The following is a 72,089-nucleotide window of genomic DNA, read 5'->3' as shown; positions in this document are numbered from 1 at the left end:
ACCTGATCTCTGTCCTGCCATCCTCTGTGCTCCACCCCTTCGTGAGAACGGTTACAGTGGTGCTGAAACCCGGAACCTGGAGCACAGCAGCCTAACAGCCCCATGGAGTCCTCCCCATTTGCCGAACTGGTCCACGCCCTCGCCATGGCCCAGCAAAGCCAGCACCAGGCGCTACTCACCCTCCGAAAGGAGCAAGAACAGCGGTTCGAGGCCCTGGTGTTGGCCCAACAAAAAGATCTACAGGCATTCCGGCACCTCCTCGCGTCGGCGGGGTCCACCAACGCTCCCACCGCGGGCCCGTCCCCCCTCACCCTAACAAAGATGGGCCCACAGGATGGCCCCGAGGCATTCATCATGCTCTTCAAGCAAGTCGCAGAAACCTCGGGGTGGCCGATGGAGCAGCGCGTGGCGCGCCTCCTCCCCCTGCTAATGGGAGAAGCACAACTGGCCACGCTACAGCTCCCCGCCGACCGCCGGCTGGCCTACGCGGACCTTCGCTGGGCCATCCTCCAGCGCGTGGGGCGCACCCCGGAACAGCAGCGGCAGCGCTTCCGTGCTTTGTGCTTGGAGGAAGTTGGCTGGCTGTTCGCGTTCGGCCAGCAACTCCGGGATGCCTGCTAGCGGTGGTTGAGGGCCGACAACCGTGACGCCGAGGGAATCATCGACCAGGTGGTGTTGGAGCAATTCATCGCATGCTTGCCAGCGGGAACTGCGGAGTGGATCCAGTGCCACTGCCCGGCGTCGCTGGATCAGGCAGTCGAGCTGGTGGAGGAGCATATGGCAGCTGTCCCGGCGGCAGGACAGCAGACAGCCTCTTCTCTTCTCTCCTCTTCACTCTCCCTCTCTTCCTGTGTCTCGTCCTCGCCCCATTCCCCCACCGCGGAGGCAGGGGCCGGCGCCACCTGTGCTGGCCCGCCGCACCCGCGGTGCCCTCCCGTTTCTCCCTTCTGTTTCTGTCTCTCCCCCCCTCAGGTGAGTGAGCCCCAGAACACCGGTGCGGAGAGGAAGCCCGGGCCTGCTTGCTGCCGCTGCAGGGAGCCAGGCCACCTCCAACAACAGTGCACGGTCATGGAGGTGGGCGCGGTGGTTTGGATCCCCAACGCACCAGGAGCCACCCTCAATCGGGCCGGAGCGTATCGCATACCGGTGAGTATTCAAGGGGATACATATCAGGTGTTGGTGGATTCTGGTTGTAATCAGACCTCAATCCACCAAAGCTTGGTTCAAGACGAGGCATTGGGGGGAGCACAGGGGGTGAAGGTGTTGTGTGTGCACGGGGACGTTCACAGCTACCCTTTGGTGTCGGTCCACATTTTTTTCAGATGGGAAAAATTTATAGTGAAGGCGGCGGTTAATCCTCGCCTTACCCACTCGATAATTTTGGGGACAGATTGGCCGAGATTTCGGGATTTAATGACACACTTAGTAAAGAGTGGGTCCTGCCATTTAACGGGGGAGGTCCCGGTGTCGCTTTGGCAGGAGCAGCTGTCACAGAGCCGTCTATGTCATCTCCACATCAGAGTGAGGAGCAGCAGGCTCCTCCTCTCTCTGTTGGGGAATCCCTCACAGATTTCCCATTAGAGCAGTCGCGAGATGAGACTCTGCGGCATGTGTTTGATCAAGTGAGAGTAATTGACGGTCAACCGCTCCAGCCGAACGCCACCCCGTCCTTCCCCTACTTCGCGATTATGAAGGATAGGTTATACCGAGTGACGCAGGACACTCAAACTAAGGAGGAAGTCACTCAGCTTTTAATTCCAAAGAGCCGCCGGGAATTGGTATTCCAGGCGGCTCACTTTAATCCCATGGCTGGACACCTAGGGCAGGATAAGACACTAGCCCAAATAATGGCCCGATTCTATTGGCCGGGGATTCACGGCGACATTCGTAGGTGGTGTACGGGGTGCCGCGAATGCCAGTTAGTGAATCCAGTGGCCATTCCAAAAGCGCCTTTGCGCCCTCTACCATTAATCGAGACCCCGTTTGAAAGAGTTGGGATGGATCTCATCGGGCCATTAGATCGGTTGGCACAAGGGTACTGCTTTATATTAGTTCTGGTGGACTATGCAACGCGATACCCAGAAGCAGTGCCTCTGTGCAATATCTCAGCACGAAGTATTGCAGAGGCGCTCTTCCACGTTATCTCCCGAGTTGGAATCCCGAAAGAGATTCTGACTGATCGAGGCACCACGTTTATATCACGGACACTGCGTGAACTGTATGGGTTATTGGGGATTAAGCCGATCTGCACCAGCGTGTATCACCCACAAACGGATGGTTTAGTGGAACGGTTCAACCGCACCCTCAAGAATATAATTAAAAAATGCATGAGGACGCACGTAATTGGGATAAGTGGCTCGAGCCCTTGCTGTTTTGAGTGCGAGAGGTCCCCCAAGCCTCCATGGGGTTCTCCCCATTCGAATTATTATATGGGCGTAAGCCGCGCGGCATTCTAGATGTGCTGCGCGAAAATTGGGAGGAGGGACCTTCACAAAGCAAAAACAAAATTCAATACTTTATGGACCTGCATGCAAAACTCCACACCCTCACCCACCTAACCCAGGAGAATTTGCGGCAGGCCCAAGAACAGCAAACCTGCCTGTACAACAAGGGTACGTGCCTTAGAGAGTTCGCACCGGGAGATAAAGTACTCGTACTGTTGCCCACATCGAGCTCCAAATTGGTCGCCAAATGGCAAGGACCCTTTGAGGTCACACGGCGAGTCAGGGACGTCGACTACGAGGTGAGGTGAACGGACAGGGGTGGGGTGCTACAGATTTACCACCTCAATCTGCTTAAACTCTGGAATGAGGAGGTCCCCGTGGCATTGGTGTCGGTGGTTCTGGAGAAGGCGGAGCTGGGGCCGGAGGTCCAAAAAGGGGCATTGGCATCATGTATCCCTCCGGTCCCCTGTGGAGACCACCTCTCCCCAACCCAACTCACGGAGGTCGCCCAGTTGCAGACCGAGTTTTCGGATGTGTTCTCGCCCCTGCCCGGTCGCACTAACCTCATAGAACACCACATAGAGATGCCCCTGGGGGTGGTAGTGCGTAGCCGCCCTTACAGGCTACCCGAACACAAAAAAAGGTGTTTCGGGAAGAACTCGAGGCCATGCTCGAAATGGGCATCGTCGAGGAGTTTCACAGTGACTGGAGCAGCCCGGTGGTCTTGGTACCCAAGGCCGATGGGTCGGTCCGGTTCTGTGTGGACTATAGAAAAGTCAACTCGGTGTCTAAATTTGACGAGTACCCAATGCCTCGGATTGATGAGTTGCTCGATCGACTAGGCACGGCTTGCTTTTATTCAACACTGGATTTGACAAAGGGATACTGGCAGATCCCCTTGACTCCACTATCCTGAGAAAAAACGGCCTTTTCCACACCGTTCGGATTAAACCAATTCATCACACTTCCGTTCGGGCTGTTTGGGGCGCCCGCTACGTTTCAGCGGCTGATGGACCGGGTCCTCCGCCCCCATGCCACCTATGCAGCCGCCTACCTTGATGACATCATCATCTATAGTAATGACTGGCTGAGGCATCTTGAACATCTGAGGGCTGTCCTTAGGTCGCTGAGGCGAGCGGGTCTCACAGCCAACCCGAAGAAGTGTGCGATTGGGCGGGTGGAAGTACAGTATCTGGGCTTCCACTTGGGCAACGGGCAGGTGCGTCCCCAAATTAACAAGACCACAGCAATTGTGGCCTGTCCAAGACCCAAGACCAAAAAGGGGGTGAGACAGTTCCTGGGGCTGGCTGGCTATTATCGGAGGTTTATACCTAATTATTCGGACGTCACCAGCCCGCTGACTAATCTCACTAAAAAGGGGGCACTGGATCCGGTCCAGTGGATGGAGCAATGCCAGCGGACTTTTTCTGAGGTAAAGGCCGCACTGTGTGGGGGGCCACTTTTACACTCCCCTGACTTTTCTCTCCCCTTTATATTACAGACCGATGCGTCAGACAGAGGGCTGGGGGCGGTTTTGTCCCAGGAGGTGGAGGGGGAGGACCGCCCAGTCCTATACATCAGCAGGAAGCTGTCAGTGCATGAGGGGCGCTACAGCACCATAGAGAAAGAGTGCCTGGGAATCAAGTGGGCAGTCCTCGCCCTCCGTTACTACCTGCTGGGGTGCCCTTTCACCCTCTGTTTGGACCACACACCCCTCCAGTGGCTCCACCTCATGAAGGTTGCCAACGCGCGGATCACCCGTTGGTATCTGGCACTCCAACCCTTTAATTTCAAGGTGGTCCACAGGCCGGGGGCGCAGATGGTCGTGGCAGACTTCCTCTCCCGTCAAGGGGGGGGAGTCGGCTGCAGGCCGGACGGCCGCCCGTCCTGAGTCGGGCAATGGGGGTATGTGGCAGCGGGGGCGTGGCCAAGCACCGGTCTGTGACAGGAGGGCGGAGTCAGGGAAGGTAAGTGGCAGAATCACTACACCTATTGTCAATTAACCTGTGTTTGTGTGTGTCTTCCCAGTGACCGTGCCCTATTTAAAGAGGGAGAGCAGAGAGCAGAGAGCTCATCCCGGAACCAGATGCCGGTTGTGTGTTGGTGTGTGTCTGGGTTCGAATTTGTTCACTGAAAAGTGTGGCAATAAAAATCGTATTTTCAAACCTGATCTCTGTCCTGCCGTCCTCTGTGCTCCACCCCTTCGTGAGAACGGTTACATCCGGTATTGCTTATTGTTAGGCTAGGCTACTGCTCCTTCCCATCCTCTGTCCTCCTGTTACCCCTCCTCACCCCCAGAAAGGAGTTGTCTGATTATGTGAGGGACAAAGGATTTTTTGAGTCTGTTTGTTCTGCACTTGGGAAGGAGCATTCTGTCACTGAACAGGCTCCTCTGGTTGCTGATGACGGTGTGCAGAGGGTGACTGGCATCGTCCATGATGTTCAATAGTTTGTCCATAGACCTCTTCTCTGCCACTGTCACCAGAGAGTCCAGCTTCATGCCAACCACAGAGACGGCCTGCCTGATCAGTTTGTCCAGCCTGGATGTGTCCTTCTTGGGTGTGCTGCCCCCTCAGCACACCACAGTGTAAAACAGGACACTGGCGACCACAGACTGATAGAACATTCACAGGAGTTTCCAGCAGATGTTAAAGGACCGCAGCCTCCTAAGGAAGTACAGCCTGCTCTATCCCTTCCTGTATAAGTGATTGGTGTTGCAAGTCCAGTCCAGCTTGCTGTCCAGCCACAGCCCAAGGTACTTGTAGGAATCCACAGCCTCCACCTTGACTCCCTCAATCAGAACTGGTCGTGACCTTGGTCTGGACCTCCCAAAGTCAATGACCAGCTCCTTGGTCTTCAAGGTGTTGAGCTGCAGATGGTTCCTGTTGCACCACACAGCAAAGTCCCTCACCAGGCTCCTATACTCCTCCTCTTTGTCGTCACTGATACACCCAACGATGGCTGTGTCATCGGCAAACTTCTGAATGTGACACAGCTCCGAGTTGGAGCAGAAGTCTGTGGTGTACAGGGTGAAGAGAAGAGGGGCCAGCACCATGCCCTGGGGTGCTCCGGTGCTGCTAATTACATTGTCAGATGTGATGTCCTTCAGCCTGACATACTGCGGCCTGTCAGTGAGGTAGCTGGAGATCCAGGTGACCAGGCAGGGGTCCACTCGCATCCTGTTCAGTTTGTCCTGAAGCAGTAGGGGCTGGATGGTGTTGAAGGCACTCAAGAAGTCCAAGAAGAGGATCCTCACTGTGCCATTTCCCTTATCCAGATGCAAGTGGGGGTGGCACGGTGGTGTAGTGGTTAGCACTGTCGCCTCACAGCAAGAAGGTCTTGGGTTCAATCCCCGTGGCCGGCGAGGGCCTTTCTGTGTGTAGTTTGCATGTTCTCCCCGTGTCCGCGTGGGTTTCCTCTGGGTGCTCTGGTTTCCCCCACAGTCCAAAGACATGCAGGTTAGGTTAACTGGTGACTCTAAATTGACCGTAGGTGTGAATGTGAGTGTGAATGGTTGTCTGTGTCTATGTGTGTCAGCCCTGTGATGACCTGGCGACTTGTCCAGGGTGTACCCCGCCTTTCGCCCGTAGTCAGCTGGGATAGGCTCCAGCTTGCCAGCGACCCTGTAGAAGGATAAAGCGGCTAGAGATAATGAGATGAGATGCAAGTGGGCTCAGTGTAGCAGGTAGAGGATGGCATCTTCCACACCAACACCTGCCCAGTACGCAAACTGCAGACAGTCCTGGGCATGTTGTACCTGGGGTCTGAGGAGGCTGAGGAAGAGCCCCTCCAATGTCTTCATCAGATGTGAAGTGAGTGCCACCAGTCGGAAGTTGTTCAGCTCGCTGGGCTGATTCTTTTTGGGAACTGGAACTATACATGATGTCTTCCAGAGGGTTGGCACTCTCCCTAGCTGCAGGCTGAGGTTGAAGATGCGTTGGAGTGGTTCACCCAGTTCAGCAGCGCAGGTCTTCAGTAGTCGTGGACACACCTTGTCCAGGCCTGCTGCTTTCCTGGGGTGAAGCTTCCTCAGTTGACCTCTGACCTGGTCTGCAGTAATGCATAGAGGAGTCTGTGTTGAGGTGGGGGAGGAGGGGGAGGAGGGGGAGGTGTGTTGAGGGAAGAAGGAGGGATGGCTGCAGTGAGGGAGAGGGTGGGGGGACGTGGGCTGGTTAAACTGATTGAAGAAGTCATTCAATTCGTTCGCCCTCTCTACTGTCCCCTCAATGACTCTGGTCTCTGTATTGTGGCCTGTGATGGTTTTCACACCTTCCCAGACCTCCCTCATGCTGTTCTCCTTCAGCTTATGCTCCACCTTTCTCCTGTAGCTGTCCTTAGCTTCCCTCATGCAGCGTTTCATCTCTTGCTGTGCTGCTTTCATTGCCTCCCTATCCCTGCTCCTGAAGGCGGCCTTCTCCCTGTTGAGGACAGCTTTGACTTCCTGTGTTACCCATGGCTTGTTATTAGGGTAACACCATACAGTCTTAGCGGGGGAGACCACGTCTGCACAGAAGTTGAGGTAATCTGTCAGACAGTGTGTCAGCCCCTCTATGTCCTCACAGTGTGGGCTAAGCAGCACATCCCAGTCCATGATGTCATAGCAATATATATGTTCGTCCTTCGCTGGCAAAGAGGACCATGACTTTGGGTATCACTGGCCAGTATGGGTGCGAAGATGGCTGAAGAGACCGATCCTCACTTTAAAATGTCTGTTATAGTGGGGACAGGGAAATGAGGCTGAGAGTGAGCCGGTCTGACAGCTTGAGCCGGATCTGCTTTTTTGCTGCTGGCGTTTGCGCTCTTGCTCCTCTGTGTGCCTTGTTTCATAGGCAAAAATGCCTGAGCATGCTAAGGAGCACCAACTGCTGTGGATTTGAGCCTCTTCCTCCCAGGTGTCAGTGTTTATGTTGCAGGCTTTCAGGGAGGCTTTCAGAGCATCTTTGAATCGTTTTTTCTGGCCTCTGTGGGAGTGTTTTCCTGTGGTCAACTCGCCATACAACAGTCTTTTTGGTAGGCGAGTGTAGTCCATGCAGCAGACATGACCGGCCCATCTCAGTTGGGAGCGCATGACGATTGCATGAATGCTCTCCAGGTTTGTGATTTTGAGCACCTCAGTCTCTGGCACTTTGTCCTGCCATGTGATCTTCAGCAGTTTCCTGAGGCATCTCATGTGAAAAGCATTGAGCTGCTTGGTGTGATGGCTGTACACCGTCCATGTCTCACAAGCATATAGAAGGGATGGGAGGACCACCGCCCAGTAGACTTTTATTTTGGTCTCCAAGCTGACTCCTCTCCTGTCCCATAACCTATCCTGAAGTCTGCCGAAGGCCACACTGGCCCTGGCTATCCTGTAAGACACTTCACTGTTGATGTTGCAAGATCGCAACAGTGTGCTGCCGAGGTAGACAAACTTGTACACTGCTGAGAGTTTTTGGCCACTGACTGTAATTGATGGCTCTATGTCAGGGGTAGATGGAGCTGGTTGGTACATCACCTCAGTTTTCTTCATGTTGATTGTCAGGCCGAAGTTGTTGCTTGCTTTGGAGACCAAGTCCATGCTTCTCTGCATTTCAGACTGAGTGCCAGCATTCAGTGCACAGTCATCAGCAAATAAGAAGTAGTCATGGGCAATGTCCTCCTGCACAAGGTCTTTGCCTGCAGCCTCCTGAGGTTGAACAGCTTGCCGTCAGTTCTAAACCTGAAACTGACACCAATGTCGCCATCTCAGAATGCATCAGACAGCATGGCTGAGAACATCATGCTCAAGAGGGTGGGGGCCAACACACACCCTTGTTTCATGCCGTTTGAGACTGGAAATGGTTTGGAGAACTCTCCATTGTCCTGCACACTGGCCTGCATTCCTTCGTGGAATTGTTTGACCAGTGAGATGAACTTGGCCGGGCAGCTGAACTTTGCCATAATCTTCCACAGTCCTTCATGAGAGACAGTGTTGAATGCTTTGGTCAAGTCCACGAAGTTGGTGTAAAGGCTAACATTCTGCTCCTGACACTTCTCTTGGAGCTGGAGTGCTGTGAAGATCATGTCCACAGTGCTGCGACCCTGCCTAAATCGAGTAGACCTTGCTCGAGATGAGCATTTAGGTGGTTTTGGAGGATTCTTGCCAGGATCTTTCCCACAGTGGACAATAAAGAAATGCCACAGTGGTTGTTGTATGCTTGCCAATTGCCTTTCTTCATGTACAGGTGGACAATGAAGGCATCTTTGAATTCTTGTGGCAGCTGCTCTTGGTTCCACATGGATTGGAAGAGAGTACTTAGATTTGTGATCAGCTGTGGGCCGTCAGTGGCGTATATTTCTGCTGGAATTGAATCTGTGCCAGGTGCTTTTCCATTTGAAAGGTGTTTCACAACTTTCAGTACTTCTTCAGTGGGAAGCTCATCAAGTGAGTGGTCAGTTGGCACCTGTGGTAGTTTTGCGATTGCTTCCTCATTGATGGCAGAAGGGCGATTTAGTACACTCTCAAAGTGCTCTGCCCAGTGCTCCAGTGTTTTTTCTTTGTCTAAGATCAAGGTTTTTCCATCAGCACTGAGGAGGGGGTATGAGCCTGATGGAATGGGGCCATAGACAGCCTTCAGTGCACTGTAGAAGTTCTTCATGTTGTTATGGTCGGTATACGACTGTAATTCATCCGCTTTCTCGCTGAGCCATTTGCCCTTCATATGACGGAGCTCTAACTGCACTGTTCTCTTGATGTTGCTGTAAGCAGCTTTCTTGGATGCAGATGTGGGGTCATTGCTATAGGTGTTTTTCATCCAGCAGTGCTTGGATTTGGTCATTGTTCACATCAAACCAGTCCTGATGCTTACATGTTGTTAGGCCAACAGTCTTTGAGGCAGCGGCATACACAGTGTCCCTGAGAGCTGCCCAGTCTGACTCGATGTCTTGCAAATCAAAGTTGAGGGACTCAACTTCGACTGTTCAACTTACTGTTCAGTTCTTCAGTGAAAGCCTGTTGGACTTGTTCATTCTTAAGCCTCATGACATCCAATTGCTTGGGGACCTTTTTCCCCTGTGGTCTTCTTACGGGTTGAATCTTCATGTTGAGCTTTGTGATCACAAGACGATGGTCTGTCCAGCACTCTGCCCCACACATAGCTTTCAGGACTCTGACATCCTGCCTGTCACCTTGCCTGATGATGACATAGTCCAGCAGATGCCACTGCTTAGAACATGGGTGCATCCATGACGTCTTGTTGCGGGTGGGAAGGCAAAAGACCATGTTTGTAATTAGAAGTTTATTGGTGGAGCAGGTTTCTAGGAGTAGGAGCCCATTGGTGTTACAGTTGCCTATGCTGTTTTTTCCCCAATCACTCCCTTCCATGATGTATGGTCCATTCCTACATGGGCATTAAAGTCACCAAGAATGATGAGCTTATCCGTGCTTGGTACGGCAGAGATTTTTGCAGAGCGATCCTCATAGAACCTTTCCTTGACTTTGTCAGGGTTGGTCATGGTGGGGGCATAGGTGCTTATGAACATGGCATAGCACTTACTTGGGAGGGGCAGATGAAGCATCATCAGATGATAGTTTATGCCCTTGGGGGGTGCTGCAAGCTTGCTGACTAGTGTGGACTTGATGGCAAATCTGACTCCTGCCTTGCGATGCTCATCTTGTTTGCATCCGCTCCAGAAGAATGTGTATTCTTGTGATTCGTGTGATTCTTGTAATTGTCCTCCTTCAGCCAGATGAGTCTCACTGAGGGTAGCAATCTGCACTTTGTATGTGGCCAATTCTCTGGCAACAAGTGCAGTCCTCCTCTCTGGTCTGCCTGTCCTGGCACAGTCCAAAAGTGTGCGCACATTCCATGTGCCTACGGTGAGCGGTGTCACCTTTGTTGGTTTTCTTGTCTTCTTACTGCTGGTATGGGATCCCTGCCAGCCATGGTAAACTGACCAGGGTGTAGGTGAAGCAGGCAATGTTTAGGGCACATTTTCTAGCCCTTTCCCCAGGCTACGGGGGACGCAGTGCGGTCCTAAATAGGACTGCTCCATCGCTCAGATGGCTGCCAAATTCCATCACTGCTTTGTTGGTGGAAAGTGACCCTAATGGCCTGAGCCACCTATGTGTAGAGGAATGAATATGACTGCCAGTGTTTCCATACCTGTCACTTCACCATGCCACCATCGCCGCAGGACTTGGGAGATGGATGATGGTGATGAGTGATGGAGGATGAAGTCATGACTGGCACAAGAATTTGTTTAAAGTGAGGGGGAGTTGCACCATGTCATTGGCCTCACTCTCTTATCAATGTCTGCCTGGGTACAGTGGCAAGATGGAGTCAAGACCGCTGGAGACAGACCGAGATGCAGTGGGTGACCACATTGCCTTCTGTGCCTTGACGTGCTCTGGGCACACCACAGTGCCTAGCTGGTAAACACCTTTCAGCCCATTGAACCAATAGCTGGTTTCCTCTGCACAGTCTGCCGAGCCCAGGCTGCACATGCTAAAGTAGACAAGCCCTAACTGACTGAGAGTTTCAAACCCATTGGCTACCCTGACCTGGTTTTGCCGGCCTGTTGAAGCCATTTGCTGGGAGATGGCCACTGTCACATGCTAACGGCGGATGAGCCGTCGTGAAAAGATGCAACATGCCCACCTGGCCAGAGGTACTATCCTTCCTGATGCACCCCATACAGCCCATATATAAGGTTAGTTTTTTTCTTTTTTATCAGACATCTAGAACGCATTCAAAGAGCAATGAGGAAATACAACATTAACACACCTGTCAAACCATACACAACACTCCGTCAGATCCTGGTTCATCCCAAAGACAGAATACATCCGGACAACAGATGCAACACCATATATGAGATTCCATGCCAATTATGCAATAAAACTTACATTGGAGAGACAGGAAGGAGTTTCAACACAAGGAAAAAGGAACATAAGAAAGAGTGCGAAAAGGAGACAGCTATAAGACAAACCCAAACAATAAAAGAAAAGGCACAACAGGAAAATTATAAATCAGCCATAACAGATCACTGCAAAAGGGAAAATCATATTATGAACTGGGGGAATGCCAGAGTCATCCGCACAGAAGATAATAAACATCAGCACTGGATCAGGGAGGCCATGGAGATCCGTAAGAGAAGTCCGAGGACCATCAACCGGGATGAGGGAGCATACATGCTCTCCCATACCTGGAGTGCCATCTTGCAGGGGACGAACAGACAGTAGTAGGCGTGACCGACCTGTCAAACCAGACAGGAAGGTCACGCCTTCGGAAACATCAGCTGATAAGATGCGTCACCAACAATATCCGGTGACACTCTGAGGAAGATGACAGTCGTACATCAAAACATGTCAGGTAAACAAATCTAAAAACTAGATGTCTGATAAAAAAGAAAAAAACTAACGTTATTTAATATAAGACATAATGAACATAATCGAAAGCCCATATATATATATATATATATATATATATATATACATATATATATATATACATATATATATATATACATATATATATATATATATATATACATATATATATATATATATATATATATATATATATATATACATATATATATATATATATATATATATATATATATATATGAAGAGCTCTTTTCCAAAATGCAATAAACGCCAAATAAAAAAAAACGAGTTCATCACGCTATTCTGCTGTGTACTGAGCCTATTCACTGCTCCATTAATGTTTCATGCCAAATTGCTATATTTCCTTGTTTATATGTGCTGCAAATTGTAGTTTCTCTCCAAAACGCGATAGGCGCTACACCTGTTTTTTGGCTGAGTGCGACATTTCCTCTAGACCAATCAGAGTTCAGTCAGCATGACCGAGAGAGAGAAGCAGATAGAATCTGCATCATTCATTTTGCATCGTCGCAGAGCTCGTGTGTTCTATGACCTTTTATGCAGAGTTGCTAAAGATTATGTAACAGTCTGCTTTGATATGATGCAAAACTTGATTCTTCCAAAAACTCCAATAGGACTGGCTTATTACTCACGTCAGCTGTATCTGTACTTATTTGGTATTGTTAGACAGGTTTAAGATTTAAGAATGAATTTAAGATTGAGCACTAAGGTCATTTGTATGTGTGTTATTTTGAAGTTATTTGTTTTGTTTTATGTAGTGGGTAATGGTGCTACGTTTACAGGTTCAACGCTTAACTGAATAACTTGACAATTTAATGTATTTTATCGATGTTGATTATTGTTATTTAATTAGTGGTTTTGTCATGCTATTTAAGGTGGCACTTTGAATGGAATGCATTTAAAAAAATTTAACTAACTGTCCATTTGTGATTTAGTTAGTTGTTTTCTGTGGTGGATGACTGTCCAATAGGACAGTTTAAAGATTAAAGATAAATGAATGATTAAACATAAATGAATGAATGTTATTTAAGTGTTTATATAATTTCATCTCATCTCATTATCTCTAGCCGCTTTATCCTGTTCTAGAGGGTCGCAGGCAAGCTGGAGCCTATCCCAGCTGACTATGGGCGAAAGGCGGGGTACACCCTGGACAAGTCACCAGGTCATCACAGGGCTGACACAGACACAGACAACCATTCACACTCACATTCACACCTACAGTCAATTTAGAGTCACCAGTTCACCTAACCTGCATGTCTTTGGACTATGGGGGAAACCGGAGCACCCGGAGGAAACCCACACGGACACGGGGAGAACATGCAAACTCCACACAGAAAGGCCCTCGCCGGCCACGGGGCTCGAACCCGGACCTTCTTGCTGTGAGGCGACAGCGCTAACCACTACACCACCGTGCCGCCCATATATATATATATATATATATATATATATATATAAAAGTCAAGTTAATTTTTATAGTGCTTTTAACAATAGACATTGTCACAAAGCAGCTGTACAGAATTTTAACGACTTTAAAAATGAGCTAATTTTATCCTTAATCTAGATCTTATCCCTATATTAGCTCTTTTACATCTAAAGCACTAATTGCTAATGAACTTATTACTAATCAGGAGGTTAATGTACTGTGTTAAACAGAAACATGGATAAAGCCAAATGAATATATAGCATTAAATGAAGCAAGTCCTCCTGGGTACAGTTATATACACCAGCCTCGTCTAACTTGCAGAGTAGGAGGAGTCACGGTTATTTATAAAGATTATCTAGGGGTAACACACAAACCTGGTTATAAATTTAATACATTTGAAGTTCTTCATACAAATATAATGTATGTAGCCTTGAAAAGTATGTCTACCCAGTTAATTCCGTTACTTATTATTTACAGGACCATGTTCTGAGTTTCTTTCTGAATTTGCAGGTTTTATCTCAGACCTGGTTATTTCCTTAGACAAAGCTTTAGTTGCTGGAGATTTTAATATTTACTTTGATAACCCAGAAGACCCTTTGAAAACAGCATTTGTGTCAATTTTAGATTCAGTAGGGGTTAATCAGTGTCCTAGGACCAACCCATAATGGTGGTCACACTCTTGATCTAATACTAACATTCAAGTTAAACATAGAAAATATAGTCACACTTCCAAAGTCTCAAGTTATCTCAGATCATTATCTCATCTCATTCAAAATATGTCTGAGTAATACAACCCCGATTCCAAAAAAGTTGGGACAAAGTACAAATTGTAAATAAAAACGGAATGCAATAATTTAAAAATCTCAAAAACAGATATTGTATTCACAATAGAACATAGACAACATATCAAATGTCAAAAGTGAGACATTTTGAAATTTCATGCCAAATATTGGCTCATTTGAAATTTCAAGACAGCAACACATCTCAAAAAAGTTGGGACAAAAAGAGCCTGGAAAAGTGAAAGGTACAAAAAAGGAACAGCTGGAGGACCAAATTGCAACTCATTAGGTCAATTGGCAATAGGTCATTAACATGACTGGGTATAAAAAGAGCATCTTGGAGTGGCAGTGGCTCTCAGAAGTAAAGATGGGAAGAGGATCACCAATCCCCCTAATTCTATGCCAACAAATAGTGGAGCAATATCAGAAAGGAGTTTGACAGTGTAAAATTGCAAAGAGTTTGAACATATCATCATCATCTACAGTGCATAATATCATCAAAAGATTCAGAGAATCTGGAAGAATCTCTGTGCGTAAGGGTCAAGGCTGGAAAACCATACTGGATGCCCATGATCTTTGGGCCCTTAGACGGCACTGCATGACATACAGGCATGCTTCTATATTGAAAATCACAAAATGGGCTCAGGAATATTTCCAGAGAACATTATCTGTGAACACAATTCACTGTGCCATCCGCTGTTGCCAGCTAAAACTCTATAGTTCAAAGAAGAAGCCGTATCTAAACATGATCCAGAAGCGCAGACGTCTTCTCTGGGCCAAGGCTCATTTAAAATGGACTGTGGCAAAGTGGAAAACTTTTTCTGTGGTCAGACAAATCAAATTTGAAGTTCTTTATGGAAATCAGGGATGCCGTGTCATTCGGACTAAAGAGGAGAAGGACGACCCAAGTTGTTATCAGCGCTCAGTTCAGAAGCCTGCATCTCTGATGGTATGGGGTTGCATTAGTGCATGTGGCATGGGCAGCTTACACATCTCGAAAGACACCATCAATGCTGAAAGGATATCCAGGTTCTAGAGCAACACATGCTCCCATCCAGACGACGTCTCTTTCAGGGAAGACCTTGCATTTTCCAACATGACAATGCCAAACCACATACTGCATCAATTACAGCATCATGGCTGCATAGAAGAAGGGTCCAGGTTCTGAACTGGCCAGCCTGCAGTCCAGACCTTTCACCCATAGAAAACATTTGGCGCATCATAAAATGGAAGATACTACAAAAAAGACCTAAGACAGTTGAACAACTAGAATCCTACATTAGACAAGAATGGGTTAACATTCCGACCCCTAAACTTGAGCAACTTGTCTCCTCAGTCCCCAGACGTTTACAGATTGTTGTAAAGAGAAAAGGGGATGTCTCACAGTGGTAAACATGGCCTTGTCCCAACTTTTTTGAGATGTGTTGTTGTCATGAAATTTAAAATCACCTAATTTTTCTCTTTAAATTACATTTTCTCAGTTTAAACATTTGATAGCTCATCTATGTTCTATTCTGAATAAAATATGGAATTTTGAAACTTCCACATCATTGCATTCCATTTTTATTTACAATTTGTACTTTGTCCCAACTTTTTTGGAATCAGGGTTTTGTATATATATATATATATATATATATATATATATATATATATATATACGATAATATGTGTAATCTGCCACGACCATCTGCGCCCCCGGCCTGTGGACCACCTCGAACTCAAACTGCAAGAAGGATGCCAATGCGCGGCTCACCCGTTGGTATCTGGCACTCCAGCTGTTTAAGTTCGAGGTAGTCCACAGGCCGGGGGAGCAGATGGTCATGGCGGATTTCCTCTCCCGTCAAGGGGGGGGGGGGGAGTCAGCTGCAGGCCGGACGGCTCCCCGGCCTGAGTCGGGCAGTGGGGGTATGTGGCAGCAGGGGCGTGGTCAAGCGTCGGTCTGTGAATGGACGGCGGAGTCAGGGAAGGTAAGTGGCAGAATCACTGCACCTGACGGGAATTAACCTGTGTTTGTGTGTCTTCCTCAGTGACCGCGCCCTATAAGAGGAGAGGGAGAGCAGAGGAAGGGGGCTCTCCCCGAATGAGAACACTTGTGTATGTGCGTGTGTGGCTGGGAGAGTGAATGTTGAATGCTGAAAAGCAAGAAAATAAAGAGTTTTATAAGAACTCAGTTCTGGCCTGCTATGCTTCTGTGCTCCACACACCTGCTCAGATTTTACAGTGGTGCCAAAACCCAGGATTCAGAGTGCAGAAGAGAACAGCCCCATGGAGTCCTCCCCCTTCAAGGACCTGGTCCATGCCCTCGCCATGGCCCAACAGAGCCAGCACCAGGTGCTGATCACCCTCCAGAAGGAGCAGAAACAATGGTTCGAAGGCCTGGTGCTGGTGCAGCAGGAAGATCGCCAGGCGTTCCGGCACCTGCTCGAGTCGGTGGGGTCCACCACCACCACAGACCCTCCCCACCTCAACCTAATGAAGATGGGTCCACATGATGACCCTGAGGCCTTCCTCGCTCTCTTTGAGCAGGCAGCAGAGGCGTGGGGTTGGCCTCTGGAACAGCGTGTGGCGCGCCTCCTCCCCCTGCTAATGGGCAAGGCGCAGCTGGCTGCGCTGCAGCTCCCCGCTGACAGCCGGCTGGTCTATGCGGACCTCCGCAGGGCTGTCCTCCAAAGTGTTGGTCACACCCTGGAACAGCAACGGAAACGTTTCCACACGCTGCACCTAGAGGAGGTCGGCCGGTCATTTGTGTTTGGCCAGCAACTCCGGGACGCCTGCCGGCAGTGGCTGAGGGCCAACAACTGTGACGCCGAGGGAATCATCGACCTGGTGGCGCTGGAACAATTCATCATCCAACTTCCGGAAGGAACAGTGGAGTGGGTCCAGTGCCATCACCTGGCGTCGCTGGATCAGGCGATCGAGCTGGCGGAGGACCATAGGGTGGCCATTCCAATGGCAGGACAGCATGTCTCCTCTTCTCCCCTCTCTTCTCTCTCTCCCTCTCCCTCTGCTCCCCGTCCTCGCCCCATTCCCCCACTGTGGAGGCGGGGGCTGGCTCCTCCGGAGGCGGGGGCTGGCTCCTCCCCAGCCGGCCCGCCGCACCTGCGGTGCCCTACCGTTTCCTACTTCCTTGTCTGTGTCTTCTCCCCCTTAGGTGATTGATGTCCGGAACACTGGTGCAGAGGGAGAGCCTGGGCCGGTATGCTGGTGCTGCAGGGAACTGGGGCACCTCCAGCATCAGTGCTCGGTGATGGAGGTGGGTGCAGTGGTCCGGATCCCCGATGCGCCAGGGACCGCCCTCAATCGGGCCGGAGCGTATCGCATCCAAGGGGATGTGTATCAGGCTTTGGTGGACTCTGTCTGTAATCAGACCTCAATCCACCAAAGCCTGGTGCAAGACGAGGCTTAGGGGAGAGCACAATTGGTGAAGGTGTTGTGTGTGCATGGGGATGTTCAAAACTACCCTTTAGTGTCGGTCCACATTCTATTTTGAGGGGAAAAATTTAGAGTAAAGGCAGTGGTTAATCCTCACCTTACCCAGTCGATAATTCTGGGGACTGATTGGCCGGGTTTTAGGGAATTAATGGTCCATTTAGTGAAGAGTGGGGCCTGCCATAGTTTAGCGAGGGGAGGTCCCGGAGTGGCATTGGCAGGAGCGGCTGTCACAGAGCCGTCTATGTCATCACTGTGTCAGAGTGAGGAGCAGCCTGCTCCTCCTCCCTCTCTTGGGGATTCCCTTGCAGATTTCCCATCAGAGCAGTCACGAGACGAGACTCTGTGCCATGCATTTAACCAAGTGAGAGTAATCGATGCTCAAACTTTCCAGCCAAATGCCACACCATCCTTCCCCTATTTTTCCATTATTAAGGATAGATTATACCAAGTGACGCAGGACACTCAGACTAAGGAACCAATAAAACAGCTTTTAATCCCAAAGAGCCGCCGGGAATTCATAATCCAGGCGTCTCACTTTAATCCCATGGCCAGACACTTGGGGCAGGATAAGACACTATTCCGAATAATGGCCCGGTTCTATTGGCCAGGGATTCGCGGCGATGTCTGTAGGTGGTGTACGGCATGCTGCGAATGCCAGGTAGTAAATCCCGCGGCCATTCCAAAAGCAGCTTTGCACCCTCTGCCGTTAATCAAGACCCCATTCTAAAGAATTGGGATGGATCTCGTCGGGCCATTAGATCGGTCAGCACGAGGATATCATTTTATTTTAGTTCTGGTGGACTATGCAACGCGATATCTGGAAGCAGTGCCTCTTCGCAATATCTCAGCATGTAGTATTGCAGAAGTGCTCTTCCGCATCATCTCCTGAGTCAGAATCCCCAAAGAGATTCTGACTGATCAAGGCACTACATTTATGTCATGCACACTGCGCGAACTGGATGGGTTACTGGGAGCCTATCCGCACCAGCATTTATCACCCACAAACAGATGGCTTAGTCGAACAGTTTAATCGCAGCCTCAAGAATCTCATCTCATCTCATTATCTCTAGCCGCTTTATCCTTCTACAGGGTCGCAGGCAAGCTGGAGCCTATCCCAGCTGACTATGGGCGAAAGGCGGGGTACACCCTGGACAAGTCACCAGGTCATCACAGGGCTGACACATAGACACAGACAACCATTCACACTCACACCTACGGTCAATTTAGAGTCACCAGTTAACCTAACCTGCATGTCTTTGGACTGTGGGGGAAACCGGAGCACCCGGAGGAAACCCACGCGGACACGGGGAGAACATGCAAACTCCACACAGAAAGGCCCTCGCCGGCCCTGGGGCTCAAACCCAGGACCTTCTTGCTGTGAGGCGACAGCGCTAACCACTACACCACCGTGCCGCCCAGCCTCAAGAATATAATTAGAAAATTTGTAAGCGAAGACACACGTAACTGGGAGAAATGGCTCGAGCCCCTGTTATTCGCAGTGCAAGAGGTCCCGCAAGCCTCCACGAGGTTCTCCCTGTTTGAATTATTGTACAGGCGTAAGCTGCGTGGCATTTTGGATGTGCTATGTGAAAACTGGGAGGAGGGACCTTCAGCCAGTAAAAACAAAATTCAATATGTTATCGACATGCGCACCAAACTCCATACAATTACACACCTAACCCAGGAGAATTTGCGGCAGGCCCAAGAATCTCAAGTCCGTCTATACGACAGGGGCATGCACCTTAGGGAGTTCACACTGGGAGATAAGATACTCGTGTTGTTGCCCATGTCAAGCTCCAAATTGATGGCCACGTGGCAAGGACCCTTTGAGGTCACACAGCAAGTCGGGGACGTCGACTATGAGGTGAGGTGAATGGACAGGGGTGGGGGTTACAGATTTACAACCTCAATCTGTTAAAACGTTGAAACAAGGAGGTCCCCGTGGCATTGGTGTTGGTGGTTCTGGAGAAGGTGGAGCTGGGGCCGGAGGTTCAAAAAAGAAAATTGACATTGCCCACCGCTCCGGTCCCCTGTGGAGATCACCTCTCCCTGACCCAGCTCACGGAGGTCGCCCAGTTGCAGACAGAATTTTCTGACGTGTTCTCGCCCCTGCCTGGCTGCACCCACCTCATAGAACACCACATTGAGACGCCCCTGGGGATAGGAGTGCACAGCCGCCCTTACCGACTGCCCGAACAAAAAAAAAAAAAGGTGGTTCGGGAAGAACTCGAGGCCATGCTCGAAATGGGCATCGTCGAGGAGTCCCACAGTGACTGGAGCAGCCCAGTGGTCTTGGTTCCCAAGGCCAATGGGTTGGTCCGGTTCTGTGTGGACTATAGGAAAGTCAACGCAGTGTCTAAATTTGACGTGTACCCAATGCCTCATATTGATGAGTTGCTCGATCGATTACGCACGGCTCATTTTTATTCGACACTGGATTTGACAAAGGGATATTGGCAGAGCCCCTTGACTCTTCTAACCCAAGAGAAAACGGCCTTTTCCACACCATTTGGCTTACACCAGTTTGCCACACTTCCTTTTGGGCTGTTTAGGGTGCCCGCTACATTCCAGCGGCTTATGGACAGGGTCCTCTACCCCCACGCCACCTACGCGGCTGCCTACTTAGATGATATCATTATTTACAGAAATGACTGACCGCGTCACCTAAACACCTAAGGCTGCTGGGCCATAGAAGGTTCACGCTGCACGCTACACGTTCACGTGAAGAACCGGACCCTGGGCCATTAAACTTCATGCTTGGATGTTCACGTGTTGCGTCTGTTCTACTTTGACCGAGTAACCAACAATATGGACTCTTCGGATGACGACGATTGCCTCATTCTGCTTTTACTGAGGCAGAGGAAGAGAAAAAGGAACAGAATTTGGAGCCGAGAACACTTCCTTCTGAGAGAAACCCGTGGTGAATTTCACCGAACATTCTATAATCTGCTTGACAATCCCGATGAAGAACTATTTTTCAATTATACCATTCAATTATATTTTTTCTGAAGTTTTCCCCTGAAAGCATAGAGTTATCTCCCTAGACCCGTTCTGATTGGCTGGCGCGGCGGTGACCGCATGCATTGACTGGAATTTCCATCTTCACGCCTAGAAAAAAGTGTGCATGTTCATTTCTCGCTTCACGTGTGAAGTGTGCAGCGTGCAGCGTGCAACGTGAATGCCGTTCTATGGCCCAGAGCAAGTCATGCTACGTTTGTCCACTTTTCTTTACACGCGTGTAGCGTGCAGCGTGCAGCATGCAGCGTGCAGCGTGAACCTTCTATGGCCCAGCAGCCTAAGGGCTGTCCACCTGTCCACCTGTCTCACAGCCAACCCGAAGAAATGTGCGATTGGGCGGCTGGCTACTATCGTAGGTTTATACCTAATTATTCAGACGTCACCAGCCCGCTGACTGATCTCACTATAAAGGGAGCACCAGATCCGGTCCAGTGGACGGAGCAATGCCAGTGGGCTTTCTCTGAGGTAAAGGCTGCACTGTGTGTGGGACCACTGTTACACTCCCCTGACTTTTCTCTCCCCTTTATTTTGCAGATGGATTCATTGGACAGAGGGCTGGGGGCGGTTCTGTCCCAGAAGGTGGAGGAGGAGGAGCGTCCCATGTTGTACATCAGCCGGAAGCTGTTGGTGTGCGAGGGCAGGTACAGCACGATAGAAAAGGAATGCCTCACCATCAAGTGGGCGGTCCTTGCCCTCCGCTACTACCTGCTGGGGCGCCCTTTCACCCTCTGTTTGGATGACACGCCCTTGCAGTGGCTCCACCGTATAAAGGATGCCAACGCACGGCTCACCCGTTGGTATCTGGCACTCCAACCGTTTAAGTTCAGGGTGGTCCACATGCCGGGAGCGCAGATGGTCGTGGCGGATTTCCTCTCCTGTCAAATGGGGGGGAGTCAGCTACAGGCCGTTGGGGGTATGTGGCAGCGGAGGCATGGTCAAGCGTTGGCCTGTGAATGGAAGGCGGAGTCAGGGAAGGTAAGTGGTAGAATCACTGCACCTGATGGGAATTAACCTGTGTTTGTGTGTCTTCCCCAGTGACTGCGCCCTGTAAGAGGAGAGGGAGAGCAGGGAAAGGGAGCGCTCCCCCAACCTGAACACTTGTGTGCGTTTTTGTGTGGCTGGGAGAGTGAATGTTGAATGCTGAAAAGCGAGAAAATAAAGAGTTTTATAAGAACTCAGTTCTGGCCTGCCATGCTTCTGTGCTCCACCCATCTGCTCAGATTTTACAATATGTTACCTCTGGGTGATATTATTCATCAACATTGTATTCGTTTCCACTGTTATGCTGATGACACACAGTTGTATGTTTCTGCAAAACCTGATGACAGACGCCAGCTTAATAGAATTGAGGAATGTGTGAAGGACATTAGACACTGGATGCTTATTAAATTCCTTCTGCTTAACTCTGACAAGACTGAAGTACTTGTGCTAGGACCACATGCAGCTAGAATTAAGTTTTCTGATTACACAGTAACTCTAGATGGCCTTTCTGTTTCTTCACGTGCAGCAGTAAAAGACCTCGGAGTGATTACTGACCCCAGTCTTTCATTCAAAACTCACATTGATAACATCACCCGGATAGCTTTCTTTTATCTCATAAATATTGCTAAGATAAGAAATTTAATGTCACTACATGATGCGGAAAAACTAGTTCATGCTTTCGTTACCTCCAGGTTGGATTATTGTAATGCCTTACTGTCTGGATGTTCCAATAAGTGCATCAACAAGCTCCAGTTAGTTCAAAATGCAGCAGCAAGAGTCCTTACTATAACTAGAAAATATGACCACTTCACCCCTGTCTTATCCACACTGCATTGGCTCCCAATCAAATTTCATATTGATTATAAAATACTACTATTGACCTTTAAAGCACTAAATGGTCTCGCACCACAGTACCTGAGTGAATTTCTGCTCCTCTATGACCCTCCACGCCTACTTAGATCAAAAGGTGCAGGCTATCTGCTGGTACCTCGTATAGTGAAGGCTACATCAGGGGGCAGAGCCTTTTCTTACAAAGCCCCACAGTTATGGAACAGCCTTCCAAGTAATGTTTGGGAATCAGACACAGTCTCAGCGTTTAAGTCTTGGCTGAAAACATATCTGTTTAGTCAAGCCTTTTATTAATGGTGTTTATGAGGTAAAGGTGTAGATCTGGAGGGTCCTCAGACATAGAGTGTTTTGGTAAACTGGGATGTATGGATGCTGTCAGTCCCCCACTCGCTTGCTCACTCGAGTTTGTTGATGGTGTAGGGGCTGGCTGCTTTATGTCCTGGGGCTCCCTCATGCCTGTGTTATCTTCTGGCTCTCCCCTTTTAGTTATGCTGTCATATTTAGTTTTGCTGGAGTCCCTGCTTGTACTCAGTGCAATATGTATACTGTTCCTACTTATTCAGGTGACACTGGGCATATCTAACAACCTGTGTTTTCTCTCTCTCTCTCTCTCCCCCCCCAAAAAAAAATCTGTCTCTCTGAGTTACATGCCAGTCCTGGGATCGAGATGCTGACCTCTTCTGCTCCTCGGACCTGCCTGATCCATCCTGTTGCCCTGTGTCTGGTTGGAGCCTCATCGCATCGCTCCTGTGGAGGATGGCCCCATGTGGACAGTTGAAAGTCACACCTGGAGGATGCTCTGGACTCTTACAGTAATGCTTTTATGGCTGAGGACTACAGTTGACTTGCTAACTTTAGGACTGCAGTTGTCATGAACAATTTTGCACTCAAGTTTCCAGCAATGAAGAGTTTATAACATCAACAAAACTGACTTTATGTTAAAACTGCTAATGTTATAGTCATGTTGTCTGTTGTTGCCCAAATGAGGACGGGTTCCCTTTTGAGTCTGGTTCCTCTCGAGGTTTCTTCCTCATGTCATCTGAGGGAGTTTTTCCTTGCCACCGTCGCCACAGGCTTGCTCATTGGGGATAGATTAGGGATAAAATTAGCTCATGTTTTAAGTCATTCAAATTCTGTAAAGCTGCTTTGCAACAATGTTTATTGTTAAAAACGCTATACAAATAAATTTGACTTGACTCCCAGATCATCCTCCCAGCCACCATCCAATGCTGCTTAGCTACACTTTCCCCTGTTATCACTTTGCAGTCTCCAATCTCCTTCAGATCACATCTCTGACATAAATTATTGTCCACCTGAGAACAAATCAAGTCAAGTCAAATTTTGTTGTATCGTGCTTTTAACAACAGACATTGTCACAAATCAGCTTTACAGAAAATAAAAGACTCTAAACATGAGCTAATTGTATCCCTAATTTATCCCCAATGAGCAAGCCTGTGGTGATGGTGGCAAGGAAAAACTCCCTCAGACCACATGAGGAAGAAACTTCGAGAGGAACCAGACTCAAAAGGGAAACCATCCTCATTTGGGTGATAACAGATAGCGTGATTATAAATAACTCGCTTTTATAACTGTGCCCAATATAGTCACAAAGTATAACTGTGAAACCAGGAAAATCATTTTCGTTTTAACATGGTCTGTTTTGTTGAAGTTAACTTTAACTATAAACTGTTCATTGATGGAAACTTTAGTGCAAAACTCTTCATGACAACTGCAGTCCTAAAGTTAGCAAGTCAACTGTAGTCCTCAGACATAAATGTATTACTGTAAGTGTCCAGAGCCATCTTCCAAATGCGACTTTCAACTGTCCGTATGGGGCCATCCTCCACAGGAGCAATGAGATGAGACTCCAGCCAGACACAGGGCATCAGGATGGATCAGGCAAGTCCGAGGAGCAGAAGAGGTCAGCATCTTAGTGGTGTCTCAGGATCAACATATAACTCAGAGAGGGACAGACAGAGGGAAGAGACAGGGGAAGGGGGGGGGGGGGGGACACAGGTTGTTAGATATGCCCAATGTCACCTAAAGAGTAAGAACAGGATACATTTTTCATTGAGTGCAAGCAGGGACTCTGGCAAAACTAAATATGACAGCATAACTAAAAGGGGAGAGCCAGAAGGTAACACAGACATGAGGACACCCTGGGACATAAAGCAGCCAGCCACTATGCCATCAACAAATCAGAGTGAGCGAGTAAGAGAGAGAGAGAGAGAGAGAGTGAGTGTGTGTTTGTGTTGGGGGGGGAGGGTGACCGCATCCATACATCCCAGTTTACCAAAACACTCTATGCCTGAGGACCCTCCAGATCTACTCCTTTACCTAATAAAAACTATTAACAAAAGGCTTGACTAAACAGATATGTTTTCAGCCTAGACTTAAAGACTGAGACTGTGTCTGAGTCCCAACCACTACTTGGAAGGCTATTCCATAACTGTGGGGCTTTGTAAGAAAAGGCTCTGCCCCCTGATGTAGCCTTTACTATATGAGGTACCAGCAGATAGTCTGCACCTTTTGATCTAAGTAGGCATGGCAGGTCATAAAGAACCAGAAGTTTGCTCGGGTACTGTGGAGCAAGACCATTCAGTACTTTAAAGGTCAATAGTAGTATTTTATAATCTATATGAAATTTGATTGGGAGCCAATGCAGATAAGACAGAGGTGATGTGGTCATATCTTCTAGTTCTAGTGAGGACTCTTGCTACTGCATTTTGAACTAAATGGAGCTTGTTGCTGCATTTATTAGAACATTCAGACAGTAAGGCATTACAATAATCCAACCTAGAGGTAACAAAAACATGAATTCATTTTTCTGCCTCATGTAGTGACATTACATTTCTTATCTTAGCAATATTTCTGAGATGAAAGAAAGCTATCTGGGTAATGTTATCGATATGAGTTTCAAATGAAAGACTGGAGTCAATTATCACCCTGAGGTCTTTTACTCTTGCATGTGAAGAAACAAAAAGGCCATCCAGAGAACATCTTCCTCCAGTCTTACATGTTACTCTATGCTCTTCTTTCTTTTTAAAGTATGTATTCACCACAGCCATTTCCAACCTCTTTGTGAAATCCTCCACCATCTGCCCTTCCACCTTTCTCTGCTTCACTCTGTACCTACCCATCACCTCCTCATCATCCCTGTTCCCTTCTCTAACATGCCCATTTAGGTCTGCTCCAATCACCACTCTTTCCATTTTTGGTATACTTTCAACCACTTCATCCAACTCACTCCAGAATTCTTCTTTATCCTCCATCTCACACCCCACTTGAGGGGTATATGCGCTGACAATATTTATCATCACCTTTTCGAGTTCCAGCTTCACACTCATCACTCTGTCACTCTCTTTACCTCCAACACACTCTTAACATACTCTTCATTTAGGATTACCCCATACCATTTCTCCTCCCATCCCCACCATGATAGAAAAGCTTGAAATCACCTCTGAGGTATTTGGCCTTACTTCCCTTCCACATTGTTTCTTGTACACACAGGATGTCAATCTTTCTCCTCTCCATCATATCAGCCAGTTCTCTTCCTTTACCACTTATAATGCCAACATTTAAAATTCCAACTTTCAATTCCACTCTCCTGCCTTTTCTATTCTCATGTTTCTTCCGAATTCACCTTCCACCTTTCTTTTTTCTCCTTTTGTCACCAGTAGCATAGTTTCCACTGATTCCCTGCTGGGAAGCAGTTCCAGTGGCAGTTGTTGTTAACCTGGGCTTCACCCAATCTGGTACAAAAGTCCTCTTCATCATCCACACAGTTGATTTGGCATGAGTTTTACACTGGATGCCCTTGCTGATGCAACCCTCCCCATTTATCAGGGCTTGGGACTGGCACTAAGAATGCACTGGCTTGTGCAACCCCAGTGGCTGGATTTTGATTTTGTCTTTTGATTTTGTATTTATATGTATGTACAAAAAGTATGTCTTTGTCAGCATAAAGAAAAGATAAGTTAAAAAAAGATAGAGAAAATGTATTCAGACTAATTAATACTTAATTGTAACAACATTAATACGTTATCACAAAACTGTTTTTGATAAATACAGTTATTAGCTTTCAGCTTATTTTACAATCAGAACTGACACAAGAGGTCATTTTGTTGTACTGATTATCCATCCATCCATCCACTATCTGTAGCCGCTTATCCTACAGGGTCACAGGCAAGCTGGAGCCTATCCCAGCTGACTATGGGCGAGAGGTGTGGTACACCCTGCACAAGTCGCCAGGTCATCGCAAGGCGTACTGATTATTGCCTTCTTTATAATTTCTTATGTACAACCTTTATCCAGAAGAGGTCACTCTAACACAGCTGTCTTATCTTCAGTGGCTTGAGTAAAGATTCACTTTCAGTGTGTTTTATTTATGAGGTGTTTATGGTGCACAGACAAAGTGTAACTGATGCTTGCTTCTAGTTTTATATGTGCTGAATACCGGCATGTTGTTTATTAATGTTGCTAAAGTAGCTATTGCTTAACCTCTATTATATATTTATCTTACAATAAATCAGATATTTAGTTCTTTAAACATTGTTTTCAAGCTGAAATTACTTTTGACATCAGAAAATTTCTATTTAGTAAGAAATTGTATTTATAAAGCACATTTAAACACTGCTTACACTGACCAATGGGCTGTGCAAAGGATACAAAGGATATAAAAACAAATGTGTTATACACATTATGAAATGTTTTTTGAGCAAAATCTTACATTATACACCATTCCATCAGACTTATATAATATTTTGTGCTACGTTAAAGATTTTCTCACAAACTGTCAATGTCACCTTCCTCACCAGCAGATGGCCCTGTGGGTCCATTAGCAACAGCCATTTCCCCAAGGGAAAAAAAGATAAAGAATTTGAATATAAGTAGCTGGTTTAAAACAAACAAACAAAAAAAAAAACCCTCCTCTCTGGTGTTTTTAAGTACACTGAAAAAAATATGTCTTCGCAAGTGGAATGTCTTTACATTTATAAGCCCTGTTGATGTGACTCTCCCTCTGCATGGCTCTGGGTATACCTATTGTATTTTTCAACCAATGACAAATACTAATCAATCACTGGTGAGCAGAAAAGCATCACAAATCACATTAAATGTTGAGACAGATGAGTGAGAGCACACTGCGCCAGCTCCTGGGCCGTGAACAGGAATCTGAGGCTACAGTGGCACAGTGACACCTCACTGAAATTGGACAGCTGAAATAGAAAAGTCATTTCATCTTTTTCCAATACTGTCCAACCCATCAGCCAACCGGGTAACAGTTAAGTGAAGCTTTTTTTTTTAAACTACGCTTGAGTTCATGCTCTATGATTGGCTGATTGGATAATGGCATGAATGAGCAGGGCTACATCTACTCCATCTCCTGGCAGGATTGTTGGAGGAAACCAGAGAACCTGGAGGAAACCCATATAGATATAGGGAGAACATGTGAAACACCACACAGACATGAATCTGATTTTGGGTGGAATTTAACTGTGGAATTATTTTCCATAGTGCATTTCTGGCATGGTGTGCCATGTCAGTACTGCAAACTCTTGGGCAGGACTTTACATCCCCAATTTGATCCTGAGCCCGAGTTGCTGATTGGGCAGTTTTCCATGTTCTCCTTGTGTACATGGTGGGAATGCTCCAGGCTCTCCAGTTTCAAATCAAATCATTTCTTTGTTTTATTTTGTTTTTAAAAATAATTTTGGGGATATATTTCCATTTTTTCAAGTGAGTTTCTTTTCACATCTGCCTTTGTTTTGATTCTCGTCTTGTGACCTCTCATCATTGGTCTATTCTCCAGTGGCTTCTCAGTTCAGCTCTTGTTTCATTCATCTTTTCTTTCCTCCTGTTCCTTTGTCTTAGGACAAACCCTTGTCGATTGTACATTTGTGTTACTTTTCTCAGCCTTGTTTCTCATTCTCTTCTGAGGCCTGTGTTCTCATTTATGAATATGGATTGTCCTTGTTTGCTGCTTTCTTCGGGTGATTTGACAGTCATCATGGACTGTAGCTACAGTTTCTGGATTGTCCACAATAAGGCATACATTGTGTTTAGTGCTGGGTTATTACAGATGTCCTGAGTGACTCCCACGCTTGCATTTTTAAAAAAAGATTGCAGTCAGTCAGAGAGTCAGTGAGCAAATGTGATTTTCTAGCCATTAGTTTATTGCTCATCACATCAGTTAGATATAGGACTGAAATTTATCATAGATAGTCAGTGGTAAAGACACATAGCTCATTTATTTTTCCTTATTTTAGTACAAGAAATGTTATGTAATGTTCCTATATAATTTCATCTCATCTCATTATCTCTAGCCGCTTTATCCTTCTACAGGGTCGCAGGCAAGCTGGAGCCTATCCCAGCTGACTATGGGCGAAAGGCGGGGTACACCCTGGACAAGTTGCCAGGTCATCACAGGGCTGACACATAGACACAGACAACCATTCACACTCACATTCACACCTACGGTCAATTTAGAGTCACCAGTTAACCTAACCTGCATGTCTTTGGACTGTGGGGGAAACCGGAGCACACCCACGCGGACACGGGGAGAACATGCAAACTCCACACAGAAAGGCCCTCGCCGGCCCCGGGGCTCGAACCCAGGACCTTCTTGCTGTGAGGCGACAGCGCTAACCACTACACCACCGTGCCGCCCCTATATAATTTCCTTTCTTTAAATGTTATATGTTCAGATATTATTACCATGCATTTTTCTTTTCATATGATTATTCTGGAGCAGGGAATTCCTCTGAATTGTTATTTGCTTTTATATAATTGCTTTTTTATGTATTCTGCTGTGCATGTGTTTATATACAAATAGGCAAATAATTTGATCACTTATTAACACTTTCAATATTCATTTTAAGTCCACACTGTTTCTCACAGGTTTATTACATGAATACTTTATTACTGTTTCTGCCTGTGAGTTGATCCACTATGTCACTTCTTTATTCTAACACAGCTGAGCTCAGTGTCGGATTTGTTCATGTGGCTGACTTGGGTTTGGATCCACTTGAGTCCATTTGAGGGAAGGCTTCCTGCACATTTCTGACTGATCCCCTTTATCCTATGATGAAACAGATGTAATGCTGCTCCTGTATGAGCACGCTCTTTCACAATGACAGTAGCCCCATCACAGGGAACTGGGGGTCATTGAATAATTTGATGAGGCTGAAAATAATGTCATATCATATGCTTTGGCTTTCACACTCATCAAATTGCAACTAATTGAACAACTTGAGAGATTTTGGACTCATGTACTGTGTTAGACAGTGCTCATTAGCATCATCATTAAAACAACAGTTGAGGGAATTTCTGGAAGAATGATGTTCATCCCTCCATTAGAGTCCCAGAGATTTGTAAAAACTTTGCCAAGGCTAATTGAAGCTGGCAACTTGAGGTGGACAAAGAGCTACACTTATATTACTCTGCTGTTTTCTCCTTACTGTGTCATACAATACATACATTATTTAGACAGACACAAACATAGATAGATAGATAGATAGATAGATAGATAGATAGATAGATAGATAGATAGATAGATAGATAGAAAGAAACAATTACAGACAGACAGACAGACAGACAGACAGACAGACAGTCCAATTGGCTGATGCTGCAATGGCAGTCTGCAAAAGTCTATAAACATTTCCACTGGGTCTTGGACGATACGAGTAGTGGGGGGTGGAAGCTGAAGTTGCTTTTTACCCCAGGAGTGTAAAACCCCCAACTGGCTCTGTGGTTCGCCTGGACACCTCCCCTGCTGGCTGCCCCATATTCCGCCACACGTCAAATGATTCTCTCAACATGACCACAGCCTGAGTGCTGTGTTTCAAGACCACTATTTATGATCTACAAAAATAAATGGCAGTAATGGGCTTCAGTGTGTTAGTGGTGATATTTGAAGGTCAATGATTAAACCTGAACTTCTGTAGGGTTTGTGTTTGCACACTGAGTTCTGAAGGAATAGAAATTCCTCATTTATGTTCTTTGGTTATTTGGCACTTAGTAAAGGGACTCATTGACCCAAGCTTTAAATTTGATTTTACTGCAATACATTTGAAATACCCAATTATTATTTCAACAGACAGACAGATAGATAGATCTGGAATTAACTGGAATTAAGTCTCAGTTACTACAATATTAATAACATTACACAAACACAGAAACCCCCTTTGTCAGAGTGCAGGCACTTATGGATGTATGTGCAGGGGAGAGCGGGGTAGCAAACTCGTAACGAAGCCAAATCACGAAACCAGAAGCATGGTCAAAAGGTAGGCAAGGGTTGGTCAATTGGCAAACAGGACAACACAGAAGAGACAAGAAGCATAGACAAAAAGAGATAGCAAGGGTCAGAATAAATAAAGTCAGGCAGAGACAGAAAGGCTTGGTATGGACTGGAAACCACAGAATGATACTTTGCAATGAGAGGGAGTGTGAGTGAGGCTTAAGTAGTGTGGTTGATGAGTGGTGAATGAGCGACAGCTGAGTTCAATAAGCCAGTGACAGGGGGCGCTGTGCTCTTTGGACGTTGTAATCCTGAGTAGCCATGTTTGTAGTTTGGCTAGCGCTGTCGCTCTCAATGCCTTTACCTTCTAGGCTTAGAGGTGGGTGCACTTGGACGGGAGCATTCTCAGCAAGAGGGCCCAGAATGGCAGGTTTCAGACAGGAGACATGAAATGTGGGGGATATCCGGCTGTGAGGTGGGAGCTCTAACCTGTATGAAACGTAGTTGATACACTGAAGTACTTTAAGTGGGCTGATGTGGTGTGCCTGTAGCTTCCAGCAAGTGTTGGGTTCCTTGAAGTTTCTTGTGGAGACCCATACTCTGTCACCTGGAGAGAAATCTGGGTTGTTGCTTCTGTGTTTGTCTGCATATTGTTTATACTTTGTGTTAATCATCTCAATGCACTGATGTACCTCCTCCCATATGGCTTGGCTATGAGAGAATCAGTCCTCAACTGCTTGTACCTGTGCAGGTGTGTCATTCCAGGGGAACAGGGGCGGTTGGTAGCTGAGTATGCAAGGGTGTTAGTTGCGTAGTGGAGTGTTTGAGTGAGTTTTGTACATACTCAGCCCAAGGAATGAATCAAGACCAGTCCCCCTGGTTCCTCATGCAGAAGATTCTTAGAAAGCATCCAATCTCTTGGTTGGCCTGTTCCACTTGGCCATTAGATTGGGGGTGATAACCAGATGTGAGACTTACTGAGACTCCTAACTGTTCCATGAAACAGGTCCATAAGCATGAGATGAATTGGGGCCCCTGATTGCTGATTATGTCCTCTGGGATGCCAAAGTACCTGAACACCTTCTGAAACAGCAATTCAGATGTTTGGAGTACAGTGGGGATGCCAGCTAGTGGAATGAGTTTCAGAGCTTTGGAAAATCTGTCTATTGTAACCATGATGATGGTGTTGCCCTATGAGGGAGGTAGGCCTGTGATGAAATCGATGGCTAGATGGGACCAGGGTCTTTGAGGTACCAGGAGGGGACAAAGCTGCCCAGCGGGAGGGGTTCATGGGACTTTCGCCTGGGCACACTCAGAGCAGTAGGCGATTAACTGGTTAATTTCAGTGAGCATGTTCTCCCACCAGTATTTGTTCCTAAGCATTTGATAAGTTTGTTGGCTGCCAGGATGTCCCGTGGCGGGAGATGCATGAGCCCAGGTGATGAGTCGCTCTAAGAGGTGTTTCGGGATATAAACAAGGCCAGACAGAAGACTGATTGGGCTTGTCCATGGTGGGGAGTTCTTTATCTCTTGATCTAGGTCCCAAATGATGGATTAGATGAAGCAGTTGGGCGAGAGAATGGGTTGAGTTATGGGGTCATGATGTGATGAGTCAAAGGTACGAGACAGGGTGTCTGCCTTCGTGTTCTTGGACCCTGGGCGGAACGAGATCATGAAATTAGAATGTGTGAAGAAGAGTGCCCACCTGGCTTGGTGTGGGTTCAGTCTTTTGGCCTTCTTGAGATATTCTAGGTTCTTATGGTCAGTTAGTATCACAAAGTGGTGCATGGCTCCCTCCAGCCAATGTCTCCACTCCTCAAGAATGAGTTTTATGGTGAGCAGTTCTCTGTTCCCAACATCATATTTCCTCTCTGCATATGTGAGTTTCTTAGAGAAGCATGCCACTGGGTGCAGCTTGTGTTTCTCTCCAAAACATTGGGACAAGACTCCTCCTTCTCCTGTGTCAGAGGCATCGACTTCAACTGTGAATGTCTTGGTCAGGTCAGGGTGCTGTAGGACCGGGGCGGAGGTGAAGGTGCCCTTGAGCCGATTTAAAGCTTCTTCTGCTGAAGGGTTCCAGTGGAGGCGTTTGGGTCCCTTCTTGAGCAGGGCTATTAGGGGAGCAGCAATCATGCTGAACCCTCTAATAAAGCAATGGTAGAAGTTGGCAAAGCCTAAGAAATGTTGAAGCTCCTTAATGGATGTGGGTGCAGGCCAGGATGTGACCAAAGATACATTGGAGGGATCCATGCTGACTCCTTCTGCATTAATGATATATGCCAAAATGGAGATTTGATTCAAATGGAATTCACACTTCTATGCTTTCCAGAGGTGGACAGTAACAAAGTACATTTACTCGAGTACTGTACTTAAGTACACTTTTTGAGTATCTGTACTTTACTTGAGTGTTATTTTTTTGGCAACTTATGACTTTAACTTCACTACATTTGAAAGGAAATATTATACTTTTCACTTCACTACATTTCTATCAAAGTCCACGTTACTTGTTACTATGAAATGGCTTTGAAAGTGGATGTTTTTTCTTTTCTAAAACATGATTGGCTTTTTTCACAGGTGACACTGAGACAGCCTATCAGTAATCACTAGGATCACATCACATCCATGGACTGGATAAAATCAAGATCATTGATTTCTCCGCAGTATTATTTAACACAGTTAAATCAGTTGATGGCAGAATGGAAGGAGGCGGATCTTCTGGGGAATGCACACACCCATAGCTATAGCTAGAACTCATGTTTCAGTTTTCTGAAAGGAATAAAGAGTCATTTCATTTTAAATGTTTGCTTTGTTTGCCTAAAACGGAGGACATCACAGCCTACAAAAACTTGCCGTCTGACCTGTGGAAGCATATTGAGGTATGTAAACATTTTATTCCAAGAGAAAGCTTGCAATGAAGTTTTATGTACTTTTAGAGCTAGCAATAACATTGCAATAGATGTGCAGTCTGATTAGTCAAATGACTTTCTGTGGATTTGCCCACCAACTTGCCATAGCCTTGTTCATGGCTTACGATAACACATAGCTAGTTAACTTGGACCTCAGTAGTTAGCATGTAAACATGAAGTTATGCTAACATGAATAACATTAACTTATCTGAAGTGGTTTCAGAAATGTTTTAGCATAATCTTGCCAAATAAACAAAATGTAGACATCTTTCTTTTCTAGTAACATTAGCTACCCAATATGATTTGAGTTTGAAAAGATTTTGCTAACATGTCAGGTGGAGCTTCACTGACTAGCTAGCTTAATGTTAAACCACCATGATTTCACAGGCAGATCCATACGTGCATGAATACACACACACACACACACACAAACACGACCTGTGAGATGGACAGTATTGTACTAGTCAGTCACAAAAATTGTTGGAATTTTTTTTTATGTCTTGCTTTTTTTTTTGGTCCCGCTTAAAACACTGCTTTAAGCGGGACCATAAAAAAAGCAAGACATAAAAAAAAAAAATCCAACAATTTGTTTTAAGCAGGTTGGATTGTCATTTTTAATTTTCTGAGCAAGCTGTATTTACAGCTATGCCACTGTATTCCTGATTGACATACACATACAGCACGTGTGCACAGACTGCCAGAGCTGGGTCAGAACACTACCATGCTGCTTTGTGGGGGTGGGGAGGAGTGTTACGATTTAAAAAAAAAATGACAATGGTTCTTTTTTCAGTTCAGTTGTTTTTCCATTTTGTAACATTATACCAGGCATTTATTCTACAGGTTCTACAAGCTAGTCAGTAGATCCAGTCAGTTGCTTCAGAGGCATTGGTTTTGTAAGTGTTGTGGCAATAATACAACAATGCATTGACAGAAAAATGTACTTTTAATACTTACATATTTTTAAAAGCAAATACTTCGGTACTTTAACTTAAGTAAAAATTTGACTGTACAACCTTCACTTGTATTGGAGTAACATTTGACCAGTGGGATCTGTACTTTGGGCAGCACGGTTGTGTAGTGGTTAGCACTGTCGCCTCACAGCAAGAAGGTCCTGGGTTTGAGCCCAGTGGCTGGCGAGGGCCTTTCTGTGTGGAGTTTGCATGTTCCCCCCGTGTTCACATGGGTTTCCTCTGGGTGCTCCGGTTTTCCCCAAAGGCATGCAGGTTAGGTTAATTGGTGGCTCTAAATTGACTGTAGGTGTGAATGTGAGCGTGAATGGTTGTCTGTGTCTATGTGTTAGCCCTGCAATGACCTGGTGACTTGTCCAGGGTGTACCCTGTCTCTCACCCATAGTCAGCTGGGATAGGCTCCAGCTTGCCTGCAACCCTGTAGGACAGGATAAATGGCTACAGATAATGGATGGATGGATCTGTACTTTGACTTAAGTAATGAAGTTGGGTACTTTGTCCACCTCTGCTGCTTTCACATAGAGGTGATTAGCTAGTAGGCATTGGAGGATGGCTCTGACATGTTCCAGATGACTCTTCTCGTTGGGAGAGTAGATCAAGATATCATCAATATATGCTATTACAAACTTGGCTAGCATGTCCTGCAGCATGTCATTGATAAGGCACTGGAACATGCTTGGCGCTGAAGAAAGGCCATAAGGCATTACCCTGTACTTAAAATGGCTGGTGGTTATGTTGAAGGCAGTCTTCCATTCATTGCCCTCCTTGATTCTGATCAAGTTGTAGGCACTGCGTAGGTCTAGCTTGGAGAAGATCTTAGTAGATCGAAGTTGTTCTAGGGCAGAGGGAATGAGAGGAAGAGGATGGGGATATTTGATGGAGACTTGATTGAGTCCTCTATCGTCTATGCAGGGCCAGAGGCCACCACCTCGCTTCTCCACAAAGAAGAACCCCGCTGATGCTGGTGACTTAGATGGACATATGTAACCCTGCTTGAGGGTTTCTTGGATGTATTCCTCCATGGCAGAGTGTTCCTTTTGAGAAAGGGGATAGATGCAACCCCATGGAGGTGATGTGCCTGGTAGAAGATCGATGGCACAATCATATGGGCGATGCAGTGGTAGCCCACAGGCTTTCCCCTTGCTGAAGACCTCTGTCAGGTCCAGGTAACACTCAGGAACATTCTCCATGGAGTCAGGCTGTGGAATCTTTACTGAGGTAGAGGAGAGACTGAGTTGGGGATGTGAGAGACAGTTCTAGAAACATGTGGATAATGTTGCTGCAGTCAAAAAGCTGTTCAAGCATACTAAAGGAAAAGCCCTGGCCCAGTCAACATTAGTGGTCATGTGCTTAGGTCTTGTGCAGGACAGCTGAGTGAAATTTTTCAATTTATTTTCACCCTATCCCTTCAGATGCAAGCTATTCCAAAAATTTGGAAACATGCCACTGTTATCCCTTTAGCTAAGTGTAGCCACCCCAAGGTCCTCAATGACTTTAGACCAGTGGCTCTCACCTCACTGGTGATGAAGTCATTTGAGAAACTGGTTAAGTGGGAATTAATGAAACAGGTGGAGCAACAGCTAGATCCTCTCCAGTTTGTTTATAGGGCTGGCAGAGGTGTGGAGGATGCCATCCTAATATTGTTAAACTCCCTCTACCAACATCTGGAGGTGCCTAAGACCCATGCCAGGCTTCTTTTTATTGACTTTTCATCAGCATTCAATACCATTCAGCCTTACTTGCTGGCTGAAAAACTCCAAACCCACTTTAACCTTGAGTCTAACCTCATAGGTTGGATAGTTGATTTTTTGGCAGAGCGGACACAGTGTGTAAAAGTTAATGGTGCCCTCTCCTCCATACAAGTTTCACGTACCGGCTCACCTCAGGGCTGTGTGCTCTCCCCCCTTCTCTTCCTGCTATATACAAATGATTGCAGGAGTAATTATGTGAATAGACATTTTTTGAAGTTTGATGATGACACAGTCATAGTTAGCCTTTTAAACAATGATGAGAAGGGACATGGTTCTGTTGTTGATGATTCTATTGCTTGGTGTAAAGAGTTTTATTTATCTATTAAATGTAGCCAAGACCGAAGATATGATAATTGATTTCTGCAGATCTCAGAAACCTTTTACACATACTGTTATTCAAAATGAAAATGTTGATGTTACAGAATACAGATACTTGGGAACCATTATTGACAACAAATTGTCATTTGAGAGTAACACTGATGCTATGTGTAAAAAGGCCCAACAGCGTCTTTTCTTTTTAAGGAAGATGATGTCTTTCAACGTGTGTAGGACCTTGATGACTTTATTTTATCAAAGTTTTATTGAATCTGTTTTGTCCTTTTGTATTGCTGTGTGGTATGGTGGTCTGCCACTGACCAGTAAGGGCAGGTTATCAAAGCTAGTTAATGTGGCAGCAAAGGTGGTTGGGGTTCATCTTACCCAGCTGCAAGATGTGTATGTAAAATGGGTCATGAGTAAGGCACAACAAATTCTAAAATACCCCGACCACCCACTTTTTGGGGAATTTAGTCTGCTCCCCTCAGGCTGCCATTTTAGAATTCCTGCTGTAAGGACAAGGCATGCCAGAGATTCTTTTATTTTAGTGGCCGTTAGGACCCTTAATTCATTAAGGGATACCTAGTTTTTTTCCCTCCTATTTTTTTGTAGTTACTGTTGTTATTGTCATTGTTTAGTGGCAATAACTAACAATGACAGTCATGGGTCTGGAGGGTATATCCATTTGAGTAATGTGCTTGTGTGTAAATATATTTATGAATGTGTCTGTGTGGTCCATGTCCATGTCTTCTTAACTCATGTTCTCTGAATACCTGCTGCACACCAAATTTCCTTTCTTAAAAGGATAATAAATCTGAAACTTGAAGTTGAACTGGAGAATTTCCTTGTTCTGCCAAGAGATTAGTGGGTCATGAAGCTGTAGCCAAGGGTACCCAAGAATGATGTCATGATTGACAGTGGTGGTCACATAGAGGGAAATGAGTTCAGAGTGGAGTGCTCCCACCTGAATGTGAATGGGAGCGGTTCAAGTGGTGATGAGACCATCACCTATCAGGTCTCCATTGATGGTCCTGATGCTGAGTGGACTCTGCAGAGGGGTTGTGGGCAGATTGAACTTCTGGACGATCGCGCTGTTGATGAAATTCCCCTCTGCCCCTGAGTCGACAAAGGCAGACAGAACATGTGTGGAGGATATCAGTTTTAACAACACAGGTACTTTAAATGACTGTGCATTAAACTTTCTTACTGGACTCACCGCATGAGCTGTGGCTTAAACTGAGCTGGTGTGAGACGGATGGATGGGACAATGGTTGATATGATGCTCTGAACTCCCGCAGTAGAAGCAAAGACCTTCTCTCCTCCTTCTTTCACATTCAGAACATTTCAGACAGGTGTGAGAAACTTCCATAGGTGTTGGATCCTCAGAGGGCTGGACTGGTTTGGAGTTATCCTTGAGAGAGGGCCAGTTGGTAAGCAAATGATCTAACCATATTGCTAGGTCAATGAGGGAGTCCAACGTTAGTTGCTCGTCTCTAAACACCAGTTCACTGAGAATTTCAGGACAAATACCTTGGTGAAACACCACTTTTCGAGCCGGCTCATTCCATCCACTGCTGCTAGAGTTCTGAAGTCTAGGGCATATTCAGTAACTTCTCTTGAACCCTGTGTGATGGTGAGAAGGCTCTCGCTGACTTCAATCCCCTCGGGTTTGTGATCAAATACTCTTTTAAACAACTTAAGGAAACGCTCAGAGGAAGTCGTGTGCTCTCCTCCATTCTTTCATAAAGTGCAAGCCCACTGTAGCACTTTGCCAGTAAGAAACGAAAGAAATTTAGCAATCTTATGTTCATCAGAGGTGTTAGGCATGGTAGAAAAGTACATGGAGCACTGAAGTAGGAATTCTTTACAGGCAACAGCATCCCTAGCATATTTCTCCAGAATGGGGAGCTGTAGTGGGGGACTTGGAGAAGCCTCAGGGTGCATTAGGAGGGCCTGCGACAACACAGCTGCAAGCTGCGCCATCCGGGCGTTGAGGTCTGCAAGCATCTGTTGATGTTCTCCTAAGAGATGTCCCTGAGCCTTCAGCATGGTTTGCTTTGCCTCCTCTGCTGCATCCATAGAAGGCAAAGTGTCCTGTCAGAGTGCAGGCACTTACGGACGTATGTGCAGGGGAGAGCAGGGTAGCAAACTCATAACAAAGCTAAATCACAAAACTAGAAGCATGGTCAAAAGCTAGGCAAGGGTTGGTCGATTGGCAAACAGGACAACACAGAAGAGACAAGAAGCATAGACAAAAAGAGATAGCAAGGGTCAGAATAAATAAAGTCAGGCAGAGATAGAGAGGCTTGTTGTGGACTGGAAAACACAGAACGATACTTTGCAATGAGGGAGAGTGTGAGTGAGGCTTAAGTAGTGTGGCTGATGAGTAGTGAATGAGTGACAGCTGAGTTCAATAAGCCAGTGACAGGGGGTGCTGTGCTCTTTGGGCGTTGTAGTCCTGAGTAGCCATGTTTGTAGTTTGGCTAGCGCTGTCGCTCTCAATGCCTTTACTGACATCCTTCATAGGCACCAAGCTTGAGAACATGCAATACATAAACCTACAACATGCTTTTATCGCAATACTTTATAACACAACACTGCAAAAATGACATCAAGTGAAAATCTATTGCACATAGTCGAATTCTTATATTATTTCTTATTAATAGAAAACAAATGTATGACTATTAAACCTATTTCTCAACTTTTCCAATTTCTGTTGGCAGATTTTATTTTCAAACGTTAAGCATTAATTTCTAGAAAGTACAAAAACATTTTAAAAAAGGTGAATAATAATATTATGAATAATTTTGAGAATCACATAAGAAATATTCAATAAATGTGTTTATCCACCATATTCAAAATATTTTCACTTGTTAAGGTTTAATTTTAATTTTGATGTCAGAATAAGAATAATGTGGGACAGAATATTGTGTACACACACACACACACACACACACACACACACACACACACACACACACTCTTAAGGTATATAGACAGCTGTGATTTCTAATTCTTCAAGTCTTTATGAACAGAATGAAAGCTCACTGTTTCCTGGACCAGAATGTTTAGAACACAACTGGCTAAATCTTCTGATGTAGGATTCTTGAATCTATCCTGAAGGTGTACTGTATGTAACATCATTGTTTGGATATCAGCCATTGGAACTTATCCAACCTCCAGACGAGAATAATGGTCCCACACTGGGATCTGGAATTAGTGACGTTTAAGCAACTTGCCATGTGTCCTAATGGAAAACCAGAATATTCAGTGGTTTTTGAGGTTAAAGACATTGCTATTGAATTGGATGTGTAACTGTTCAGCACACGTGTCCATCCATCCAGCATGCCTGTCAAAAGTAAAGGTAATGGCAGAAGCATATCTACTAAACCTCTTAATTTTTCTGGGATTTCGGATGAGAATGCACTCAGGCCAGTCCTGTGTCCAGCGAAGACTTTCAAGAGCTGCTGTATATGGAAGGTGCAGCCAGCAATACAAAATCTGTTGGTCAAAAATGTCACTTTTTTATTTCCTGGGCCAAGGAATTGGGGATTTAAAGCTTATTCATTCTTTTCCTTTGCAGTCCTAAAACTTCTTGTGTCTACAAATCAAAAGTTGCTTCGTATTTTTACAGCTGAGGTGAATTCTGGGACGGTGGGACAGTGGTGTAGTGGTTAGCACTATTGCCTCACAGCAAGAAAGTTCTGGGTTCAAGCCCAGTAGCTGACGGGGGTCTTTCTTTGTGGAGTTTACATGTTCTCCCTGTGTCTGCGTGGGTTTCCTCCGGGTGCTCTGGTTTCCCCCACAGTCCAAAGACATGCAGGTTAGGCTAATTGGTGACTCTAAATTGACCATAGATGTGAATGTGAGTGTGAATGGTTGTTTGTCTCTTTGTGTCAGCCCTGTGATGACCTGGTGACTTGTCCAGGGTGCACCCTGCCTCTCACCTATAGTCAGCTGGGATAGGTGCCAGCTTGCCTGCGACCCTGCACAGGATAAGCGATTACAGATAATGGATGGATGGAATTCTGGGACATGGGGCTTTGGACAGATCATTGAGTAAACAAATCATAAATCATCCCAATATGTTTTTTAAAGTTCAGTTATAATTATAATGACTAGAGTCCAAACTCTAGAGTTTAATATTTAAAGATGTATGTACATGTGTCTAGTGATAATCAGATAATGACTGACCTGTTAGGTTTAACAACATGCAAATTGTTATCAATTTCATGAGAGAGTGAGGTCAGTTTTGTCCATATACAGTACCTACTGCCTGTGTTTTCTGAGCACTTTTCTATTACTGTATAATAATAATAATAATAATAATAATAATAATAATAATAATACATAGTTGATAAATATGCTTAAAATCCATAACATTATAATCTATATACAAAATATAACATTTGCCCTGGTTCATATGTTTATACACTTGCTGGTCATTTTATTAAGAACACCCATCCACCTGCTGATTTATGCAGTTATCTAATCAGCCAATCCCTTGACAGCAGCACAATGCATAAAATCATGCATATTTTATCAAGAGCTCTTCAAGTCAAGAACTTCAGCTCATGCTCACTTCAAAAATCAGAAAGGGAAAAATTGTGATCTCTGTGACTTTCACTGTGGCATGGGTGTTGAGGCCAGTTGTTGACTGGTTTGAGTATATAAGAAACTGCTGATCTCCTGGGGTTTTCACACACAACAGTCTCTACAGTTTATACAGAATGGTATGAAAAAAACCCCAAAACCATTGAGTTAGCAATAGTTCTGTGAGTGGAAATGCCTTGTTGATAAGAGAGGTCAGAGGAAAATGGCCAGATTAGTTCAAGTTACCAGGAAGGATATAGTAACTCATATCATCACTCTTTACAACCGTGGTGAGCAGAAAAGCATGCAACAGCAGAAGACCACATTTGGCTCCACTCCTGCAGCCAAGAACAGGAATCTAAGAATCAAGAACAAGTTCCTATTAAAGTGGCCGGTGAGTGACGTTTAGAAGTTGTGGTCAGCTTTAACCCCTTTGGACATAATGTGTATAATTGTACACATGAAGTTCCATAGCATTTTTCCTTGTGTCCGAAGGGGTTAAGCATTTTCCATAAGGACAACTTTCTGATTTAAATGACTTTTATTAAGGACTTTTCAGCTAAAAGTCAGCGGAAAAGACAAGGAAAGCTTGTCTAGTGAGTGCAACTGCAAGATTGAGCAAGGTTAGATGATGTCATTTTCTGGACAGATAACTAACTCATTCTAGCTAGCGCTTAGCTATCTTAGCCTTAGAATGCATGGGCTCGACTCCACAGTAACAAGTATGGAGTTATACACCTAATGTTTTGATCTTACAGAGAAAGAAATGATATAGTCATCTTTTGTTTTACGGATCTATTCGCAAATGTCAACCACAAATTACATCCCTGGGACTCAAAACTTTCAGAGGTCGATGCAGAGTCATGTTTTCCGCGCGTCACCATCTTGGTGTGATGCAGGTCCATAGTTATGCTAATTAGTTAAAGCTCCTCCTGTTCAACTGTTTCCATAGGGCCATACTGTTTACCTCAAGAGGTAGGAAAACAGTCCCAAAATGGAGAAAAGTGACCCTCACCACATCAGAATGAGCCAGGGCTGGACTGGGACAAAAAAACAGGCCGGGCATTTTTGACTTAGGCAGGCCAATGTTAAGACTTCGACAGGCTCATAATTTCCGGAGTACAAACGACTAGTAACCTACCCCCCCGGAGGAGGTTTGGCCAGGTATTGCAATGACCCCGTCTGTTAGTCTGTCTGTCTGTCCCCCTGCAGTGTGTGTGTGTGTGCCATCTTTACGGGGAGCCAAACACACCGGTTGGGGCCAGGTTGCTATCTCTCATTGCACTTGTTTAAGTATGTTTTCCGTGAAGCAATGTACACTTTTTTTACGGTTGTTACATCCTGGCCAGGGCGGCACGGTGGTGTAGTGGTTAGCGCTGTCGCCTCACAGCAAGAAGGTCCGGGTTCGAGCTCCGTGGCCGGTGAGGGCCTTTCTGTGTGGAGTTTGCATGTTCTCCCCGTGTCCGCGTGGGTTTCCTCCGGGTGCTCCGGTTTCCCCCACAGTCCAAAGACATGCAGGCTAGGTTAACTGGTGACTCTAAATTGACCGTATGTGTGAATGTGAGTGTGAATGGTTATCTGTGTCTATGTGTCAGCCCTGTGATGACCTGGCGACTTGTCCAGGGTGTACCCCGCCTTTCGCCCGTAGTCAGCTGGGATAGGCTCCAGCTCGCCTGCAACCCTGTAGAACAGGATAAAGCGGCTAGAGATAATGAGATGAGATATCCTGGCCAAGGGGAAATGGTGCAACATTTAAAGCAAGAATTCCCAGCCCCCAAAAAACACCAACAAATGCACAGTAACTATGCAGTCAATGATTTATTTAAAATGCTTCTTGCACACAATGGGGCATGGTTGGAAGAGAGCCCCCAGAAGCTGGGAGGAACCAACCTTATCTGCAGTCTTCAGTCCAATCTGCTACTTGGACACACCTACACACTGACACAGTCACTCTCGTAATCATCCCACCTGCAGCCAATCACACACACAAGTACACAGACAAAAAGGAAAAGGAAGACATTAAAACAATTTAAGGTTAGGTACATACAAGTTAATAATGTTCAGAACAACCTCAGGGTCATCACACTTTTATATTGTAGTGAGGTGTATTATGTTTACTCACTTGGTAGATAGCTCACTTGACTTGAACAAACGCTCTCATACCCTGACGATCCTATGAACATCTATGTATGCCAGAAGACCCTTCAGAGGAGCAGGATTTCATAAAGAGGGAGATGCAGAGAGGTGAGACATGAACAAGTTTACACTCACTTTTAAATGACAGCTTCAAATATTTTTAATAGATGTTAGAATAGATAAAATAGATGATGAAGATTAATAGATGATAGAATAGATGTTTCATGTACATGAAAGCATTACAAAGACTACTAACTGGAAAAACATTGGGAAAGCCAGATAAATAGACACATAAATGCATTGTGCACTTACTTGCTGAATCATGACTTATGACCCCTGAATATCTATGACAAAATCCTCTCAAATGGCATCCTAAATGAATGGCAGACATATAAATGATGAAATTGTCATTAAATATTAATTTCTAAAAAATCAGATTGAACTATACTTACCCAGAACCCAAATGCATGTCAATCTCGTGAACAATGGTGAATGAGTATCCTGAAATGGAACCTTAAAATAGTAACAGAAAAAGGATACAATGAATGTTGATGGCAAAAAATCACTATAAATATATTTCAAACAAAACAAATAAGTTTCCATACTTATATTGCTTACTTTGTGACAACGAACAGTCAACAAAACCTGAGAGATAGGGGCTTCCTAAGAGGAAAAAAGAGGAATCAATGAAAGGGGATGTTTTTGTGTCCCAATTTCATGTAATTTTGAATAGAACATTTTGCTGAATAATATAGCTAGTGTTAATATTAAGAAAACCTTACCTCAGTATAGTAGGAGTTTCCTAAGTAGTTCACTTTTTTCTGCAACTCTGTCAATGACGGTGTCTGTATCGAGACCCATGAGGATGTCCTTTTCTGAGGACATGAAGGCCTCTAACTTACTTGCATTTATGCTGTTCCTCAGTCTGCTCTTGATGAATTTAAGGGTCGAAAATGACCGTTCACAAGCGACTTGTGTCACTGAGAGGGTGAGTAAATATTTGTATGCAAGAGCTATGATGATATGCATCTGTGAGCAAGTTGAATCGAAGGAGAATTTGGTAACCTCACCTGCCACAAGAGCCTGGCTTGACTAGACAGGAAGAGAGGGATAGAATATTGCAATTTATAAACTACTCCATAAATAATTAATTGATTAAATAAATCTATTTGGAACTCGCATGGTGGAGCAGAAACAAAAGCAAAGCACTATTTAATGCAACTGCTACGACATGTAAAAATAACAGTTGCTTATGATTCTCGTGTGATATAGAGCTAACGTTGCTTACTTCCATCACCTTAAAGTCCCTATTATCCTAAATTAGTCCTAACATTACTGCTTGCTTACCGGCTGCTGCTGTGCTACACTTCCCTCATTCTGTCCCTTGGCATCGGGTTCCCTTTCAAAAACCTCAAACTGGGACGATGTGGAGGCTGCAGCAGTCCCTCCAGTGAACAGGTCTGTTATTTTTGAGCATTTTGCTGTATCTGCTTCGAGCTGTTTAATTTTTTTCTCTCGCAGCCTCGCCACACCGCCTTTGCGTTTTGGTTTCTCCATCCTTCCACAGGTAATCTACGAACCGGGCAAAACCTCGGCAGAGCTGATTTGGTGCAGGGCATGGGAGGGGTGGGGGCGCCAGAGCGCCGCTGATTGGTTCAGTCCACTGAAAATAGACCAATGGGGTGCCGCGACTCTATATTATGCGCCGGACCGCCAGTTTCAAAGTAAAATTATTATTATTATGATTATTATTTAATTAATATCTTGGACCGTCAGGCCACTTGGACCGTTAGGCCACCGGGATTTTGCCCGGTACGCCAGATGGCCTGTCCAGCCATGGAATGAGCACATCTTGTCTGCATCATATTGCTCTTGCAAAACATAGGAAAATGCCATACACAATAAAAAAAAAAAATTGAAAATTTCAGACAACTTTGCAGTAAGCACTTTTAACTAATTAACTAATTAACGCGAACTCTCTATCACCAGGTTGAATAACATTAGCTTGCTACTTGCTTTTAATAAATATATTCGATGTGATCTTGAAGCCAGTAAAGGCTGGTTTATATTCTAGTTATAGTAGTAGTTAACTGGTTTTGGTCGGCAAGTGTGCGTGTGTGTGTTTTGTGCATGGAGTCACCAAGTAATGCTAACTTCCAGTGACTTTGGCCGGAGTGTGTGATAAGCATCATGGAAGGTGTATGCAGGCATCACCAAATGGCGGACCTCGGTCCGGATCCGGACCCAGTGATGGTTCTGTCCGGACCCGTGACCAATGGTAAATTCACGAGGTTAAGTCATTTTCATGAAGCATTATTTTGGACAGTCATGGCTATTGACAGCGGGCGCTGCTACTCCAGTTAATACGACAATAGCTTCACTCAGTTGAACCAATAAAATCGTTAGTTTACCCAGCGCACCACAGCAGACCAACAAGCAGAGAGGAAGAGAGTTAAGTTAAGAGACAACCGACCGAGACAACATGGCTTGCTCCAAAAGGCGGCGGAAAGTAGACAAGAAAAATTGTTGTTTTGAAGATGAATGGAGGGAGAAATATATGTTCATTCTTCCGGCGAGCAGTTCAAAACCAGTGTGCCTCATATGCTCTGAAAACGTGGCATTAATTAAAAGCAGCAACATGAAGCGCCACTACGAAACGAAGCACAGCTCTTTTGAGCAAAGTTATCCCCTGAAGTCCGAGCTGAGGGCACACAAAATAACCGAACTGCAAGCACAGTATGACAGGTCTACCCGACTCATCACACATACACCTTAAGGCCAATTTATGCTGACAACCCAGTCCTCGCAGACGGTGTCGCAGATAGTGTCTGCGTAGCCCCCCCACCTTCGCAGACGCTCTGCGCGCACCTCCCAAAAATTGTGACCACCGCAGAAGCCTCACAGACAGCGTCGCAGACAAGAGGGCTCTGATTGGTCCACTCTACATCCGCTGTACACGCACTTCCGCTTCACTACTTTCCCGGTTTGTTTTGTTTTCACGACCGGCATTTTTAAAAACACGAGCGAAGATGGAGCAGCATGAAGAGCGGTTGATTGAGGAAGTACGTACATCTATACGACTCCAGTTCTAGTCATTATAAAAAAAAAAGTTCTAGTCATTATAAGTAACCGGAGGATAAACACTCCACTAACCACACCCACCAACTACTCCTAGCAACTTCGCGCCCCCTTGCGTTGTGCTGGTGAATAACATTGCGCACGCCTATAACTCCCTGCTCAACAATACATTACAACTGTCTGCGAAAAGCTATCTGCGAAAAAGCTTTGTCGCAAGAGCATGCAGAGGCCTTTTACAGCCCAGCAACGTGCAAACAAATGTTCCTTAAAAGTAGCATGGATTTTGGGGCAACATAAAAGAAACATTTAGTGATGGGACAGTTGTGAAGGGGGCGGCACGGTGGTGTAGTGGTCAGCGCTGTCGCCTCACAGCAAGAAGGTCCGGGTTCGAGCCCCGTGGCCGGTGAGGGCCTTTCTGTGTGGAGTTTGCATGTTCTCCCCGTGTCCGCGTGGGTTTCCTCCGGGTGCTCCGGTTTCCCCCACAGTCCAAAGACATGCAGGTTAGGTTAACTGGTGACTCTAAATTGACCGTAGGTGTGAATGTGAGTGTGAATGGTTGTCTGTGTCTATGTGTCAGCCCTGTGATGACCTGGCGACTTGTCCAGGGTGTACCCCGCCTTTCGCCCGTAGTCAGCTGGGATAGGCTCCAGCTTGCCTGCGACCCTGTAGAAGGATAAAGCGGCTAGAGATAATGAGATGAGATGAGACAGTTGTGAAGGAGTGCTTAAACGCCGTTGCTGAGACATTGATCTGCTCATTGATCTGCAAGGAAATGCTGCATTAAGAGAGCATTTTGAGACAACTGACCCTGCTACTTTCTGGTTACAGACTGTTTCTGAGAGTGTGTTCCCTGGTCTAACCAAAGGAGGACTGCATGCCTTGACTATGTTTGGATCGACTTACAGCTGTGAGTCAGCTTTTTCCACTATGAACATTGTCAAAACCAAGTACCATTCTAGGCTCAACAATGAACACCTACATATCTGCATGAGAATGGCACTGATCCATTCCAACCAAGATTTAAATTACTGGCAGGTCAGCCACATGCCCATTTTTCTCATTAAGAAAAGTAAAAGAAGAAGAATTAAAAGAGAAAAGTTCAAAGAAAAATGTTCTGTTTGCACCCCCCCCCCCCCCCCAAAAAAGCTACTTGTTTTCTGAAAATGTGGACTTTTTTTTTTCTTGAAAAGTAGGCCCTCATTTTTTTAGGCTGGGACCTCCTTATTTTAAGAACAAAGAAGAGAAAATGTGAAGTCAATGCTCTGTTTGCACTTTTTAGTTAATGTTTTCTGAGTTGACTTTTTTACTTGAAGTGTAGGCCTTCAATTCTTCAGGTTGGGACCTCTTTAATTTAAGAGAAAAAGGAGTTATTCCACTCTGTTTGCACTTTATTTTATTCTGAGGTTTCTGTTTTCTTTAATCTGAAATAAAGGCCTCGAATTTATTTTCCTGGGACTACTTTTATTTATGGTAAAAGAGATAGTTGTGCACTCAGTTCATTTCCTGCATTGGAAATTAACAATAAATATTGTTGAAACCATATGAAAATGTGGACATAGGGGAAGGCTATAAGACACAAGCTGAACTTCAGGTCGGACCTTCTACTTGGACAAAATTTAATAACTGGACCTCAGTGACTTTTAATTGAATACCCCTGGTGTATAACATCAAAATGGCCATTTTGACAGGGAGAGGATTTGCCCTGGTGACAGCTAGAGCAAAATTCTTGAGGTAAGTTGTACTTGAACTTGTTTCTTAAGGTATATTTACATGTAAAAAATGTCAACTGTTGCTGCTGTTACTTTTTTAATCCTGGTTTAGGTTGGTTTCTAACAGAGCTGTTAGACTGTGTATTTTACTTCATATTAACTTTTGACATTTAGACAAGTTTGCTAACTTCAACTATGCAGCTAATTTGCATGGCACAAGTACAGCATGGAGGGTATTTTTTAAGTATTGTTGCTCAGCTTAAAAATGGAAACTTAACTTGTGAGATATTTTATGTACAAACTTGTGTGCCATTTTTATTTCCTTGGTATTATTAAAGAGCCTGGCTAGAACTATAAGTTCTACTAATTATTCAGTATCATGAGGAGGGATCTTTTTTTTCTTCTTGCTCACTATCTAACTTTACTATATAGCTAACTAATATGTACCTCATATACCCATGGCTAGCTTTCTCCACTTATTCTCCACGACGGCAATCCTTTTAATACAAATACATTTAAGGAAGTATCGTTCAGATCTGTAAGAATGTTGGGGTATGAATATTTAGCTGTAGCATCATGTTACTTAAGATTAAGTGTATTGATCTTATGTTGGGAGTGGGAGGAAATGAGCTGCGATATCAGCTAATGCTTTGTGTAAAAATATTGTTAAAAAAGTGGCTGCTGCAAAAGTGAATGCATCAAAATTAACACAACTAGGATCATCCCAAAACTCACGCATTGATGTGTAAGACTTTAATAAGGTTTGTGTCAGTTTTAACACGTCCTTTCTAAAAGGGTGCTTATTTTTAAGTTTTCTGGTTTCTTTTTGATCATGAAAACATGAAAAATACGATCAAATCTCTCTCTCTCTCTCTCTCTCTCTCTCATTGCACAGGTAAAAATGCTTGCCCTATGTGGCACTGAATAAATCAGCACAACCTTTGGTGTGCCCTTTGCTCATCCCACGAACTTTGCCTGACCTACAAGACATGCTCAGATTAAAGGCACCTTTTTTTTCTAGCTCCCCAGTAACCTGGCACCTCCATTCCTCCTAAAGACCACCCTCCTGACTACACTGCCTTCTTTCCCCCGTAGGCAAATGAATCCATCCATAGTTTTGTTTCATATTCTTAAGATCTTTCACTTCAAAAGCCACCCAGCCCTCAGTGGCCGTCACTGAACACCCCAAGTGGCCACTCAAGACTCACCTCGATCAGTGCTGGCAGGACCCCGAAGACCTTCAGCTCCACAGTGGGGAGACCGCCCCTCTCTGCCTCTAAGTCCTGTGGCCCACAGGAGCCTGCTAAACATTATCAAAGATGAAACATCAATGGGAGGCACTTGAAGGATGTGAAAAGGTAGAGGAAAGGCCACATCAAAAAGAGTGACGTCTGAGTGCACATCAGAAAGCCTGGAGTGAGGACAATGCTTTTGAAAAGGAAAAGGAGCAAGAAGAATGGGGCAATCATACACGACAACATTATGAGACTGTATAACATATATAGAAATACAGAAATTAAATTAAATTAAAATCCCAACATCGGTTAATTATTCAGGTTCTTATGTGAATGAAACCAATGCAACATTGCATTGTAATGCCACCTTTTCATTCATTCTGACAGATGATAGAACGGAAGTCATTTGATTTTAATGGTGAGTCACACAGCAGCTATGAACAGTACCCACTCTTACAGATGCCAGATATTCACATGGATAAGTTGAAACTTTTCAACTTGTTTGATCAAATGGGATATAATCATACAACCATCACTGCTTCAGTTGAAACCATATGCAGGATGCAAGTTATCAGTTGATTTGTATTGCAAATCTAGTTCATAGTCACTTACACACTCACCATTATCCACAAGCACTTTATTAGGAACATGTGTCCATCTGCAACCATCATGCAATTAACCAATTGGCCAATCATGTGGCAGCAGCACAATGCACACATTCATATCATGCAGATGCAGGTCAAGACCTTCAGTTAAAGTTCACATGAAACATCAGTATGAGGGAAAACTGCTGAAGTTTGACTGTGGCATGATGCCAGATGGGCTGGTTTGAGTATTTCAGAAACTTCTGATCTCTTGGGATGTTCATGCAGAGACACAGAAACAAACAAAAAAGCATCCCGTGAGCAACAGGAAATACCTTGTTAATGAAAGATGTCAGAGGAGAAAGGACTTTATAACCATGGTGAGCAGAAACTCATTTCAGAATGTATGTAGGTACAGAATACATGGTCAGTGTGGATACAAAAGCAGAAGACAACATTGGGTTTCGTATACACAGATCAGCGGGCGGCACGGTGGTGTAGTGGTTCTTGCCTCACAGCAAGAAGGTCCTGGGTTCGAGCCCCGGGGCCGGCGAGGGCCTTTCTGTGCGGAGTTTGCATGTTCTCCCCGTGTCCGCGTGGGTTTCCTCCGGGTGCTCCGGTTTCCCCCACAGTCCAAAGACATGCAGGTTAGGTTAACTGGTGACTCTAAATTGACCGTAGGTGTGAATGTGAGTGTGAATGGTTGTCTGTGTCTATGTGTCAGCCCTGTGATGACCTGGCGACTTGTCCAGGGTGTACCCCGCCTTTCGCCCATAGTCAGCTGGGATAGGCTCCAGCTTGCCTGCGACCCTGTAGAAGGATAAAGCGGCTAGAGATAATGAGATGAGATACACAGATCAGCCATAAATTTAAAAACACTGACAGCTAAAGTGAATGACATTGATTATGTTGTTACAATGACACCTGTCAAGGGTTGGGATATAGTAGGCAGCAAGAGAACAATCAGTTCTTGAAGTTGATGTGTTGGAAGCAGGAAAAATGGGTAAGCCCAAAGACGATATAATCGGCTTTACGCCATGTTTCCCAGTGCCAAAGCCGATCTCATCGGCTTTCCTATGCACGTATTTTCAAACGTCAGCCATTATCGTTAGCATGAATGTAAACACAAGTAGACAGTTTGTATGCCCGATATGATTGGTTAATAACATAAAAATCCGGTTTTCACTGAAAAATCAACCAATAGCCGTCACTGTAATGAACAAAGATAGGCCTTGAAATATCGCGAGACTGTCTGGAAAATGGCGGCCGCTCAGTGTTCTATGTTTACAGACGACACCGACAGCGAAGACGATTTGCCGTTAAACATTGTGAAAAATGGTTTGAGACTGAGAGAGTTATTCGAAGATTCTTCTGATGGAAGTGATTTTGAAGGTTTCGAACCTGAAAACTACAGCATTAGCTCAGATGATAGTGATGAAGCGAGCGACTCGGAAGCAGACGAGAATTTCCGGGAAACAGAAGCCGGCGCTATGGATACCGACACGGAAGTGAGATGGCGCTCTATTTCACCGCCCGAGAATGTAAACAACTCTGATCGCCAGCGGTTTCAAGTCAGAAATCCTGGCCCCCGCAACCTACCACCACGGAATTTGACACCGATACACTATTTTTATCTCTTCTTCAATGTTGAGTTATTCACTCTCATCGTTCGCGAAACGAACCGGTATGCACGATCGATCCTCACACAGCTGACAGATTGGGTTCGGGAACACGTCCATTCTTGTTATCAACGATGGGTCCCAGTCACCGTTGCAGAAATGAAGAAGTATATAGGTCTTTGTATCAACATGGGCTTGATAAAGAAGAAGAAGATGTCTGATTACTGGAGTAAGAGATATTCGTCTCAAGATACGCCATTCTTCCGCCGAATTATGTCAAAGAACAGATTCTTTCTCATATCACGAATGTTCCACCTCAACGATAATGACAATAGAAGACAACGTGGTGATGAAAACTTTGACCCATGGCATAAAGTGAGACCCGTTATGGATCATTTGAACACTAAATTCAAACATCACTACATTCCATCTCGGGATTTATCCATTGACGAGAGTATGATAGGCATGAAAAACAGACATGCTTACATACAGTATGTTCCAAACAAAAGACATAATCGTTTCGGCATAAAGAAATTTGAGGTATGTGAGGCAAAGACAGGATATGTCTTACACACTGAATTGTACAGTGGTCGTGACTTTGATGTGAGATCACCAGACGGTCAAGGCTCTGCAGTTGTCATGTATCTGATGCAGGTTTGTGATTTATTACGGAAAGGCTATCATTTGATCACAGATAATTTCTATACAAAATTGAAGCTTGTTGAAGATTTGCTACACCTTGGAACTTTTATGACAGGAACTGTAAGGAATAATTCTAGAGGATTTCCCCGTGCTCTAATTGAGACCCGCCTCTATGTTGGGGAAACACGGTACATGCGTAAAGGTGACATTCTGGCCTTGGCATTTCGTGATAAGAAATCTCAGCGAAAGCCTGTGCTACTATTGTCAAGCGCGTGTGCGGCAGTCAATCACCCCCATCAACGTAAAAACGGCGAACAGTGCATCCGACCAGAAATGATAAAGGCATACAATGCAGGCATGGGAGGTGTGGATCTTATGGATCCCAAAATATATCAAATTGTGGCTGAGCGTCCTACACACAGATATTGGGTAAAGATTTTCGCTAATCTACTTGACATGTCCCTGAGGAATGCATATGAACTTTATTTGCAGAACACCGACGGCAATTATCGTGTCAGAACTTTGTTGCTGAAATAGTAGAGGAACTTTGTGGCAACACCCAAGCTGATGACCAGATTGCGAATGACGCTCCGCTGCCAGTACATCGACTTTGCTTCCTAGTCTCCGGTAAGGAACGCAATTGTGTCGTATGTAGTACCAAGGAGAACCGCCGACGGTCGCGGCGTTGGTGCCCAGGTTGTGGCGTGGGTGTCCACGAAAAGTGTTGGCCACACCTCATTCACAAGATGTGAACAACTGTCTGGATTGTACATAGCAGTTTGCATTTACTGTCAAATTTTTAAATTTGTGATATGACATTTTTAAACATTATATATATATATATATATATATATATATATATATATATATATATATATATATATAATACATACATACACGCACGCACACACATATATACATGATATATATATATATATATATATATATATATTTATATATACGGGCGGCACGGTGGTGTAGTGGTTAGCGCTGTCGCCTCACAGCAAGAAGGTCCGGGTTCGAGCCCCGTGGCCGGTGAGGGCCTTTCTGTGTGGAGTTTGCATGTTCTCCCCGTGTCCGCGTGGGTTTCCTCCGGGTGCTCCGGTTTCCCCCACAGTCCAAAGACATGCAGGTTAGGTTAACTGGTGGCTCTAAATTGACCGTAGGTGTGAATGCGAGTGTGAATGGTTGTCTGTGTCTATGTGTCAGCCCTGTGATGACCTGGCGACTTGTCCAGGGTGTACCCCGCCTCTCGCCCGTAGTCAGCTGGGATAGGCTCCAGCTTGCCTGCGACCCTGTAGAACAGGATAAAGCGGCTAGAGATAATGAGATGAGATGAGATATATATATATATATTGTGATTACCAAGTATTACTGTTATTTAGTATTATGGAATATTGTTATGAAAGTGTTCGCAAAATATGAAATCTTTATGCCATGTTGATTGTTTATTATAATATTAATGTTGTTGATTGTATAAATAGTTGTAAATTTATAACTATTAGATCTACTGAATTTGATATTTGCATCACTGATAATGTCTATACCTAGTTATTTGTTATAATAAACATAAAGTTCAAAATTTATTTTGCAGTGTCCTATATTTTACTTCCTATATCTTTAATATATCGTTTATTACTATCAGATGGCGGCCATCTTGGATTTTGATCATGTGACCTGGAATTTTATTTACCTAATATTATGTTGCACACTATAACTAATATATAATATGTACTGTTTAAAGTTTTATTCTTTGAAAAGCAGCCTAATTCTGTATAAACATATACCAGTATCTAAATTTGGCAAAAGTCCAATTTTTTCATAGGTGGACACATGTCGACTCATTTGGACCTAATTAAGTGACAAACAGAGATATTTCAATTCTGTTGTCTTTCTTCAGATCCTCTTACATTGAGCAACAATCTTGCTATCACAAAATAATAATAAAAAATGATGAATAATACTTGAGTCACTTGGTTAGCTAAGTTTGAGTGATCCATAGCATGGCGGCCATCTTGGATTTCTGGTCATGTGACCAGAAGTTGCCCTTTTTGCCCGAAACAAAATAAGTTTTTGAAAAGGTCAATACAAGAGGTATTCATAACGTACTGTTTACTCATGTAAATCCAATATTTAGGCATCTAAAACCAATATATAAAATACATGTCTATTATGCAGAAAAATGGCTGGCATTTCAGGGTTCAGTATGCACAGCACAGCTAGGGTTAAGGATCTGAGCAACTTTGACAAGGGCCGAATTGTGATGGCTAGATGACATTGAGCATCTCCAAAATGACACATCTTGTGGGGGTGTTCCCAGTATGCAGTGGTTAGTACCTACCAAAAGTGGTCCAAGGAAGTACAACTGGTAAACTGGCAACAGGGTCATGGGTGTCGAAGGCTCATTGATTCGCATGGGGCACCAAGTCTAGCCCATATGGTCCAATCCCACAGAAGAGCTACTATAGCACAAACTTCTGAAAAAGTTAATACTGACTAAAACAGAAAGGTGTCAGCATTAACTTTTTCAGCAGTTTGTTGTGCCATTTTGGAGATGCTCAAACCCAGTCATCTAGCCATCACAATTTGGCCCTTGTCGCTCAGATCCTTACACTTGTCCATTTTTCCTGCTTCCAACACACAAACTTCTAGAACTGACTGTTCTCTTGCTGCCTAATATATCCCACCCCTTGACAGGTGCCACTATACCAACATAATCAATGTAATTCACTTCATCTGTCAGTGTTTTTAATTTTGTGGCTGATCGGTGTATACGTGTGTATATAGGACCCCAAAGAAAAACTGTCATTTTTTTTTCTAGTTTGGTCTGAGTCTTCCTGACCCTTTAGAGGGAGAAGTCAATGCAAAGAGATTCACAAAGTTATCCTATGGTGCAATATTTATTCTGCTGGGTGTGGTACACGGCACAATGGCTCATTGAATGATTCAATGCGAAAATAATGATTTGAAAATAATTCAAACCATATGCTTTGGCCTCTGCAGTCACCCAGGAAATGGCTGTGGGAGATTTTGGACTGATGTGTTCTAGTCAGGAAGTATATGTAACCTACTTTGCAAAATTTGCCGTCTGGTTTCTCAGTATTAACCCTTTATTTACATCCCAAACAAATTATTTTTACTTGTTGTAATATCAGCAATCACCATTTTCACCAAAAAAGGAAATACTAAATATCACATGTAAAAATGTAAAAAAAAAACCCATATATCCGTATCACTTAAGTCCATTATAACGTCTGTATTGAAAAAAATACCTGTTTACTAACTTTATGTGAATATAAATCATATATTTACATGATATTGTCAAGTTAAGTTTAAAATAAGACATTTAAGTACATAGAGAACATAAAAAAGCCAAAAATACTTTACACTGTTGCTACAGAACTTGAGAATATTTATAGCTTATCTACATTCCAGAACTCAGCTCACAATCTCTCATTTCAGAAATTTCTGTGATACATTTATTACTAAGCTCCTAGCAGTTTCTGTTTTTTTTTTATGTCCAAACTACATCAAGAAGTAACACTTTGCCTAAGGATTCAAACACAAAACATGAAGATAAAAGCAGTTATTGGTAACACATATTATGACTAGAAATAAAGCAGAATGAGCATTTTCTAAGAGCATGCATATTAAGCTACCTTCAAATGTGTCCACATGTTTATGATGCAATGAACTCATCATTTGATATTCCATATTAATGAATAAGTAAAAAATGAATGATACTTCTAATTTGAAATATTATATTTGACATGTGCAGGTTTCAAATTTTGTCTTATAAAATCTTTTTTTCAAATAAGGAATCACTTATCCCAGCTTTTTATTGAAGAGTTGGTATGTGGACACATCATTATTGAGCATTAGCATATTAGCACAAAGCATATTTACAGGATAGGTGCAAGGATGAGGAATCTGTTGTGGTATGTGGTTGTGTATGGAGAGTGCATGGACAGATAAGCATCAGACATCAGACATTTCAGTAACTCTATAACTAACAGGTTCACTAGTTATCTACAATTTGTAAGAAAGAGTTATATTCTTAATTATGGCAGACATCTGAGACAAGCATGCAAACATACAGATAGGCAAAGATAGACACACAAAGAAGCGACTAACTTGCTGAAATATTTTTGTAACAAATCTCACAGAGTTATGGGACCCCAACAAAAAATCAGTCACCTTGTTAAACACTTTTTTTCATCAATCTTGAAACAAACATACTTTTATATAAAGAATCTATAGAGTATCAAACTCCTAAAAGCAAAAAAGTTATGTCAGTTGAATAGACTGAGCAGCACACCACCTCTGAGGCTCTAACTGATCCCACTCAGTAGTTTAGGTCCTTTTAGGGTTAAATGGGTATCTAATGTATGAATCATGCTTTTGACCTGAGTAAAAAGGTTGTGTGCCACAAATAACACCTATTATGGATATAATAATTGCATATTAATGATGTAATATTTTTATACCAATTTCCTATATGTGGTTTCAGAGCTCTTTTTATGCGCAAAGTTCCCCTGCATAATTAACTATGAAACAGCAGCCTACAAACATTACAACAAGTCCAGATTTATGAATTTATATCTGTACTTGTGTATTATTACCAAAAACAAGACTTGGCAAATTTTGCAAAGTAGCCTCCAAATATAAACGAATACTGCCTGACTATTCATACTGTTCCTTTCACTACCATCATTTAAACACCAACTGAGGGAATATTTTTTTGGATAAATGGTGCTACATCCCTCTAGTACAGTTTGAGAGAAGTGGAGAATATGTGACAAGGTACATTCAGCATGTCCATTTGGAAACTGCAGTATTTTAAAAGTCAGTCAATTAAGGTCACATAAAATAGTGCAAAAAATGTAAGCCACTTGATAAACTACTGTATACAGATCTGCACTGCAGTCCAAGGGTTGGGATGATAACAGAAAAAGTGTGATGGGGAAATCAAAGGGTCATATACGAGGAAATCACAAATTGAAGACAGCAGGAGGTGATGTGCAGGACCATAAATTCTCCATTTAATTGTTCAAATTGTTAAAGTAATAAGACAGTTTCCTGCAGTGTACAGGAGGATTAGCACTATTAGTTGACATGATGTATCTGTTTTGATTGCCATGTTTGTTCCAAGTCATGTTTAATGACTCTGGTTTATGTTCTGTGTTAGGACTCTGCTTTCTATTTGCTTTCAGTTTCATTTGTTTTCTTTTAGTTACTCTGACCTTGCTTTGCATTTGTATATATAGTGCACTTGTAAATAAAACAAATCCCTGCAATTACATCTGCCTCAACGCCACATTCCTGACAGAATACTTCACGTAACAATGGATGTAGTGGGAGGTTGCAAGCACACTGCACAGTCCCGTGCTGAGGTCTGGGTGCTTAAGCCAGGATCCGTGTGCTTTCTCCAGCACATAGGGCTGGACATTCCTGCACCATATGACAGGGTGGAGCAGTCGCCCAATGGTTTCCCTACTGCAGTGTCACTTCTTTCACGAAGAGCTGGTAGAGTCCAAACCTCTGGAGACCTAGTGGGTTGGCTGCATGATCTATTGGCTCACTGGACTGGCATGCTGGTGGGCCAAAAACCAAGTGAGAGTGCAGCACCGATGCCTCCAGAGCTCCAAGTAATTTGGGGAAGAGCTCAAGTCTTGGTTTTAGGCTTTCAGGAAGGAGGGCCCCCATAAAAATTTTCTCTGGAGGGAGCTCAGACTTGGGAGCCCAACAGGGTGGCCTCTGCTCCACTGGCAACTCCAGAGCCTCCACCAGAGGTTGACGGGGTGGCCTCCGCACCACTGCCCACTCCAGAGCCTGCATCAGGGGTCAATGGGGTGGCTGCCACCCCACTGCTAGCTCCGCTGCCTGGCTTTGAAGATGCCATTGCTCCACCACAAGGCTTCAATAATGACGAGTTCTTCGCTCCACCATCAGGCTTCAGGGAGGACATCATTACTGGTGCCCATGCTAAGATCCAAGCCCATGTCCCAGTCCATACCTGCGCTCACTCTGGTGCCCATGCCAAGGTCCAAGCCCATGTCCCAGTCCATGCCCATGTTAATGTCAGTACCAATGCCAAGATTTAAGTCCATGTCATGGTCAGAGCTCAAGTTCAAAGTCATGCCTGAATCCATGCCCATGCTGACTCGAGTCCATGTCTATGTTCGTATCCATGCCCAGGCTGATGCCAGTGTCCCTGCTCATGCTCAAACCTAGATGCCTGATTCCATGCCCATGCCTGTGTCCATGCCCATGCTCCAGCCCAATGTCATGCCTGAGTCCATGCCCATTCCAATGCCTGTGTTCATGCCCATGTTAGAATTCATGCCCATGCCAACATCAGGGTCCATGCCCATGCTCAAGCACAGAATAATCCCTGAGTACATGCCCATGCCAATGTCTGAGTTCATGCCCATCTTCAAATTCATGCCCATGCTCAAGCCCATTGTCCATGCATGAAACCATGTCTATGCCCAAGTCCAGTCCAACACCCAATTCCAAGTCCAGTCCAGAGGTCAAGTCCAAATCCAATCCAGAGTCCATGTCCTGTCCTGAACCCAAGTCCTGTCAGGAGCCTGAACCCAAGTCCAACTCCAGTCCAGAGTCCAAGTCCATGCCTGGTTCAGAGTCCAAGTCCAGTCCGGAGCTCAAATTTGAGTTCATGTCTAGTCCAAAGCCTGAGCCCAGGTCCATGTCCATGTCTATTCCAGAGCCCATGTCCATGTTCTGTCCAGAGCCCAAGCCCATGTCCATGTCCATGCCTAGTCTGGAGCCCGAGTCCATGCCTAGTCTAGAGCCCAAGTCCAGTCTGGAGCCCAAGTCCATGTCAAAGCCTGAGCCTAACTCTATGTCTGAACTCATGTTCATAACTGAATCCATGGCTGAGTCCACTGCGATGACCTAGCGACTTGTCCAGGGTGTACTCCACCTCTTGCCCATAGTCAGCTGGGATAGGCTCCAGCTTGCCTGTGACCCTGTAGAACAGGATAAGCAGTTACAGATAATGGATGGATGGATGGATGGATGGCTGAGTCCACACCCAAGCCATTGTCTATGCCTGAGAACCTATCTATCCTCATGCCACAGTTCAAGGCCCAAACTAAACCTGAGCCCCTGCCTAAGCCCAGGTTCTGATGCCACATCCACCCAGAGCCTGAGCAGAGCTCTGAGGGGACATTTTCTCATGGGAGGCCCTTTACCTTGAGGCAGCCCAAAGAGGACTTTAGCTCCCAGAATGAGCTCTTTGGTGGGGTTCTGTCATGCCTTTGTGCACTCGAGCCTGGTGCTGCTCAAGCAGTTGTGCGTGTCCATGTGCATGAAGCATGTTGCATGTGCCCTTGGGACAATTGGATCATTGACCACACTCACTGCTGATTTGGAGTGCTATCAGTGTGCACTTAAAAGGATGCTGTCTACACTAACACAGGGCAAAGTTTTGTACCTGTTTCATTTGCCATGTTTGGTCCTTGTCATGTGTAATGATGCTGTTTGATGACTCTGCTTTCTGTTTGCTTTCAGTTTCATATGTTTTCGTTTAGTTTCTCTGACCTTGCCTTGCATTTGTATATATACCGCACTTGTAAATAAAACACTTCCCTGTGATTATATCCACCTCAATGCCGCATTCTTGACAATATCCTATTATACAGTGAGTGGTTCACCATCCAACATGGTCTAAAATAGTTGTTTGCTGACATTTCATGATCTTTTCAGCATTTAAAATAAAAACATTTCTGCAAGTGTACATGAAGCACCTATGATTTGCACAAGTCTGCATAAAAGTAACAAACAAACAAATAGTCCATTATCACTTTTTGAAATGTATAATGTATAATTTTTTAATCTTCCTAATTTTATGACTTTGTGCTGTTTCACTGAAAAGCCTCATAACTTCCACTAAACAGGGAACAGAAACAACAGAAGAATATAAAATTCTGTGATGAAAAACATGAGGGGGTTTAGATGCAGGAATGGAGTGATAATAACTTTGTTAGGATGATCCGTTTGCCTCAGCTCCATTTTCTCCAGCTGCATCGCTTAGCTTTTCTCTGCATGAATGAAGGTGAATCTGCAAGAAACCTCCCACTTATTTATTTTCAGCTCGCTTTCCTATAATTACTCCCCACTAAACTGTTTGCACAACAATGCCACAAAACATCTGCAAAAACAGGTAATTATTGTGTCAAGGCAAACTAATGCATTTTGTATGGAGACTATGCTTCACCGACAGCAATTATAACACATTTCCCTTTTCTGTCCCCCACTACCACCCCACCCCCAAAAGTGACTGCCTGTTGGATAATGCTTGGCATCACATATGAACCAGAGTGTAGTGAAGTGTATCTGCTCAAAAGCATTCAGCACCTTGATACTTTACTGAGCACAAAATACACACTGACCAAGCTAGCGCCTAATGACAGAAAATTTTTCAGTTTACAGAATTTAGCATTCAGTATTCCTTGTTCTTTGACACTGCTTTTGTCTATGCCTTGGACAGTCTGTTTGTGCCTCAGCTGACCTATTGCCTACTTAATGTTGTTGATTTATGCCTGCTGAATTGGACTGTCTGCCTGATTGCTATGTTCATAATAAAACTCTTCCGCACCTACATCCGCCTTCACCACCCGTCTCTGACGGTTTTGGTTAAAAGTAGGTCCAGCACGCCCCATGGTGGTCACGTGATATTGCTGTTCTCTTGCTTCAGCAATCTCCGGAATCGTAAAATATGGGACACATTTTATCTCAGCAAAACATTTACACATAGGATACACAGTGTGTGCAGCAGCAAAACATCTTGAAACTCCAACAGCTATAGACAGAGAACATTTTGCCCAGAATTCAACTTTGCAGTCAGAACCTTTAAAATTCCCCACTGAAATCCCTAGCCTGAGTTATGATCATTCCACCAATTTCCAGGAGTTTGTAAGCAGGGTCTTCAACATTATCCTCAAAGAGCCAGTGTATTTATAATACTGTGAATAGTGAGGAAGCGCTGTGATGACCTGGCGACTTGTCCAGGGTGTACCCCGCCTTTCGCCCGTAGTCAGCTGGGATAGGCTCCAGCTTGCCTGCGACCCTGTAGAAGGATAAAGCGGCTAGAGATAATGAGATGAGATGAGATGAGATGAGATGAGATGAATAGTGAGGAAGTACTGACTTGCTTCTAAATGTCTGGCGTTAGCAGTGTTGTTCACATCATCACTGAGAAACGGACAGGATGTTCAGAGACGTTCAATCACCACTGAGCTGTGGATTTATTAGTGATTCCCATAGTGAAGTGATTCTATCATATTTTTTTTTATAACAGTATACAATAAAATGAAAATGAAATAGCAAGTTGAAGTCAATATCAGACTCCAGGCAGCTGCTGTTCAGCGAAATCAAATAAGTTTGTGTTCATTTTAACACCATGTGTAAAAAATGCTGAATTCTTCAAACACAATTTTATTTAATATTGATGCAAAATGTCTAAATGAGAGTCCTACATATAATTTTTGTCACTGCTCTACACATTACTTCTAAGAGTGCATAATAAAACACAACCAGAATAAGTCCTATGATAGAACTTGTGATAGTGTTGTCAATTATGCTTTGGAAAGATTTGAAAAACTTTGTAATTAAAACCAAATTAATATCCTACAAATTCTTCATGGGTCATATATGAACACTGTAACGCCACAAAGCTATGTGAGCAGGTAGTATTTTAATTTTATATTTTTATGCAGGTAGGAGCAGGGAGAAGCTCTCAGGTCAAAGAAAAGCTCTGGGGTGGGTTTCCTAAAAGCCTCTTAACTCTAAGAGCATCTTAACTAGGAGCATCTGTAGCCACTTATCCTGTTCTACAGGGTCACAGGCAAGCTGGAGCCTATCCCAGCTTCCGTTTCTGGTTGAGAGTACATAGTGCATGAGTTTGCTGCCTCTTCTCTCTGGCATTTTCTTTCTTTATCGCTTTTTATGTTTTCTCTAACTGTGCTTCTGATTTCTGGTAATGTATTGCAATTTCATTTTGTTTCTCTTTTGGTTAATTTCGGACTCTTCTTGCTAGGTTTTTGACACTGGCTTTTTGCAACACCTGTAGCTAACCCGCCTACGAGCCCCCTCTCTTCTTTCCACCCGCTTGACTTCAGCAGTGGTGAGTGAGTTTAGACCACTTACTATGTTGTTGCCTTGTTTTATGTGCTGGTTAGTCAAATTGCTTCCCTGCACTGCATTCTGGGTGTGGTACCATTGGTGTTTTGGCTAACATTTATGAGCGGTGTTAGGCTAAGGTGGCTTTGCAGTGTGATGATCCTGATATGCTCAATAGATTTGTTCCAGTAAACCAGTATGTTTATAATTGGACTGTGTCTATCCATCTGTTTTTGGATCGTGACTGTAAGGTCTGGGTATTAGTTTTTGTGGCCCGGGCTTTCACCCATGTTTTACATCTACTCACCAGAGGAACTAAAAAGCTACGCTTGGATTCCGCGGTACTTAATCTGTGCTGTTCTATTGGAATTGTGCACCGCCCTTGGTACATTCACCGGTCTCCCCACTCTCCTACTGCTTACTATGCTTTGGAGTCTTCCATACCCATCATATGGACACACAATCAGACTGCCAAGGCCAACAAGAACGCTCATGGAATTAATCATGATGTTCTTCGCTCACTTGGGAAACTGCAATGTTCTGCTGTCTCTGGATTGTCACCTGTGTCTCCTGCGAAGATAGGCCTTCTAAACTCCCCCTCCCTCACCAACAAAGCATCACTCATTAATGACCTAATTATTCAAAAGACCCTGGACATACTTCTGCTGGTGGAAACATGGCAACAGGCTGAAGACTATCTACATTTAAATATGTCTTCACCGGCTGGATACACATATATATCAAAGCCACGTCTCACAGGGAAAGGTGGAGGTCTAGCTGCAGCTTTCTAATGTGGCTTAAAACTTAAAGAGACTGTTTTTCATAATGTTACATCCTGTGAATATCTGGCTCTGAAAACATCCACTCCCACACCGATGTTGCTGCTCTTAATCTGTCGACCTCCCAAATCATTGCCATCACTTTTTCTGTCTGAACTGAATGAACTGCTAACTGTAACCTCATCTGTCTGTACTGCTATCATTCTTCTGGGTGACTTTAATATTCATGTTGACACTAGTTGCTCCCTTACTGATGAGCTCTTGACTGTCTTTGAATGTTTTGGTTTAACTCAGCATGTTGACTTTCCCACACATAATCATGGTCATATACTTGACTTGCTTTGCTCTACTGGTATAAAAATTGTATCTGTATTGGGTTCTGATGTAGGTTTTACTGACCACAAGTTGATTGAGTGTTGTCTCAGTGTGCCCTCTCCTAAATTTCCTCTGCATTCTACTGTCTCTTTCTGTAATCTTTCTTCTATTGATATGTATTCTTTCTCTGCTTCTCTCCTCTCTTCTTCTTTTTGTAAATTTGCTGAGGTTTCCTCCCCTGATGACCAGTGATGGGAATAACGGCGTTAGAATAAACGGCGTTACTAACGGCGTTACTTTTTTTAGTAACGAGTAATCTAACTAATTACTTTTTACATCGTTATAACGCCGTTCCCGTTACTTACAATAAAATACTATGCGTTACTTTATTAAAGCTGTTCTCATCTGGCACGCTGCTCGCTCAGCCTTTCTTTACTCTGCTTTAGTGTGGGGCGGGGAGACACGAGACAACGGCACAGTAAGCCAATCAGAGTAGATTTGGACAACATATGTAGGTAGGCCACGCCTACTGCACTACTGCGCACGCTTTCAATCGGAAGACCCAGCGATGGCGAGCGGTCAGCCCAACACTGCGCTTTCACACTGGAAATACAGCCATTACTTTTCATTACTTGAAATAAAAGGCAAGAGTGTTTACGTGCAATGCACATTATGTCGAGGAACAAAGCGTTTGTCCTCGTCAGTGGCCAGTAATTAGTAACATAATTTTAATAACTGCAAAAATATATTACATTTGATAGATGTCTTATCTCACATTGTCCCACAAAAATATTAATATAGTGTAGATAATGTTACTAACTGGTTCTGTTAAGTGTCCATTTCAGTCATTAAACACATTTAACATTCACTTTTATTATGATTACACTAATTGAATTTGATTTTTTTTGAGGGGGAACAAAATGTAACGGAATAATTACTTTCCCTGGTAATTAGTTACTTTTATGACAAAGTAACTCCGTTACTAACTCAGTTACTTTTTGGGAAAAGTAACTAGTAACTATAACTAATTACTTTTTGAAAGTAACGTGCCCAACACTGCTGATGACACGGTTTCTGTTTACAATAATACTATATCTAACACACTTAACACTTTTGCTCCCCTTAAAACTAGACAGGTCTCCACGAATCACACCTTTCCTTGGTTCACCTCTCCGCTCAGGGCCATGAAGGCCAAGGGAAGGTGGCTAGAGAGCCTTTATAAGAAAACTGGCCTTACTATTCATCTTTCACTCTTCTCTGAACACATTGCAAAGTAGAAGGATGCTCTTAACACTGCCCGATCCTCCTACTATGCCAACATCTTTAAGAGTGGCAACTATAGACCCAAAACTCTGTTTAACACAAAAAATAAACTTCAGCCCCCTTCCTCAACCACTCCCAGCTCCCCTGCTCAGTGTCAGGCTTTTTTGGATTTCTTCAAGGATAAAATTGACAGTATTTACCAACACTTCCATTCTGAAATTCATTCTTCTGTCTCGCATGTAGCTCCTTCTCATAAAGCTGACCGCTGTGTCTCTGCTTTCACCTGTTGATTCTTCTAAAGTATTGAAAATCATTACCAAGTCCTCCTCCTCATATCTGCTGGACCCAGTACCCACTGCACTTCTTAAATCCTGTGTATCTGCTATCCCCCCCCCCCCCCCCCCCCCCCCTATTGCTCATATGATTAATTAGTGTTTGCTTTAGGCACTGTTCCCACCTCCCTCAAATTTGCTTCAGTTACACCAATACTAAAGAAACCTGGTCTAGATCCTCTTTCACTGTCCAATTACGGACCCATCTCCAATCTCCTTTTCCTAGCTAAAGTAATGGAGAGAGTTGTAGCCTCTCAGCTTCATACTTTCCTTGCTCATAATGATCTTTATGAACCCTTTCAGTCAGGCTTTTGCAATCTGCATAGCACTGAATCTGCTCTCTTAATAGTTGTTAACGACCTCCTGCTCTCAACCAATGCTTGTCATCTCAATGTCCTTGTCCTCTTGGACCTTACAGCTGCCTTTGACACTGTACATCATGAGAGTCTGGAAATGAGTATCTTCTTTTGGTATTACTGGCTTAGCTCTAGCCTTGTTTCAGTCATATCTAGCAAACAGGCAACAGTTCATCTCTATTGGTATTCATAAATCATCCACTGCTACCATAGCTCAGGGTGTGCCTCAGGATTCTATCCTTGGTCCCCTTCTTTTTATATTATATGTTTCTCCTATAGGCCAAATTATTCGCAACCATGGCCTTAACTTTCATTGCTATGCTGATGACATTCAAATTGACATCACTATCAACCCCTCCATAGCCTCTGTTCAGCTGCTAAGGACTTGCATCGCTGACCTCAAGCAATGGCTGCATAAGAACTGCCTTAAACTTAATGCTAGCAAAATGGAAGTTCTATTAGTAGGTACCAAAACACAGGTTTTGAACTTCTCTAATTTCACTATTGACATTGATGGCATGTCTATAAGTCCTTCCCAAGTTATAAAAAACCTTGGAGTTCTCTTTGACTCCAACCTTACCCTAAATTTATCACCAAGAATACATTCTTTCACCTCCGCAATATTGCACATCTCTGCCCTCTTCTCTCTGAAACTGATGGCAAAATGTTGGTCAATGTGTTTATCTTTTCTCGTCTTGACTACTGCAATTCTCTCTTTTATGGTCTCCCTGCCACATTGCTCAACCGCCTGTAGTACATCCAAAACTCAGCAGCTAGAGTCCTTACACTCACCAAGGGCATTGCTCACATCACTCCTGTTCTACAGCAACTGCATTGGCTGCCAGTTATCTGTCGGATTAAATACAAAATCCTGCTACTCACTTATAAAGGTCTTCATGGTTTCGCCCCTTCCTATCTCTGTGAGCTAATTCATTTATACTGTCCCTCCTGCGCCCTCAGATCTTCTGTCTCTGGACTTCTGACTATTCCACGTTTTAAACTGGCATCTATGGGTGGCAGATCATTCAGTGTTGCTGCTCCTAAACTCTGGAATTCACTACCACAATCATTTTGTGACTGTTCCACCCTCTCTTCCTTCAAAGCTAAAGGCCCGGTCCCACTGCCCGATGGACACAAAACGTATGCAAAAAGGACACAGCGGACGAGCAAAATTTCGGGGGTGGCTCTATCCGTTTTCATCCGCTCCAGAAATGGACAAAATTGGCGAAAATTTGCGAAAACAGAACGGAAAAGAACGGACATGGGTAGTATATAGCGGGGATGTTAAACGCGTGTTCATAGGAAGCCTAGCGGATGAAAGCGGATGGAAGTGGATGACAGCTCCGAAGGGGTTACCGGTGATAACTGAGAAGCGGACGCATAGCAGAAAGAGCGGATGCATAGCGGATGAAGGGGATGCATCACGTACGCCTAACGGAAACAAAGGGCATGTTGCGCGGATGTATATCGGATGCAGACCGTTCACTGCACATGCGGGGGGTATGAATTGCGTCTGCTCCGCGGATATAAAGGGATGCAGCACGCACGCCGTCAGCATAAAGCGGAAAGACGTGCTGGCGGCTACATCGAGAGATCCAGATGATTTTCTCCCCCTTTTTATACAAAATATCGATTGTCCGCTAGGTGTCCTTCTACATACTCTAGACATACTCCAGACATCCTAAATATACGAGATACATCCCAGATATAAACGCTTTGTCTGTTTTGAATACTTTATATACGAGATGCATACGCTTACATCCTTTCTATTTCCGTGCTACTAACGATGAATAGACGTTTCATGTACCTTATCTTTCCTCCCTCTTTCCATTTTCAGCTGCAGCGGATGTGAGTTGCGAGGATGCCCAGAGGATGCAGAGAGGCTACAGCAGACGTTTAACGGATGATAACGGACATAGAACGTTTGTTGCTCGTATATGTCGCGGATTTACATCGTACACGGCGGAAAGTTCATCCGTTCTAAAAGTTTTGTGCAGCTCAAAACTTTTTGCGCGGATGAAATCACAGTGGACGGATGCTCGATGGATAGAGCGTATGAAGCACGTATGCAATGAGTACACAACGGATGCATAGCGTTTTCCAACGGATGGCAAAGATTTTTTTACGTTTTACATCCTCTTTGCATCCGTAAGTGCAGTGGGACCGGGCCTTAACCTGAAAACTTTCCTCTTTACCTTACACTACTCTTCCTAGTGTTTTTTTTTTGGTGTAACTCCTGTGTAAAGTGTCCTTGGGTTTGTGAAAGGTGCTATATAAATTGAACTTATTATTGTTAACGAGGATAGTGTGTTCATTGTGCTGCACGCTCTACCACTGAATGATGATATTTGTGCTTTAATCCTTTTGCTAAACTCAGATCTGTTCATTAACCTGGGAGTAACATCGGATGTGGGGTGTTATTCATGGGTCAGTACATGACACATTTATTATAGCATTCATTCATTTATCTTCAGTCAATGGTTTATCCTGGTCAGGGTCACTGTGGTTCAATTACTATACTAATCTGGAGATCAGGCAGGAGTGGGATTAAAAAAATAAAAACATAACAATAACACGTACAACACAATCTCCAACATTCCTACCTTCACCTCGTCCAGAAAAGACAGACATGATACAGAGAAATGATATGACATCATCACTAGTTGCATTAACAAGTCTATTTGTTGTTTCATAAAGTTGTTTCTTTTTGGAAAAATAAGAAAAGAAAAAATAACACATATAAACAAACATTACTTTTTTCTTTACTGACAGTAATTAATGATTTTGTGTCCATAACTTTGACCAACATAGAGCAGAAGGGTAACTATGTAAGGCAGGAAAGAAGGAAGATTATTAATGATTGTATTGACAGTAGCTGCATGAACATACTTTTTTTGTAATATAAAGGAATGGGCTCAGCTGCCACGGCCCAGCCGGTGCCTCCTTCAAACACTCGATCAGGATGGAGAGAAAGAGAGAGAGCTAGAGGTATAAAGGAATCCCTCTGTGTTTGGTCCTTCTGTGAGCTTTTTGTTAAAGAGCTTGCCTCAGGCTGATGGAGAGAAAAAAAAAAAGAGAGAGAGAGAGAGAGAGAGAGAAAGAGAGAGAGATGCTAGTAACTTGGTATCTCTATCATTGCCAAACTAAACTCTCTGCTGCTGGGCCCCTCATCAACATGCTGTCCTGTCTGACCTTTATGGGCCTCTCTGGAAAATGAAAGAGGGAGAGAAAGAAAAAGGAAAAGAGACTGAAGGGAGTTGGGAAGTAGAGAGTAGAGATAGCCACCAGCTCCTTTTCTACTGGCCTCAGTGTATTAACCCTCGGCCTTCTGCAGGACTCTTTCATTCACCCAGGGCTTTGATGCATATGTTCTGAAGGTGGCTGCAGAGACTCAAGCATGGTGGCAGATGGTGGACCTTCAGGCTTCTGCTGGTCAGGCTGGTGTTCATTTCCGAGTGTTTTTTTCTGCCAGTGTATCAAATGAAAACCCAGCAGTGCAGAAGACCTGCTGCATGAGAGAGAGAGAGAGAGAGAGAGACTGAAATGCCCTCAGTGCATCAACAGCCATCTACAGATAAGCCCAATCTAATGTAACTATTTACTAATCGTTCAGTTTGTTGATTAAAAATACATTCAAAGCTTTTTTTCCCCCAGTGTCCAATTTTTTATTGTCCTTGTCTGAAAATGGTATACGATTTTATCTCAGAAATTGCTTTGATGATTGTGAAAAGCCTCATGTTGTGAAAGTCCCTTGCAAAGCCAAGTACTTTTGGGAGATTGGGCCCAAAATAAGTTTTTATTTATTTATTTATTTTTATTTATTTTTTTTTTTTTACAAAATCTAATTTAAAGCAGGCAAGGTGAAGCGTGGTGGAGGAGAAATGCAGCAGCGAGGGGTGATGGTAGTGGAGGGGCATGGGTGATGAACATTGCCTGTCCTTGAGATTGATCTCCCCCACTTCCCTCAGGACTCTATTTTGCCATTCGTCCTCTAAATCGTGGCAGCAAAAAAACACCCCCAACACACACACACACACACACACACACGCAGACAATTAGAATTAGTGCCCAGCTTCAAGATGCTTGCAGGTATAGGCCAGCTGTCACTGGTTTCAGACTGAGTGTGCTACCCAACACTTTGGCAAACGGTGACAAGAAACTGGCACTTGTCTTCTCCCCCATCCTTTCATCCATTTTTTCCTTAATGTTTCACGGCGATGAACAAAATGGACAGATGGGGAGGCCTCACTGCCCTGATGTTTGAATTCTAATTATATTAGCCCTGGCCCTGTGTGTATCCATGATGAATGTTTACTTAGCTACTGATTTATAATCATTTAGATAACACCTGTTTCAGAGAGGTAAAAAAAAAAAGACAGAGCAGGTTAGGGGCCAGGTGTGGAGAGGTGTGGTGAAAGTCTCAAATGCTGTATGAGAAGAGCCAACAGGTGTGTCCTGAAAGAGAGCTGGTAGCTCCATACAGACAGGCTTAAGAAAAACAGACTGTGTGAGTGGAGCGTGCTCTGATACCTCTTAAAGCATGCTTTAATTCTGCTCTAAAATCGGAACCTCTCACGCTGAGTTATTGACAGGATTTTTGTTACCACTGTGAAGGCTCATAGTGAACGAGTTGGGTATAGTATTCACAGACCCTCCCTTCTCCCATTTCTCTTTCTCAAGCTCACACACACTCTTTTTGAAAGGTCAGGGCACCGAGTGGGTCTGTTTGAAGCTCAGCAGGGAGAGAGAACACTTCAGCTTCTCCAGCAGCTTCTTCACCACCCAAGTTGCTTCTTAAACACATCCTGCTGACCATAATGTTGAGAGAGGTACAGGGTGGAGGAGAGGGAAGCCACTTGGCTGCAGAGGATCACCACAGGAACAGTCTGTGACATAAAGCTCACTAAGCTATAAGTAACTTGATCCTCTGTTCATTGATGATAAAGATAATAACTGTATTTTCTGAAATTAATATTTATAAAATATTATATAATAATATAATAAAATGAATAAAATCAATATTTTTTGTGAATTTGTCTACCATTCTACTAGGAAGTGAAACTGAATCTGTATTATTATTCTTATTATTATACACCAGTCAGCTATCACATTATGACCACTGACAGTTGAAGTGAATAACATCTGAGCATCTCCAAAATGACCCATCTTGTGGGGTGTTCTCAGTATACAGTGGTTAGTACCTACCAAAAGTGGCCCAAGGAATGACAACCAGTGAACCTGCAACAGGGTCATGGGTGTCAAAGGCTCATTGATTCACATGGGGCACGAAGGCTAGCCCATATGGTCTAATTCCACAGAAGACCTACTCTAACACAAACTGCTGAAAAATTTAATGCTGACTAAAAGAGAAAGGTGTCGGTAAGCCTTCGACACCTGTGATCCTGTTGCTGGTTTAGAGAAACTTACATCTCCTTTCATACTTTTGTACTATTCTACATTGTTATTGAGTACTACACTAACTGTTTTTCTATTACAGTTATTAATTAATAATTAATTAATCAAGAAATCAATCATTTGAGACAAAATATTGATTTAAAAATTATTTAATTGCTTCCACTAATCATGTTGTCCATATCAACAGTCTGTTCTACAGAAATAAAAAACAAAACAAACCGTAGAATTCCGTAACTGACCAATCAAAACAGAGTATTCGACTGAGCCATGTAATACTTTCCTATAATGCCACACCGTGCTTTTGATGCTGAATGTGACAGCAGAAAGAAAGAGACACACCCTTTCAAACACATCACCTGAATATTACTTTGGTTTTTAGTCACGTTACACATACTGACACAATGACCAAACCCTAGGAACCAAACCCTGCCGTAGATGAACATATGTGGTGTTTTTAAACAGGAAAGAAAACAGTCTTGATTGGTATGTGCCTGTAATTTTCTGAATCTATAGTGGGTATACAGACAGGTTGCTCAGAGGTTGAATGGAGGTGGTGGAGAGAACATCTTCCGTCATCATGCTGATGAGTTCGTTTGAGTAGAAATCCTCTAATAAAAACATTGACCCATGTAATTGTTTTTAATGGCGAGTCTGTGCCATCGTTCCCACACTGGCTAGATGCCAGCCAGATGCCATCAGCACCCCCCATCCCTGAGTATCAAGGGGATGGGGAGGAGGATGCATTGGGGTGTGTGGACGATGATGATGATGATGATGGGGGGCACAGAGGAGTGCCTGCCTCTGAAGTGGAAAGTTACAAGAATAGATTAGTGCACTTGATAAACATGGTGCACAGCAGGCTCCAAAGGCAGCCAAGGGTACAACTGACCTTTTTGTTCACTGTCAGAGGCAGAAGGGGATGCTGTGGAGAGGGGGTGGCAAGTACAAAAATGACCATCATTCTGAAGAATGGTGAGCCCTGGAAAACAGTTGGCCTCTGCAGGACCACATTGTCTCACTCTGCAAAGACTCAGTGCTATGCCTGGTGCAGCAGTGTGGCTAAATTAGTAGTTGCTGCTGCTTTTGTTTCACCTCTTTTCATTCTCATTTCTGTTTTGGAAAGGATCGTCAGACCTTTTCATAACCCCATGGTTACTGGGATGTTGATATTATACCTCTATTGTAATCTTAAAGAAGCAGCATGGTGTGAGCTTGGTGGCATCTTGGATGGGTGTATGTCAAACTCTCTTGATTTCATGGTCTTGGCAGCTTTTAACTAAAGTGGAAGTGGCACCCGCCTGGAAAGGAGAGCTTGTTTTAAGTGCTTCACACTGTTTGTGTCTTGTTGATTGCCATTGCTTTTTTATACTTCCTGGTGGGGTGGAAAAAGACATACTTAAATGCACACTGAGCAAATGAAG

Source organism: Neoarius graeffei, chromosome 11 (genome assembly GCF_027579695.1).
Source record: "Neoarius graeffei isolate fNeoGra1 chromosome 11, fNeoGra1.pri, whole genome shotgun sequence".
NCBI classification, from domain to species: domain Eukaryota; kingdom Metazoa; phylum Chordata; class Actinopteri; order Siluriformes; family Ariidae; genus Neoarius; species Neoarius graeffei.
The sequence above is the reverse complement of the archived record's forward strand: the minus strand, read 5'-3'. Positions refer to the sequence as shown.